General features: G+C 34.5%; 2 protein-coding genes and 1 pseudogene across 2 annotated transcripts; all 3 read right to left on the bottom strand.

Moving 5' to 3' along the window:
- Positions 1-3,048: 3,048 nt before the first annotated feature.
- Positions 3,049-11,254, bottom strand: MYB3R-5 (myb domain protein 3r-5). Its single transcript, XM_085725238.1, has 9 exons — positions 11,132-11,254; positions 10,619-10,795; positions 10,344-10,395; positions 10,134-10,191; positions 8,425-8,519; positions 8,244-8,347; positions 7,874-8,002; positions 5,778-6,874; positions 3,049-3,519 (listed from the first exon to the last, which is right to left on the bottom strand). Exons 2-8 carry the CDS (start codon positions 10,768-10,770, stop codon positions 5,788-5,790), a joined length of 1,677 nt encoding a protein of 558 aa, XP_085581364.1. The 5' UTR covers positions 10,771-10,795; positions 11,132-11,254; the 3' UTR covers positions 3,049-3,519; positions 5,778-5,787.
- An 18,435-nt stretch (positions 11,255-29,689) lies between these two features.
- LOC146907444 (F-box/kelch-repeat protein At3g06240-like) lies at positions 29,690-30,867 on the bottom strand. Its single transcript, XM_085726677.1, has one exon. It carries the CDS (start codon positions 30,848-30,850, stop codon positions 29,690-29,692), a length of 1,161 nt encoding a protein of 386 aa, XP_085582803.1. The 5' UTR covers positions 30,851-30,867.
- Positions 30,868-45,266: 14,399 nt separating this feature from the next.
- LOC146907443 (F-box/kelch-repeat protein At3g23880-like) lies at positions 45,267-46,437 on the bottom strand (annotated as a pseudogene).
- Positions 46,438-52,032: the final 5,595 nt, after the last annotated feature.

Raw genomic sequence — 52,032 nt, 5'->3', positions numbered from 1 at the left:
TCTCCTTCGGATAACCAGAATTCAACATTTTCTTATTATAAAGAGTGAATACCAGCACCATCAGATTTTAAATGACCTGAGTAGTGAGTTAGTTTTAAGGTTACAAAAGCAAACAACTAACTGTAAATTTGTATTGGATGATACCCTTAGCATGGTTGATGGATGGCCTAGGGTTGTGAGGATAATGTCAAGAGCTTGGAGATGCTTGAAAAGAAAGAACACTTGCTGAGAAATTTGTAGTGAAGTTCCACCTTTTCTTTGAAAGAAACGGTTTAAGAAAAACAGTTTACTTTAACATACATTTTAGAACTAGGTTTTAAACTTCACATTTTGATCCTCACCTTTTGCGTCTTCAACAAGCTTCTGAACTCTCTAACTTTTATAATTAATCTTCTCAAGTTTGGCAGGTTTAATTGAAAAATAAAAAAAAGGTCTACAACATTCATTTCTTGCGGCTTATTGACACTTCAATTGGGTTGAGCACTTAACATTGTATTGAGAAACGATCCTAGAAGAAGTGATAGTTAATCCATCTTCCACAATCATCATTCCTAATGGCTCTTCTACTAATTGATCGCTTGGATTTGATGGTGAGACTACTACTAGAAAGGTATGAATTCCCAAGATAATCATATGTGTGACATTGCCATGAATGGCAACCATGTTCCAAGAGTTGATCAAGAAGATGCAATTTCAGTTGTCAAGCTCTCAAAGCTTCGTTCTTTTTGCATACTTGAAGTAAAAAAAAAAAAATATTGTTATAGTATTTCTCGGTTTTAGTTCTCTAAAAAATTTCTTCAAAAAACTATCTCCCCAAATGCTTTGCGTCAACAAATTTGTTCGTCACTGTTAAAATTAAGTTAAATGTGACAATGTATATAGGGACTAGAAACAAAAAACTATGTTTATAGGGACCAAATTTTGATATTAAATAAGTTTTTGATTCCTATAAATATACCGTCTTTTATTATTAATATACCAAATTTTGATATTAAATAAGTTTTTGATTCCTATAAGTTAGTCATCGTTGTTAAAAGTTACATATGTAACTTTTAACAACGATGACTAACTTAGTCAACGTAAAACATTTGGGGAACCACAGTTTGAAAAAATCTTTTAGAGGGATTAAAAACAAAAAATGATATATTTATAGGGATCAACTCACTTTTTAATAGGGACTGTTGAGAAACATGGCATGCATGAAAATAGAGAGAAAAAGCTTAGAAAACTATTGTATTGATAATAGTTGAAATAATACGAGAATGAAAGAGAGGTACAAATGAGTCAACTTGTGACTTATATAGTGACTGAACTAGTACACTAACTAACTCTAAAATGAATATAACTATCTATATTTCAACAGGGACGAAATGTTTAAGATGGTGGAAACTGTTGAACAAACAATTAGCAACTTCAGTGTCATTAACAATACTCAAATGCAAAAAATATCATAAAGATATTATAAAGTCATTCAAAGATATGAAGGCTCAATGTCACTACAATACATGAAAGCAAAGATCAAGCTACTCTTTAGCTAGATTAGCTTCTTCGTTCTTTGAGGGTTCATAGGCAAGAAATCATGGATAACCTACATCCCAAGAAGGGTAAAGAGTATGCTAAAAAACTACCAAAAACGATATGGAGTCAATTTTTTCAAGTTCAAAAACCTCTCCTTTGAACACCACATTAGAACCTTCTCTAGAAAAATACAAAAAATGATCTGAAAAAGAGAAAACTGATTTAGAAAATTTCAAAATCATTAGCCAATCATTCAAGAAGGAATGAGATAAGAGTAAACATATATTTTATGTTAAAAAATATCAAGACGGCTTCCACCTCAAAGAAATTTTTGTACAAGAAGAAAGCAATGGTGGCTACTTGAGAAGATTCAAAAGAATCATCTTCTAAAGATGATAAGGGAGAAAACAAGAAAAGTTTACAAGTAAAATCATCAAATCATTAAAAAATTCTCAATACTAAAGTGTGAGTTAATGCAAAATTGGAGAAGAACTCAAAACTCATAAATTCTTAAGGAAAAAGTTATATAATCATATTATCACGCTTTAACAAGGACAATAGTTTCCCTCAAAAAAAAAAAAAAAAAACAAGAACAATAGTTCTATACTCATAAACAATTTAGTTAACTTAGAATTGAACAGTAGTTCTATATTCACCCATAAACGCTTTTTGGAAGTGTAATAAAATTATTGAAACTTTGCTTTACTTCTTCTAGCTGTTTTCTTTTGAAATTGAACAATTTAGTTATCTTTAGTTTGTGTTTAGCACTCAACTTAGATACCTATAAACGTTCACACACATTTGTAATTGTAATTACTTTTGATGATAATAGAATTTGACAAATTTTCATACTTGTATACGTAGATAGTTCTTAAGGTTTTTGGTTGAACAATTTATGGATCTTTATTAAGGGGTCTTATCAATGGGTTTCTTAAATCTCTTGTGGTGATCACCTTTCAAATATCTTGTCATAAAAAATAAGGAGGAAATCATCTAAACAATGCAATTGATTTTTGCTTTATACGGTCACATAAATTGAAAGATGTGTCCATAAACTATAATACTTTGAGACCTTCAATCTTCATATTATCATCATATACATCATTATGCTATTGAAAAATCTAGAGACACCACTCCACCATGATCATCCTCTCACATGCAGATTGTATGTTTTCAAAGAATACATCGTCAACCAAACAAATTTCTAAACGGAGTAGGTAAAATTTCATTTTTTATTAGAGTATTCTCTCATCGAGTCAAATCAATATTTTATAAATAGTGATTTGTTTTTTGTTACAACTAATGTATATGTTAATGTAAATTTACATCCCCATCTATTTTGTAAATTTACTAATAATTACAAAAGATTATTTTAAAAAAAAATCATTTTCAAATTTTGGCAGAGTGAAAATAATTTAAAATAAATAAAAAATAAAAAATGAAGTGAAAATCAATTTTCATGCCAAACAATAGGCTTCAAGCATTGCTTCCAAGAAACCAAACAAAGTATAAATGACAACTTTGCATCAATTATCATTGAATTTGATGATTATTTCATGATAAGCATGCTCTCTATTTCCGGTCTAAAATTGCAACACCTTTGGCTGCTTATCACACAGCATTTTCAGTGCAAAGTGTGCACTAAACTACCTGATGCTTACAGTCATTTGCATTTAAGAGTTTGAAAAAAAAATCTCAAAACAATGATGAAACTTAAGAACATTTATTTTTCCTAAGATGTAACTGTACAAAAATAATAGTATATCTATAAACAAGTAAATGGAGTTTTATCAATCCTTATTCTACACATAGTAGACATCTACTGTTGCTGAATTATGTTGATGTGTGATGGAAACAAAAGCACCAACGCTTCATGTAGATAAGCGCCAAGTCATTTTGACTCTGCAATCTGAATTAATTTCGTAAAAAGTGGTAAACTTTGTCTATCAATTTAGAGAAACAATCAACTAGTTTCAAGAGCAAGTCCAGCTATAGAAAACCCTGCATCAATTCAGAAGAGAGTTATTAGGATTCATAACAGCTTAAGCCAAAAATTCATCAGTAAACAAAAACTGCAAGAATATATTATCTGATGCCGAATGAAATAAAGGTAAACTTGAATCAGTTGAATTGCTTGAGAGACCTCTCAGTGAAAAATCATAATACATAGCAAAATATATATCGCTTAACTAAACCTATCGTCTAAAGGGGTTCATTAGAAAATAAGAGAGAATAAGGCATTGTGTTAATTAAAACTTTCAATGAGATCCCATTGATTAAGTAACCAGCAGTAAGAGAACTTCAACACCTCATAATTTTAGAAGTGCAGCAGGCAGCAGAAGAATATAAGCATTGTCAATAATGGATGGGACCATGTATTCTACATTTTATGTCATCATTATGTGAGCATGTTGTAGATAGATGAGTCAAACCACATGATGCCATGAAGGAATTAAATAGAGCTGCAAAATATACTTTTGTATTATCACTATGTGAACAGAATGACCAGATTGATTTCCTTATTTAGCCACAAGTTCTGGAAAATAGAAAACAACTCTTTACATTGAGAAAATTCATCAATGAAAAGAACAAATTGCCTAAAACACATGGATAGAATTGACTCGACTCAGACTCCAAACAATAGTATCGACTTTGTTTGAAATGGAAGCTTGAAGATGTTTATCAAGCTAACACGCCACATACCCAAAGGACTGCAACTGTGACAGATGAACGACCAATATAAGCTGAAACTGCAGATGATATTTCCTGATGGGTTACTTTCGGTTGTAGATATTATTATATTAATTATCCACAAAATGTGGTGGTTTGCAGTCTAGAGATCAGATTTTACTACATAATTTGATTAGATGCCACTGCAACTCTGTAGCCTCCTAACCCACTTCGGTTGGTCTAGTGTTGTTGGCTTGGGACCTTGGAGTCTGCTCCTCTCAAGGTCTCAAGTTCGATTCTCCCCGGTGCCAGTTTCGGTGGGCTAGTTTGGCTTCTTCAACAAAAAAATAAAAAACTCTGTACCCTCCTCCGTGGTTGTTGCCGCCATTGTTGTGGTTTCCTAACACCCTCAATTGGTGGCACCCACTGTTGTCAATGGTCACCCAAAATCTTCCACGACTACTATCAGACACCCTTCACCGTTGTTGGCAATTATTGGCCACTCAACCTCTTCCATCATGGCCATCAGACACCCTTCACCGTGGTTGGCAAATTATTGGCCACCAACTCATCACCATCCACCACCCTCCGTTTTAAAATTGAAAAAAATTCCCAAAACAAAATTATCAAGCAGGTCCTTTTCATTTTCTTTTTTCAAATTGCTTTATAGAATAATTTTCCAAACAAAGTTTCAGCAGCATGATCAACAAGCTCTAATTTTCATTTTAAATTTTGGATTCTGTTTTCTTTTAGGGAACATACATATTTGATTCTGCTCTAATTTTTGTTCAACTTTTGGATTATGTTTTTCACCGCAACTTTCATGAGCTGCAGAGGCAATACACTTTAAGCAGCAGCACAAGAGAGCATGTGGCACCGGATGGTTATAGGACTTCAGTAATGGGTCAGCCAACACTTTCCAAGTCTAATGGATGAGTTTTGTGTAGGATATAATAAATGATATTTGAGTAGTTAAGAAGTTAGTTAGGGAAGTTATTAGTCAATGGGGTAGTTAGGATTATCTTTTATAAATAGGGAGGTTTATTGAGTATGAGAGATGATTGAATATTGTAAAGTTTTTTAATAGAGTATCAACTATAATGTGAGGGGAAAATCCTTGGAGGAGTGATTCTCTCCTATTCTATCATATTTCTTAAATAAAGTGTTCTTTCTTCGGAATTCAAATCTTGGGTTCTCAACACTTTGTCAGAGTAGGTCACGATGTTTAGGGTTTTCTGGATATTTTTCATCGCAGCTATGGCCTCTCGGCACGACTATTATGGCGTGAGAGACTCTCACAGCTTGAGAACTAAGGCTTTAGAAGCCAACTCAAATTAATTGGATTGCTTGAGGAAAACCCGCAAGCACTCAAATTTGTAAGTACTTACAATTCAATACTGACAGGACTGTGACTCTCGGCAAAAAGAAGTAATTCAATGCAAAAGATATTGCTACCAATTTGATAGACAACTAATATCTTTCTAAGTAAACAAAATGATATAATCATGTCAAATAACAATATGATACCATATAGCTTAAGCAGAAAAACAATATGATGCATTTAAAGAGCAATATTAATAAAAACTTACAATTTGTGCACTACGTTGCTACCAATTTTCTTTCATGCAGACGATCCTCAGTCATAACATTGCTCCTCTTTGTAGATTTTTCCATTGCACTAATGTTGTCATCATTCTTCTCTTTGTCAAACGCAAACTCAAGTTGTTTCTCCACAGACTTGACAAATGCTGTCCGATTGGTTCTTAACCGGTATGGCGGCGATGCATTGAAAGCCTTATTATTGTCACGGCTTGCTGGACTCTCGGACAATGTCTGAGCTTCAGAATCAGAATTATTCTTGGTTCTATATGGTTCATTAGAAGCATGTGAATCATTGTCGACTTTTAAAACTTTACTAGGAGAAGTTAGTGGTTGGACTCCAGTTCTTCTCCTCCTAAATATGGAAGGAGTATTTGGATAAGTATTAGCAGCCTTTCTCAATATAGATTCAGGGGTCTCCGTACATAATTCACTAACCCTCGCACGAGGTGGAGTGGTGTAACCAATGGGTGACAACTTAGAACAGTAATCATTCTGTATGCAGAGAATACTTAAATGAAGAGAATCTAAAGGAACTGAACCAGCTAAAAGTGGTGGCTCGTAACACAAAGAACCACAAGTCTGATTTTCTTGTGTAGATGTCCTGATTAATCCGCTACTACTATTTCTCATTTTACCATTGTTTAAACAATGCTCAGTTATTGTGTTTCCATTGAGTGCAGAATTCTCATATTTTGGCCCGTAAGTTGTTCCAAAATGAGCTCTTGATATATGTTCTGAGTTTCCACAGCTAAGATCAACATTGGATGGTCCAGGCTTGCCTTCTACACAGTCAGAATCAGCAGATTCATTTGCCGGGAGACTTGAAGAATCACCAACTTCTCTAGCTGTTCCTGAGGACTCAAACTGATTCTTGCCACTGTCATCTGGCTTACTAATGGCTGTAGTTTCAGACGATGCTTCAACAGCCACGTTTAGTTCTTTATTAGATGAAACAAGTATTGTTTTAGAAGCAGAACGTTTAATTGTATCTTTTGGAATTGGTGGAAGTTTTCCTGTGGCCAAGTAGAAATCTAACTTCTTCTTCAAAGAACTATTCCAGTGGTTCTTTATTGCATTATCAGTCCTGCAGAAAAAAGAATGAAAAAAAAAATCCCGAAGATGAATGTTAGCATTTGTCATAAATATAGATAAAATGGTATGCTATTTCACATATTATTATTTTTTTTTTTTAGATAAGCAAGGAGAGATGACAGGCATCAAGAGGCATCGTCGACATCCCAACTAGGTTGACACCCTGAGAGACCTCCATCCTATGCCGCCAAACTCGAAATTTTTTATTAAAAGTATGCTATTTCACATCACGATATATATCTTACAACTTGTTCTCAGAGGTTGTATATACTCAATCTGTTGTTCTATCTTTTCTGGTTCAAACATAAATTTTATGATCCCTGTAGTATTTCACAGGGATTCAACTAACAAATCATTAGAACTTTGTTGTGTTTGAAATTGTAAAAATAAGAACCTCACTCAAGGATTAAATCACAATGCAAGCTTGCAAAGGGAACCATAGATTTAAAGATTTTAAAATAAAAACCAATACGGTTTTTGTAGATGCAAACTGCTTATTGTTAACTACAGTCCTTCACTGTAGAATTTTCTTCTTTTCAATGTTCGTGAGGCTGTGACCGGAGATGGAGGTATGTTGAATGAAAAAACATTGAAAACAAAAGAGATATTTTCCCTCTACTTGGCAGATTTGTTACATTTGTTTTCTGCTGTTTACTTTCTTGTTTTGTGTTTTCTTGTGTTAAACGAGATTTCTATTATATTGTCTGAAAAAAATTTGGTCCTCTTAACAAATTTTTTCATTTTATAATAAAATATGTAAGTAAAATATATCTTTCATTGATCTGTAATTAAGAAAGAGAGCAAGACAAATAAATCTAAATACCACCACCACTACTAGAGTAGTAAAAGAAAATGAAATCAGGTGGAAATTTTTTGTGGTCACTAGTCCTGGATGATACTTCCGATTATCATGGTAACGTAGAAATCATTCCATTATGTTAGTTATTACCTTAATTTCCTTTATAATAAAAGAATTAATCAGAAAGCATACCTTCCAGGAAGGAGCTTAGCTATTTCAGCCCATTTGTTCCCATGTATACGATGAGCATTCATCAAGGCTAGTTCCTCTTCCAAAGTCCAGGCATCCTTCTTTATATCAGGATTAAGATGATTGTGCCACCTGAAAACAGTAGAAAAGGAAAAATCAGTATGATTTGAGTTGTAAATATTGATAGCAAGTTATACTAATCAAGTCATCAATTTAAAATTGTATTTTTTAAGATCTTCAAAAAGTTGATGATGTGCAAGAAACAAATCAAAAATTTATATTTAATGATATGGAAAACAACATCATTTATCAGTAAAAGTATTTAAATAGAAGATGCACAAATAATAAATGACACAAACTTTGGCTAACCTACCTTTCTCGACACTGTTTCCCTATTCGACCAGCCAAAGACTTGGCAATCAAGGACCATTTTGTAGGCCCATATTTTGCCACCAGTTCAACAATTTTATCATCCTCCTGTAAGCCAAGCCAAAGAAGTTAGAGTTTGAACAAAACTGTAGAAATTTTTTGAAAGAAAAGAACTAGGTTTCAACCTCTTGTGTCCATGGTCCCTTAACAAGTTCTGGATTGAGAACTTTTTGCCATCTGTGCAGACATTGAACTTCTGATCTATCAGCAAAAAACTCAGCTGCATTCCACATTTAAAACCAGTGTGAGCATATGCTTTCATTAAGCACTTGGTAGTGAGGCACATGAACAAATTACTGTGTTAAAACATATGATGATTCTTCGTCACAGAACAATTTAAAACAAATAAGTTTAAATATGACTTTAGTCCCTACATTTGTAGCGTTTTTGGTTTTAGTCCCTGTAAGTTATTTTGTTTGGCTTCAGTCCTTGCAAATTCAAAAACTCTTGCTTTTAGTCCCGAACGTCAGCTTATTGGGCCACGTGGGCTGATTGTGTTAGACCACCTATGACATCAGGGACTAAAAGCAGCAGTTTTTGAATTTGAAGGGATTGACTCTAAACAAAAAAACTTATAGGGACTAAAACAAAAAAAACACTATGATTGCATGGACTAAAATCAAATTTAAACCAAACAAATATTATAACGAACAACGTAAATACAGTTTGAAGTTCTAATTTTAGTGGTTTTCATTTTAAATATTCTGCCTCCTGAAGAAATGAAACAAACGAGTATTTTTCAAGCCTATATCTTTTGAATTATATATTTGTCTTTTAACTGCAGTATAATCTCTGGCTCCACCCTAGTACAAAGAAAACCATAAATAATAATCAAACAATTTTTATATAACGGCGTAACAGTTTCATAACGATAATTTTCAGGTTCCTTGAAGAATAAATGTCTGCTGAATTTTCTATTTTAAAACATATGATGAGTGAATTTATTCTACACATTGAAAGCACTGTCAAAGTACTTTTCTATCACAAATAAAAACTGAAGCACTCCTAAATTTCACCAAGCCCACTTGAAATCTGTGCATCATCTGTTTCTAGTTTTTCATCATTTTATATGACAGACCAAAGATATTAAAATTGTGATTTGTTTTATGCTACAGTGTCTGTCAAATTATGATGAAGTCCAAGGTATATATATATCTCTAGTCTTCCAGAGTATATGATTTATAAGATGAATCAGGATCATCATCCTCTTTTTCACATTGAGAACATACGTATGGTCAAAGTACAATCTACACGAGTTAGCTCTGCGTAAAAAGAGCTGAAGTGGACAAAGCCTGCCGAGGCTGAATAAATGAATCCAGTTTGTGCAAAGCCAGGTTTGGCTTTGCTAGGTGTAAGTAGATAGGTGGTTAAAGTAAGGTTACTTGTAGCAACATTTTAAAAAAAACTCTTAATACAGTGATATTATAAACATTGTGAGTATACACCATTTGCATTCAGATTCAGATATACAAAGACACATATATCCCTTTCACCATTAACTCTGATTCTAGTAATTCCCTCTCTATAAGACTAGGTTACATTTATCGATTCAGCAACTAACCCTCTTTGGAGGATACCGTTTCAGTGAAGAGACTAGGTCAAAATTCAACCCCCCACACCCTCCTCATGATACACGTTAACTTCATAAATTCGTAAATCACATACAGAGATCATTGTCACAGAATTATTGAACTAAATGTGTTTATGGAAGAAAAGATGTAGCAATAGTAAGTGATGTCAATTTGTCAAATGCATTCAACAACAACAACCAAGCGTTATCCCACTAAGTGGGGTCGGCAATTTGTCAAATGCATTAACTCAGGCAAATAGTTACCTATTTTTTTCCAATGCTTTCCCTTAAAAGCTGCAACGGCATTCCTTAATGTCTCATCCTACAATAAATTGAAGAACACAATAAGAACAGTTAATATTAACTTATATACAAGCAGAGGTAAATGGTCATCGTCAAAGACGTTAAATCAAATGAACAAAATTCCCAATTCAATCCGCTTTTCTGGAAGGAGAAAAAAACGTAAATACTAACCTCCTCTGCTGTCCAACCACCCTTAGCGCGCCTTATAGGACCTGTTGTCCTCCTGTACAAACATATCATACGGTGTAAATCAGCGCATGAATGAACGCCACATCAAAGATTTGCCAAAAGTGAATCAGCTACTATTGTAGAATGTGAAATTAAGCCAATAGCAGATTTGGCATAAAACATGTTGATTAAATTAAATCATACTATCCTACACCATCATGATCATTATCCATAATTACAACTGCAACCAAAAAAGTAAATAACATAACAAACATTACCGATGTGAAGGCGATGTGGATGTAGCCGTGGGGCTACATATCCCGGGAGACTTTTGAATTATACTATCACTGCCTTCAGACACAGATGAGCAAGAAGCAACAGTTGATTGTTTATTCTCCAAACAACAAACCTCTGATTCAAACTCATCCATATCCTTCAACCAAAACCTTCAATCCCTAAAAACCCATCAATTACCAAACATCAAAAACCCTAATAACCAAACTCAATTTCCAAAAAAAAATCCAAACTTTCACACTTTAACACAAACACAAACAAAACCCAGATCTCAAAATCTATAATCAAATCAAAACCTTCAATTTTTTCCCAAAAAAATCAAAAATCAAAATCTTTATCCAAAACAAAATCAATAAAAAAACCGTTTTTTTACCAAAACAAATCAAACCCCTTTATCCAAAACACAAAAACTCAATCAAATCAAACAAAAAAAACCTCAATTTTCAAAAAAATAAAAAAACAGAAATCTTGAAATTCTTCGAAGAGTGAAGAAGTACCTATGCAGTGGCGGGAATTGAAGTGAAGCTCATAGAACAAAGACAAAGCAAAATTGTTGTTTTTTCTCTCTACGAAGCTAAGGTTTCGAAAAAAAACCTCGAACGTTGAATCAATGGAAAATTGAAATTGAATTTTAATTTTAATAATAATAAACAAAAAAAAAAACGAATTTATATATTTATTTATTATTTTTTATGAATTGTTGCGTATAACGTATATCACCGACGTTGCCGTTCCTTACCGTTAGAAGTGTGTGGCGTGTTTTCGTTGCTCCGTTAAGGAACGGCGTTAGGGGAATCAAAGTTTGAACGTCAAACGGCACTTAACTCGTGACGGCGATAAATGTGTGAATTTTTGAAGATTGATTTGTAGCCGTTGGATTTGGGAGAAAGAAGATAGGGTTTAAATGACCTCTCAAAAAGATAGGGTTTAAATGAATGTTGGGTCTAAGAAGGAAACGTTGTAACTAATTTATTTGGTGGGTTAAGAAAGGATTTATTTATTGAGTTTATTAAATGTGTTAGGGTTGTTATGAAAATATTCTCTTCTCTCTAGCTTAGCTAGGCTTATAAAGAAAACAAATCTTTATTCTTGATTTAATTCAAAGTATGTTTCTTTACGGAAATTCAAAGTATATGTTATAATTTTGATAATGTATTTAAATTTGAGTGGTGTTTGCAACACTACTTATTTAGAGAGTTAAATCAATATGAGTTTCACACTTTAAAATGAGTCTGACTTAAAGTGCTGAAACATATTCTATCTGATCACATTTATAAGAAAAAAACATTTTTTTAGGTTTTTTTTTTTTTTTTTTTTAGATTTATGGATAACTAATGTATCTAGTCTATATATAGATCAGATACATTAATTATTCGATGAACCTAAAAAATAGTTTTTTTCCTTATAAATATGATCGGATGAAATACATTGATTTTATCCGATAAAAGAGTAAGTGTTAGGCTCTTAGCGATAGTGTTAAAAAGAGAGTGTCTATAACATTCCTCTTTAAATTTTAAAATTAATACTCATAATTATAGATGAGAATATATAGGTTGAATCGAGCTAGATTTTATAAAGCTCATGGCCTCAATAGAAAAATTAAGGTCTAAGTCTAACATATAGTTATTGATCCCAAACCACCGATCCCAAACCCCTTTCTTCTACACTCATCTGCTCACAATGAAACCTTTCAACATCCCTTGGAAATGTCTTGACCTTGATCCCAAACCATCCACACCAATCATCTCCAACCCCAAACCAAACAAATCCTTTGCGCAGGCACTCACAAACCTTTGCGAGATCCCACTGTCTCAGCTGCCACAAGCGGTGATCAAGGGTGACGGATTCACGATTCAGATTCCTGAGGAGGAATATCTTTCAGGTATGGACACTTGCAAATTCAATCTTCATGGCAGAGTTCTCTGGCCTAAGGGTTCCACACCCTTGTCTGTTGGTGCTTTGAAAGCGAAATTAGCTTTGATCTGGAAAGACCTTAACAGATGGGGAGTCCAAACAAGAGGTAAAGGTTATTTCGAATTTACATTTACTAGCCTAGAAGATGTCAGAAGGGTGAGGTCGGTTTCTTCTTGGAACCTCAATCCTGGTAATCTTAAGTTGTTTCCCTGGTCAAGTGATTTTAGTCCTAAAACACAATTAAACACTTCTGCACAAGTGTGGGTTAGGATTTATGGCTTATCTCAAGAGTATTGGAGAAAAAATATCTTGTTTTCAATTGTTAGTGGTGTCGGTTCCCCAATTTGCACTGATGCTGCTACGGCAAAACCTATGATAGAACGCACCTTCGGACAATATGCTAGAGTTTTGGTTGATATGGATTTATCACAAACTCTAATTTACTCGTTGTTGGTTGAGAGGAAAGGCTTCGCGTTTTATGTTGATTTAGAGTATGAAAATCTACCGGATTTTTGTACTAACTGCAGAATCATAGGCCATCACATAGACTATTGCAAGAAATGGAAACCTGCAGTTGAGTTGAAAACAGACAAAGCACCGATTCAGAAAAAACACCAGGTGGCTGTACCAAAGCCGACTTTTGCAATGAAAAGAGATGGTAGGCAAGATCAGCGCAAAAATGATGAGACAATTGATTTAGAAAAGGAGGTGGTTAATGTGGAAGACAAAAGAGAAGAGGAACATCCTGTGACCATTGAAGAAGAAATTGAGAAACAGAAATATGCAAAGAAAGGCAAGGCAATAGATATTGCTTCAAGCCCAGTGAGGAAGCAGGACATTCAACTAGAAGCAGATATCAATGAAGAAATTGGGGCTGCAGATGATGATTCAGTAGAGGACTCAACATCAACTCAAGGTTCATTTGTGGAAGATACTCAAGACCAGAAATCTGATACTGAAGTTGCACTAAATGAGGAAAATGCTGCCAATCCTGCTAGAGTCATGAAATATATGGATTTAATACAAAAATCCTGGGCTAATATGAATGAACTAGAGGAGAATGAAACAAGGTTTTTAGAAGAAACAGAAATGCAACAAGAATTTCCAACTCAACAACTGATTGGTAAAGATGGATTTCAGATGATATTGTTAAAAAGCAAGAAACAATCTCAAAAGAAATTGAACCAGCAAACCAGGGAACTGTACTCTACCAGATCAAAGGTAACCTCTAAGCCTTCCCAATGAAGTGTTTATACTGGAATGCTAGAGGGTTAGCTAATGACCCATCAAGATTAGCTCTAAAAAACATTATTTTACAACATAATCCTGATTTTGTTTTTATCTCTGAACCTTGGATGGATTCAAGTGATCTTCCTAGAAGATGGTTACTAAACTTAAACCTTAAGATTTTTGCAGTCAACAAAAGACTTAATTTGCTTCCTAATCTTTGGTGTCTTTGCAAAACAAACCTTGACCCTGTTACTTTAGCTGTTGATGATCAATTTGTAGCCTTCTCTTTTTCTGTCGACAACAAAGTTTTTGCTTTTTCTGTTATTTATGCTTCCACTAAATACATTATTAGAAGGCAACTGTGGAATTCCCTTAGCATCTTACAATCTCAATATTCCTTGCCTTGGTGCTTCATAGGGGATTTCAATTCTATCTTAGGAGCTCATGAACATAGAGGCAGAGCCACACCATCTAGAATACCTATGGAAGAGTTCAAACATTGGACTGATTCCAACAACCTTATTCACCTTCCCACCAGGGGTGCTGAATTTACTTGGTACAATGGCAGAGGGGTTCATAGAGGCACTGAAAGGAGACTTGATAGAGCTCTCTGTAATCAATCTTGGATTGATTTGTTTAATTCTGTTTCTGTCACCACCCTGGTTAAACACAAATCAGATCATTTCCCTTTGCTTCTTGACTTGCAGTTAAACCACAATACTTTCGCCTCAAGCTTTAAATTTATGAGAATGTGGTCCAGTCACCCTGATTGTAAAAATATTATTGAAGATTGTTGGTCTATTAATATTGTTGGATGTCCTATGTTTATTCTAAACAAGAAGCTTAAACTCTTGAAAGAGAAACTTAAAGAGTGGAACAAAACCTGTTTTGGCAATGTGCATGATAATGTGAAACAAGCTGAATTGAAGCTAGTCTCTATTCAAGATCAGATTCAACTTTCTGGCCCTACTGATGATTTATTGAAAGAAGAGAATATAGCCCACAAAAACCTTGAAGAAGCTTTGTCCAGAGAAGAAATTTTTTGGCAAGAGAAAGCTAGATTAAACTGGCACCTTCATGGAGACCGTAACACTAAATACTTTCACAGAATAGCCAAAATCAAAGCCACCACTAATCTTATATCCACCTTACAAGATTGTGATCAAGTGCTCACTGAAAAATCTCAAATAGCAGACCATGTTGTTTCTTACTATAAAAACTTGTTTTGTACTAACCATGTTTTGCAGGATCAGCTACTAGCAGATGAAGTCACTCCTACTCTTGTCACAGACGATGTTAACAATATGTTAACTATTCTGCCTTCACACCAAGAGATTAAAGCTGCTATTTTTGCCCTCAACAAAGACAGTGCTCCTGGTCCTGATGGTTATGGTGCTTTCTTCTTTCAACACTACTGGAACATTGTTAAAAAAGAGGTTATTGATGTTGTTCTTCAATTCTTTTCAACTGGCTGGATCATGCCCGGCTACAATTCTAACATCATAGCCTTGCTCCCAAAAATTCCAAATGCTCTATCAATTGATCAATACAGGCCAATAGCTATGACTAACTTTAAATTTAAAGTCATCACTAAGATTTTAGCTGATAGACTGGCTCAAATCATGCCATCAATTATTTCAAAGGAGCAAATGGGTTTTATTCACGGCAGGAACATCCAAGATTGCATTTGTATTGCTTCCGAAGCTACTAATTTACTTCACAACAAAGCTTATGGTGGCAATCTAGCTTTAAAAATAGACATCACCAAAGCTTTTGATACTTTGGAATGGCCTTACTTGTTGCAAGTGCTGAGGAAGTTTGGTTTCAATGATGTTTTCTGTAATTGGATTGAAGTAATTCTAAAGTCAGCCTTTATATCTATTTCTATCAATGGTCAATCTCATGGTTATTTCAACTGCACCAGAGGAGTCAGGCAAGGGGATCCTTTATCCCCTCTTTTATTTTGTATTGCAGAAGATGTTCTTAGCAGAGGTATTTCCAAGCTAGTGGAAGATGGTAAACTTAATCTCATTAAAGGCACAAGAAACTTCAGTGTCCCTTCACACTCTGTTTATGCTGATGATTTAATGATATACTGCAAAGGAAACATCTCAGGTTTGCAAGCTCTTAAAGATCTTTTTAACAGATATGCATTATCATCTGGCCAAGTTATAAACAATGCTAAGTCAACAATTTTCTCTGCTTCCATCAATCAAGATAGACTTCAGCAAATTGTGAATCTCTTGGATTTCAACATAGGCTCCATTCCTTTCAATTATCTGGGAGTGCCTATTTTTAAAGGTAAACCTAAAGCATCCCATTTACAATCAATTGCAGATAGAATCAAACTTAAACTTTCAAATTGGAAGGCAAGTTTGTTATCTATGGCAGGTAGAGTCCAGTTGGTGCAATCTGTTATTCATAGTATGCTAACCTATATCATTTCTATTTATGCCTGGCCTGTTTCTCTTCTCAAAGATCTTGAAAAAGAGATTAGGAATTTCATCTGGAGTGGAGACAAAGACAAAAGGAAATTAATTTCAGTTTCTTGGAAGAAGGTTTGTAGACATTGGAAGCAGGGGGGTTTAAACTTAAGATCTCTCTTAAGTTTAAATCAAGCAACCAACTTGAAGCTTTGCTGGAATTTAATCAACTCTCAGAAACCTTGGGCAATTCTTTTGAAGGATAGAGTCTTGAGAAATAACAAACCTATAAAACATCACATATCCTCTTCTTTATGGAGCAGTATAAAAGATGAGTACTCTTGCATTCAATCTAATTCCATTTGGTTGTTAGGAGATGGTAAGGATATTAACTTCTGGAATGATCCTTGGTTTGGCCAGTCTCTTGTGAATATTTTTGACATTCCTGAAGCTACTAGACCTCTACTCAAATCTACTGTTAATGATTACATCCACAACAATCGTTGGAAGCTCCCTTCTAATTTTGTTCGAATGTTTCCGGCAGCATCTCATTTCATTCAAAAAATATCTATTCCAAATCTTGTTCAAAAAGACCAGCTTCTCTGGAAACATACATCCTCTGGTAATTTGTTGTTGAAAGATGCTTATGATTTCAAAAATCATCAATATCAAAATGTGCATTGGGCGGAATGCATTTGGAACAAAGATATCCCTCCAGCTAGATCCCTCTTTGTGTGGAGATTCATGCACAACAAGGTTCCTACAAATGACAATTTATCGATTAGGGGATGCAATCTTCCTTCAATGTGTAGCATCTGTCTCAAATGCTCCGAAAATTCTTTTCATCTTTTCTTTGAATGTCATCTTGCAACTAAGCTTTGGTCTTGGTTAGCTACTGTTATCAGGTTGCCTCTTCTTTTCACTTCAAAGGAAGATATTTGGAATCTTTGTGATAAACCTTGGTCCCCTCAATGCAAGGTGGTGATACAGTCGGTTTTAGTTAATCTTATCAATACTATATGGTATGTCAGGAACCAAGCTAGATTTAACAACAAATCTATTAGTTGGAGGTCAGCAATTTCAAAGATTATTGCATCCACTTCACTTTCTGGTAATCATACAAACAAAGTTTCAAACAACTCAATCACAGACTTTACCATTCTAAAATCTTTCAATTGTTTAATTCACCACCGGAGGCCTACTGTTTCAATAGAAGTGTTATGGCAACCTCCTCAGGTGAATTGGATTAAATGCAACATTGATGGTGCATCAAATGGTAATCCTGGGAACTCTGCTTGTGGTGGTATTTTTAGAGATCATGATTCGGATGTCATTCTTTGTTTTTCGGAACCTTTGGGAATTTGCTCTTCATATCATGCTGAATTATGTGCTTTCATGAGGGCAGTAGAAACTATTCAACTCAACCAGTGGAATAACATTTGGATAGAAACTGATTCATCTTTAGTCATTATGGCATACAAAAACTCTAACCACATTCCTTGGTGTTTAAGAAACCGTTGGAATAATGTGAAGATTATCCTTCAAGACTTGAATTGTATGATTTCTCACATTTTCAGAGAAGGTAATGTTGTTGCTGATTGCTTAGCAAACCATGGTTTATCTTTGAGTTCTATTGAATTTAGGAATGTTATACCCGATTTTGCTAAACCTAGTTTTATTCTCAATAAAGCTGGCTGGCCGAATTTAAGGGTTACTTATTAAGTTTTTGGGAGTTTTGGCCTAGTCCCCTCCCTTTGTATTTCTCTTTCTCTTTTTTATATATATATATTTTGGGTTGGTTAGCACTCTTGCTGCCAACTTTTTGCTTAAAAAAAAAATATATAGTTATTGATTTTTTAAAGAAAGTCTAAATATAGTTTGTTATAAACTTATTTTTATGTTTGAGATTGACCTTTTTACAAGCTTGGATGGTCTATTAGTATGCATAAAAGTTTGTTTAAGTTGAACATTTAAATAACTAATAACATTATCGATGAGACTAAGCTCCATTTTGATATTTAATATGACATTTTATATAATTTGTACAAAAAAATATCATATTTTAATTATAGTTTATAATAAAACATTTTTTTTTGTAATAATAAATTTAAATATGCAATAAATAATCAAGGTAGTGTGGCATAGGTGATTGATATTTGGTCCTTTATCCATTTGGTACATTGTTCAATCTCTAATCGGTATGTTTGGGAAAACAGTTTTTGGGAGAGCTCAATCCCTTAAATGAATATCAGTTAAGGATGGGAATGCAGGTCAACCTGCCTCGTTTAGCCTCGGTCTGCTTTAAGTCCGCCAGAAACAGGATGGGGCAGGGCGAGCCAACTTGATGCGGTGGGCTCAAACACACACCCGCACACCCCCAAGAGGTGGACTGGCGGGTTGGCCCGTATAACAACTTTTTTCCTTCAAAATCATTTATTTTTGTCACAAATGTTATTAAAAATATATGCTACTTTATAAAAAGTCATTTTTAGTTTCTCTTAATCATTTTATCCCCATTATAATCCCTTCTAAAGAGAAAAACAATTGTCTAATAAAGAATTTCCATTTGTTTCATGCCTTAAAAATGGATCACCTATTTTTTAATTTTTTTTAACAAAAAAATGCATCACTTATTATTTATTAGTACAATAAAAATTAAATAAATATTTTTTAATAAGCATGCAAGCCAGCCCGACCCGCCCTACCACGACCCGCTTTTTCAGTAGGTTAAATGAGGTGGGTCAAATATACGGGGTGGACTTAAAACCACACCCTAACTTGTCTAAAACGACGGGTGAAACGGATCGACTCGATGATCATACATGTTTTGCCACCCCTAATATCAGTTACCTCAAGAGGATTAATCTCTGCAATTACACACAAATGATAACGTTGGTTTACCAATAAAATATACAATAAATTAATGTAGATTAATAAATTTAAGTAAACAAATTTACAAATTAATCCGATGTAAAAAATCTATATTATCAAACAAGTGTTTTCTTTTGAAATTTTTACAACAAAAAAATATAATAAAAATATATTATTCATATTTACTTAAGTATGTCGGTCTGATAAGCCTAATTTTTTTATGACTTCTGACTTAGTCTTTTTTTTATAACTAAATATGCTTATATAAAAAATTTATGTTGTGTCTATTTAATAAATTGTTTCTTTCAAAAAAAATATGGTAGCCCTAGTTTGGGCTTAATGTAGGCTCATGTTAGTCGATCTAGCATATTCTCGCGAATCCCGCTTTTTCCCAACACTACACTCACGCCCAACTAAATTGGCAATTATACCCCTGCGTGAGTTAACTAACGTAGGGTTACTGTTTATGTACAAAACCTATTAGTTCATACTTCAAGCACCATTTTCTTTCCTTCCACCTTCAAAACCCAAAAAGTACGAAATTTTGGGTCAAAATCTTCATTCCAAATCATTACAAAGGGCGCTACTTTTGAGTCAAATGAGTATGCTTACAACAACAATTACAAAGGGAAGAACCCCATGACAAGGACTCAATGGAGAAGGTACCAGAGGTCCAAAAAAGGTATTGCTGCAAGCCTTGAAGACCAAACTTTCGACACAGAACCTAATGTGGGAGATCTGAATTCCCTAACCTTAGGGAATGATGAGGATGATCATCACATCTAAGCAAAATGCTTAGAGCACAATCACATTTGTTTAGCCGAAGAATGAGATTAAGAAGGCCTTAGTGGCTGGCAGTTAGTAAAAGATGGTTAAGGAACCGTTAGTGAAGATACTATCGAAATACTTAGGTCGAAGCTTGAGGAAATGATGGTCAATTGGCTATAAATTTGATTGTATCTTTGATAAAGAATTTATATAGTTCCTTATTGAAAGCCAAATGGTAAAATTTGGCATTAGTTGCCTTGAAATTCAAAGTTTTGGGTAGAAACCAAAAGAAGTGGTTGAAATCAAAATAGATGTAATTCCTATTTAGTAAACTTTTTGACAGGATTGTCAGCGACAAAATTATGGAGGCAATGAGTTATGTTTATTTAGGTTTTCGCTACAAATTTTGGTTTATTTGCAAGTAGTCTTTTTGTTGCAAATAATTGTCATCCTGAAAATTGAAAATCTTTTCCATTTACAATTTGTCAAGAGAATGAATTTCTTTTGATAATATGTCAAAATAAAAGGCATGTACTAGAAAACATAAGCCTATTGTGTGAAAATAAAAAAAAATAGCACAACATCTAAAATTCGACAAGAAACAAATATTCGACTTTGAATTAGCAAAACAATGCAAAACATTGCCGAAGCATTACAAAATTGGACATTGGTATGTCACAACACAATGCATGACAATACCAAACAAAAGAAATTGCAATTGGCATTTGATTTTTTTTAAAAAAAAAAACCATCTAATGGGCCAAAATACAAAATGACGAAATACACCAAATGGGGTTGTCATGGCCTTAGTTAAAATCAGAACCTTGAGTTCTCCATGAAACGTAAGTGAATGAGGAAACAAGTGATTTCAAGGTCAAGACGACAAAAAAGACAGATATCTGACATTTTGTATTCGTCATCAGCCCCAAGAAGTGGCCAAACAAGCCTCGATTTTGTTTTGCTACCTTCACAAGACCCGCCAAATTCACAGGTAAGTCGGTACACTAAGCCTTGAGGAAGAAAAGTCATCCCAAAATGGACCCCCAAGGTTCATGAGTGACCTCATGCAACGAGCCAGCTATTTGCAGTCGAAGAGATCTATGAACACTGAGAAAACTTCGCCCACGGAAAACCCACCTTCAGCTAACACATCAAGTATCATCAGAAAGTACTTAGCCCCATCTGATCCATGATGGGCCGCTGCACGCAAGACCCATTTAACCTCCTCCACATATGGATCTGGTTGTTGGAAAAGTTAGGAAGCTAAAACGATACAGAATGTTGAGTGCCCCGCTATCCAAAAGTTGTTTCATGAAGGCGATATTCTCTGCGCAGGGTTTAAGATCAAAGAGGTAGAACAGACAACTTCGTGGTAAATCCCTAAGGACCTTAGGACTTCTGAGGAACCTCCGATAGCGAAGAGAAGTGGCCCTGAATCTGAAAAGATTTTTGATGCCGGAATTAGCAACCTTCGTAACAATAGGAAGCAGAAGGTGATCTGACAAATAGTCCATATCAAACACGAAATAAGCTGCATGGAAGAGAAAAGGGAGTGGGGGTTTATAAAGTGGACATAGAAGAGAGTTTCCAAAGCCTTTGGTTGTCATGGCCCAAGTGAACCATTTAAGGGTGTTGAGAGAGGTGCGTTTGCTTCTGGAGATTCGGAAACGGGAATCCCGTGGAAAACGCGGCATAATTATAAAGGTTGGGAAAGTATAGAAGACCTGAAGTTATAAAATCCCACAAGGGTTGGACGATATCCCAAGGAGAAGTAAGAGAGTACCACTAACTTTCCTAACTGCTGAAGTAATGGCCCACAAAATCGTGAAGTAGTGGAGTCCAAGAGAGAACACGAAAAGATTGTACCCAAAAGTCATGATGACTATGACGTCATAAGAGTGGAAAGAGAAAAGTGTTTTAAAAAATGTCAATCTTCTCCTTTCTTGACGAGTTTTGTCGAAAATGGCATTTTTGGGGGGCAGTTTGTTAGCCAGTAATTTCGACAGGCTCATTTAATGTGGTCAACATTTGGTTGACTTTTAACTTTACAGGAATCGAAGGCTTTCTCATTTTAATTTGAGAATCTCGATAAGATAGCAAGCCTAGCGCGCATGGTCAAGAGCTCGACAGAGCAAGGTTGAAAGCATAATTGCGTCGAAGTCAAGCAATCAAGGAGGGAAAGATTTGATTTCAAGCTCAAAGGCGGTTTCCTTAGTGGAAACGTGGGGACAAGCGGTTGTCCAAGATGGAGAAAGTGCTGATCATGGGATTAGTCTTTTTCCAGTTATTTTCCTTATGTATAAATAAGAGTTTCATAGTCAGAAATTGGGTCGCAAACCATTTATAGAATTTCTACAACAGTCAAACCACCGACGCATAGGGAAACGAGTTATACAGAATGTATGTAAACTGATTTGTAGAATATTTTACTTTTAATGCAATGCATTTTACATTTCCTTTAAGTTTATGCGTTTAAGATTTTACCCTTTACTTTGCTTTTACTTGCAATCTCAAACCTGTCGAGAGATAGTGCCCTTTTTTACTCTAAAACCCGTCCTACTCTCTAAGTAACCTGAGTGCATTTCGTGGCCTTTTTCAAACCGTGTTCGATCAAAACCTTTGCACAACATGTCCTAAGATTTCTAGTTCGGTCTCACTTGTAATAATCAGAACTAACTCGTAGTTTCCCGAAACACCGGTAAACAATACTATAATGTAATTGCATGCAAATTGTAATGTATTTATTATAAATAGGCTTAATCTTGCCTTGCTTTGACACCACTTACCCCCAAAAACACTTGCATTATTGCATTCTATTTCAATTTATTTTTTCTTCTTTAATTTTCTTGCTTTCATTATTTTATTTTGTTTAAGCACTTCACTATGAAGAGTGAGTAGTTCTCGTTAGTCTTGTAATCATGAAATGTATTCTCATGACAAACTTTCAATGATCCTTATTTCTTTCTTTTGATTAGGAAACACATTCACCTAATCTAACTTTAAGCAATTATCAAAATCTTAGGCAATCTTCTGATAAATGAGAATGAGAGAAGGTTACTGGAATCATAAAGTTAGACACAAAGTTTGAAGTATGAGAATAACTTAACATTTTTGGGATGTAAAAAATGCGTATTCGTTCCACTTACTTTCAAAAATGATTTTAACTAATTTTCTAAAAGTGAACCGTTTCACTAATCAAACTGAATCGTTTCACTGTCCAGAGAAAAGTAGTGAACCACTTCAGTTCTACGAGCAAATTGTTTCACTCTGTTATTTTGACACCATTTTTTTTACTTTATCTTCTCACATATTTCAAAAACCTATATCAGTGAAACACTTCACTACTTCTAAAAACATTAATTTTTCACAATCACTTCTCCCAAACCAGGTTAAGAAGAAAGGTCCTTTCACGTGGCATATGCAGAGCACCTTTGGAAAGATGAACAAATTCAAACTTAGGAGGACCTTGCCGATGTTAGACATTTGGCCTTTGGTTTGATTATGTAATTAAGATTAATGATGATTTTGAATTTATGTGAAAGCTTATAAGTAGAGTTTGTGTATGCTTGGTAGCTCACAATTATCTTCACAATCTTATCTAAATTGCATTGTTTTAAACCTTGCATTCATACACTAAGTGTTGATTCTTGAAATATGCATGTAAGGGTTCTTGAAATGTGCATTGTTTTAAACCTTGCATATATTGATTTATTACCTTGAGGAAGTATGATTGTAAGGGTCCTTTATGTCTTTAAAAGTGAACAAGTTAGTCCTGTAATTTGTTTTTTTTTTTTTTTTTTAACAAAGGATCTTTTTATTTTATCCAACCTTGTTAAAAAATGCTTACATGAACATTTAACATTAAAGTGACAGGTCCATAAAGTGCTTATGACACCAAACATGATTACTTAAATTCATTTTTTTCTTATTGTTTTTCAATTCAATCTTAATTTTACGGATACTTTCAGATTCAAACACATTATTCAAAGATTTTCTGTTTTCATTTTCAATTGCATATTCAATTATAGTTTTCAACCGTGAGGCTTTCCCTCTCTAACATTCGCGTAAGATATGTGATAACACCATATTTTCGAGTATTTTTCATTAGTATTTTTTTAAATAAAGTTATATTTTTATCTAAGTTTTATTTGGATTTTACTAAATTTTACTTTATTATTGAATAATTAGGTAAAATAAGAGGTGTATAAAGTAATGGCGCAAAATGGATTAGAATCTTTCAAAGAATCAAGATTTGTTGACCAAACCTTGTCTTAGGGCACTCATATGGCATTCAAGACAATTTTCATTGATCAAGTGTGGCAAATAACTCATCATTAAATAAAAAAAATGCATCACTAAAGATAAAAATGCATCACCTAAAGATGGAGAAGTCAGCGATCAACTTCTTAAATACAGAAGTTGTTATGGTAACTCATAATGAAGGGGCCACAATTGTAACAACAATGTAAATTCATGTTTTGTGGCTTTTATTTCGGAATTTGATCAATCATATTGTCTACTAATGTATATCCATGGACATTGTAATGTCTTGCCTATAAATAGGCTTAGTCTTGCCTTGATTTGATACCACTTACCACCAACACTTGGAATATTTTATTGAGTCCTGCTTTTTACCCAAACCGTTTCGCTCATTCTCAAAGTAAATGTCCAAAATACCCCTACGCATGTTAACTCACGCAGCATAAGTTAACTTGCGCTAGTGTTAAATTTGCGTGAGTTAACTCACGCTGCGTGACTTAAGTCACGCAAAAAAAAAATACACTAAAACCCAGCGTGAGTTAACTCACGCTAGTTATAAGTCTGCAAAAATCACATTAAAATCCCAACGTGAGTTAACTCACGTTGGTTTTCATCCAAGTTCCAACTTTTAATTTCCATGTGTTGCAGTATTTTATATTATGTATCTGTACTTTAACAGGATAAAAAGTAACCATGAATGCACAAGAACATGTTTGGTTTCCGATAAATCCCACTTGCAATCATTTTTTGTCACAAATTTGTGATAAAATCCATATCATTTACCACAAATCCCTTTCCTTTGTTTTCTGATTCCTTGCTATTATCCAGAAGTTGTTGATTAAGTCACTACCACAAATCTTGATATGAAAATAGTTGTAAAGAAATGTTTTAATAAAAAAAATTTGCTAACAATAATTGATTGTCCAGCACCAGCACCGAGAGGGAGAGAATGAGTTGGATCTGGAAATTAAAATGAAGTGAAGAAGGGAAAAGAAAAGAGATGAGAGAGAGAATGGAAATTGACTCACTATGAAAAAGCATGTGGCTGTCAAGAATGAACTAGCGTGACTTAACTCACGCTGCGTGATTTAAGTCACGTAAATTTAACACTAGCGTAAGTTAAGTTACGCTGCGTGAGTTAAGTCACGTAAATTTAACACTAGCGCAACTTAAGTTGCGTAGGGGCATTTTGGACTTTTACTTTGGAAATGAGCAGAACCGTTTGGGTAAAGAGCAGGACTCTATTTTATTTGAATATATTTTTCTTCTTTATTTTCTTACTTACTTTCTTTATTTAATTTTGTTTATGCTCTTCACTATGAAGAATGGGTAGTTCTTGTTAGTCTTGTAATCAGGGAAAGTATTCTTATGACAAACTTTCAATGATCCTTATTTCTTTGTTTTGATTAGGAAACACATTCACCTAATCTAGCTTTAAGCACTTATCAAAATCTTAGGCAATCTTCTGATAAATGAGAATGAGTAAAGGCTATTAGAATTATAAAGTTAGACACAAAGTTTGAAGCATGAGAATAATCTAAAACTTTTTTGGGATGTAAAAATGCGTATTCATTTTTTTTATTATAAAAAAAAGCCATTCTATTAAGAATAATCGAACTTAAGACCCTGCGACCTTGAGAGGATAACACTCCAAGATCCTAAGCCAACATCACCAGACCAACCCAAGTGGATCAAGCTAACATGAATTTCCATGAGAATAAGATTTCGTGTTAGTGAGACACTTGTGTATACTAGAGAATATATTAGAGAATACATTATCCTTAGGCATGTATTTTTCGAGGCAAAGGGTCGAAATAAGATTTGATTTTTTGTTATAACGATGAACTCCAATGATACCGAGGCTCTCATTTACCACTACATATTTTAAAGACTAATATTAAATCGTCTTTCAATGATTGCATCTTTTATTAAAATAAAAGGGTATCTGTGTTTAATGATTCATGCTAACATGGATTGTCATGAGAATAAGATTTGTGTTAGCGAGGAACTTGTTTATACTATAGAGATGGAGTAAACAATATAATAGAGAATACCTCATCTTTATGCATGCATTTTCGAGGCAGAAAGATGGAATAAGATTTGGTTTGTTCGTTATAATGGCGAACTCCAATAATTTTGAGCCTCCTTTACCGTTGAATATTTTCAAAAGTATTATTAAATCGTCTTTCAATCATCTTTCATCGTTTATAAAAACAACAAAAAAAAAAAAAAACGTTTTCTCCGTTTGCATATTTAGAGAGAAAAAGGTTACCATTGTGATCATAAGTTTCTAGGGAATCGATATTGTATTTTGACGATAAAATCGTGCACTTACGGTGATATCAATATGAGGACGAAGAGAGGTAAAGGATATATAATAATACAAATATCTTATGAAAGTGAAATAGATTTGTTATATATTTTCATATATTTAAATAGTTTGAGATATTTTGTCTTGTAGCAATGCAACCAATTCACCCATTTAGCTAAATAGGTGCATTCGATTAAAAAAACTAGAGATAAAAAAAACTGTGATATATTTTGTCTATAGAGTTTTTTTTTTAATCGAATGCACCTATTTAGAGTTGGATCAATGTTTCATTCTATCCTATAGTTATCTCCTCAATATTAAGGTTATTCTTTTTCAATCGCGAGGCTTCTAATAGGTAAGGTTAATATGTGACAAATAAGGCTCTTCTTTCGCAATTGTGCTGGTCAACTATTCATTGTTGGGCTTCTAATTATGGATGAGCAAAAATACAAAACAGAGAAGATATTTGTCATTATATTTTGCTTTCACAGTAATAATAGGCAGCCTTAGAGGTACATGATTTCATAAGCCAAACTTTCCTTCTAAACCAAGGAAGTGTTTGATAATACTTGTTATTACATTTTGCTAAAGCAACCATGATTCAGAAACTCAGTTTCGTTTTTAAACCAATGAAGTATCATGGAAAATTATTTACTTTCCATTTATTGATGCAAAATCAAGCTTGCACAGCAGATAATAAGGACGGCTTAATTTCAGTAGTTTGCAGTTTATAATGTAATGGAAGCAAATGAAATCATACACCAAATGTTGGTTCTTGAATGATTTAGATCTTATTTTTTTAATCACGAAGAAACTTTGATAAGCTTTGTATAAAGAAGTTTATAATGTATTGTTTTTAACTCTGCATTAGGTCATGGCTGCAAAAGCAATGTGAACTGAGGAATTTAAGAAACGAACGAAGCCTAAACTTGGAAGAAGCTATCCTTAATGAAAAGATCATTCTCAGGACAAAGTTAGCAATTTTAATTTGTCATTATAATTTGCTTGGAGTTGGGACTCGAAGTGGTGGATGAACTTTTTTGAGTGAAAAAAAATCTCTATTTCATGATTTATGGGACCAGATTGAGGGTTCCTTAGTTGGGCGTGAAGATAAAGTTGGACTTGGGTGCTTGATCAATACAGTTTTTTTTGTTGGTAAAATCGGTGTATGTGGCCCTTGATAAAAACACTTTTACCCGATAAAGTCTTGTCCGCAGCCTTGCGAAGGGGATTAAAAGCTAATTGGGCAAGTTTTGCTCCGCCTAAAGTTCAAACTTTTGCTTGACAACTCTTTCTTGGAAGACTTCCAACTAGAGGAAATCTAGCAAAGAGGATAATTTTTATCAATAGTTTGGATGGTGATGTTTGGTGTCTGGGATCCTTAGAGGTGAAAGACCAATTGTTTTGTCGGTGCAAGTTTTCATGTTCAGTGTGGTATGATATTTTCAAATGGTCGGGAACGGGAGCGATGCTTCCTGGCACTATCACCTCTCTTTCTGATTATTTTTATTCCTCTTCTCTCAACAAAAGGCACCAGAATGGTTTAATGGTAACATGTCATACAACCATTTGGAGGATTTGAGAGTCTAGAAATGGGAAATTTTTTGCGGATAAGGAAGTTGGTATAGAAGATTTAGTAATGATTTACAGAAACCTATTGAAAATGGTTCCTTGTCGTAGAAAGGGGGCCCTTGTTTCTATTACGAGTGGTTTGTGAACCCTCTTATTTGTCTTCTTTTTTAGGGAGTTGTTTATATTTTCTAATGGGTGGGGTACTCCTTGTACTTCTCCCAATTTTAAAGAGTCTATTTGTACTTCTCCCAATTTTAAAGGAAAAGTACTATTTGTACTTCTCTCATACTCTTCAATAATATTCATTTTGAGGTTAAAATAATAAAGAATATTATAGAGCAGTGCTTACAAGTTGTAACCATCAAATAGTGTTTCTAGGAGAAAGCACAGCTAACTCATATTAGCTCCCATTGAGCTTGCAGTGAATTGACAATTTATGATTCAAGTTATTGTTCAACAAAGGTTGAATTTTGTTTAACTGTTACTTAATAAATTAATTCTATTGAAAGTGATTGGAACTAAAAGATAGTATACTGTCATGAACTGAACCTTGTTAACAGAAGCAGAAACCACATTATTTTAGACTCATAAAGATGAACTTTAACATGTTGATTTGAAGGCCCTCCTGTTAAACCATTACCATCTAGAATGTCTCTTTTAATGGAACACCATTTCCAAGCCTGCATTGCATCAATGAAAATTCTGGCAACAAACTAAATATCATAATCATATTCATATATAGTGAAACACGACAATTTGGATTGTAGATGACGTGTTCGTTCATGTCATGATAAAATCGAAACACGAGAATTTGCTGACAAAAATGCCTCATAGCCTCTCATCAAGCTTGCAATAGAGGCAACCAAATTAGCTAAAACTCAGTAAGATTAGGATCACAATCATACCCAATATATTATCACTGACATATGTTCTTGAATCAAATTAACCCATTTTGATGTTCTGGAAAGCCTACAAACAAATAGATGCACTGATGTGCATCAGGGACATATTTAAGTTTTATTTTCTCCACATATATAAACATGAATCCAATATCAACAAAAACTAGTTCAAAAAATTTGAGTTAAAATCAAATAAATTCCTTTCTAGGCTTAAATAATACAAAATGCAAGAAATAGAAAAAAAAATGTTCATTAATCTAATTAGAAATTCCTTTCCAGGCGAACGCGGAATTGTGCAGCAACAGCCTTCAACCGTGCCGCCAAGAATACAAACCTGCACCATAGGTAACATGGGGGTTATGTTGTTAAATAATGTATTATGCTGCCATGTTGTGGATTTTATCACACTTATGTTTTGTTTAAAATTTAAAACGTTGTCAAGAACAAACCAATAAAGAATATGCATCTTAAATATAAGAGCAAACCAGCTTCAATAGATTCAGAGATTGTCAAACCATTAACAATAACCAATACATAATCACTCAGAAATATAATCAAATTCAAATCAAATACACCACGCGAACATGATCATACAAGTAACGTAAAATCATCTTCTAACTTTTGTTAAATATAAATGAAATGCATAATTGGTTCAAAGTTTCCAAACCATTAACAATAGCTGATATATAATAATCATTCAGTAATATAATCAAAGTCATCATAAGAAAATGATCACACAACTTATTATATAGCATACATATAGTAGCACAAATTCAAACAATTAAATCATTGTAAAGGAACTTACTTTCAACAATAAGAAATCAAGCTTTCAACATAATTCTGACCATTGGACCACCAAGCTATATTGATCATTTCTCCTTTATTATCTCTCAAATTATAGAGAATTGGTCGTCTTTGAAGAAAATCATTTATGGTCAATAATAGTTTATCGTTTTTCTCCAAAAGGCATAATGGCAACAAACAACGGCACAAGTCATCAAAGTGATAATCATTTTGGATATTCTGATAACTAATTTTGAATAATTGAGTCCAAGACTCTTGAACTCCAAATTCCTTCATTTGCCATATAACATAATGAGTTTTTTTGAAATCATGAGAAAAACAAAGATAATCATTTAAGACACTTAGATTAGGTATAACAATTGGCACTTCATTGAAACCATTAGGAGGCAACAACTTAGTATGTGCCTCAGTGCCCAAATCAAGTGAAATAATCACAAATTCCTCAATAGTAATAACCTCGAAATTATAATCATCACCAATGTAATTGTGAATTGCCAACCAATTAACACTACCTCTCACATGCACAACCTTCATCCGGCGATGATGATGAATCATAGGGGAATCTTGGATATTTCTCCAAACATTAACGCCCAAACTAAAAACTCTTACATTTGTTGTCTCTGGAGTGAAATACACCACCTTATAAGTTTCTGTTGAATCATCATAACCAAACGTGAAATGCGAAGGGAAACCTAAGCCATCATCACAATTTAATTTTTCTGATATTGTCCTTGTGGCCGGGTTCCAAACACGAATCCATTTCTCTCTATGCCCCCCTTCGTCCGCTCTATACTCACTTCCACCGAATAAGCAAAGCAATCCATTACAGGAACCAACGATGTAGCGGCAATCCTTGTCCGTCAGTTGATAGTAAGGATCTCTTGCAGGGTTTTTGAGCAAAGGAAAGACTGTGAAGAACACGGCCTTGTAAGACGTGAAATACGCATCGTATGATACAAATGTGCGGACTGCATTTTGTGTTGTTCTGTTAAGGTGCAATTTGGCGAAGTAGGGTTCAGATATGAGGTACTTCCATGACTTACTCAAACACTTCAGCCGCATGAGAGATTTGACAGAAAGGAAGGAAAGCACTTCTGTGATAAGTTCGTCGGGGAGGAATGGCTGCAACTGAGATGGAGGGGGAGATTCATGTTGGATATTCATGAAGAACGCAGCGCCGTTTGGAGAATTGGTGCTGAAACCTGAACCCTAATACTTTTGTTTTGTTTTATTTTTTTGACAAACATAGTAATGCTTTTGTAGTTTGACGAAAATAAATAAAGATTTTTTCTATGAGAAATTCTTAGGTGAGCCGTTTACACCCAACCATTTTTGTAGTTTAACACCTCATTTTTACACCCAACCAACCAAAACAAGACATGTCATCGTATAAATAAAATATAAAAATTAAAAGGGAAAAATATAATTTAATTAATATTTTCTCTCTCATATCCCACGTCTTGTAATTGTCTTCAACCTCCGATCTCTACCATCAGACGTAAACAGCATTGAAACAAAAAAGTGACTGATGAAACATTCAAGTTTTAGCAGCACTGGTGAGGGATGCAATTTTCACACGAAATTGTAATGTTGTGTTTGTGTTTATTCCGCTTACTGTTCCTATTAGTGAAGTGGGAGAGAGAACCGATATTTTTCCTTTTTAATTTTAATTTGTATATTTTATTTTTGGGAACTTCTATGGTACACCTCATAAATTGAGGTGACCGGTACTCTTATTTCATAAATTTATCAATTAACGATCAATTTATGAAATAAAAAATTATTTGTCAATATTTATATTTTAGAAAATATCATTTCATAAGAAAATACATCATTTCATTGTTTATAAGAATCATATTAAAATTCTAAAATTTTCTCATAAAAAAATAATCAATATTCTTTATTATGAGTAATAAAAATTCAAAAAAAGTAAATTTTATTTTGTCGAAGCTTTTGGTAAATAAGATTTAATTATTTCAATTGTCAATGATAGAAAATAATTCTTTTTCTTCAAAAAATAACTAATTTAATTATTAATTTAACGATTTGGTGTACCGGTACACTCAAATTTTTGAATGTACCATAGAATTTGCCTTTATTTTTATGATGATATGTCATGTTTTGGTTGGTTGGGTGTAAAAATGACATTGTTAGGTGAGGGTTCACTTAAGAATTTCTCTTTGTCTATTTAATCCATCAATAAATTCTTACGTTTTTGGAACATAGTTTTTTTCCATTCCAATAGAGAGTACATCAAATATAAGGGTTAATACCTCACCTCTTTTGGTCCCTGCAATATGAGCGAGTTCCGGTTTTAGTCCTTGTAAAAAAAAATTTAGATTATGTCCTGTCATCTCAGATTCCTCCACTTTTGGTCCCTCATTTAAACATGTCAGCATAATCTACTGACAAGTCATAATGACTGTGTAATTTTAATATTTTTTTAATCCACTTAAAATTTATAATTATTTTCACTATTTACAATTTTAAAACATAAATTAAAAAAGTAAATTAAAAACAAAAACATTTCCAGAATTCGAGTCCCTCATCTCTCTTCGAGCTTCTTCTTCTCCCTCCGGCTTTCTTACCTCCGACCACCATCTCACCTGCCGTCCATCACGCTGTTCGTCATCGAAGCACACCACCATCCACTGATGAAGTATATTTTGCATCAAACAAGATAAGTATTTTTGTATCGTCTCCACAGGGAATAGTGCGTTATCAATGACAGTTTAACATCGATTATCATTCAAAGTATTAAGAGTACTTGTTTGTTTGAAATAAAATGTGATTAGCTAAACTAATTGCAAAAAGTAAAAGTTGAGATAAATAAGGATTGAAACTTGTTAGGAGTAGCGTTCCTTAACCAAGCGTCGCACGTAACCTAATGATCCATATGAATTCTAGCTTTGTAAACAACATTATCACAATCAATTCTAAACTATCCTTCGTGTCCAAAGCGATATAATTATTTCTAAGTTATCGTTTAAACATTCGTGTCCAAATCCCTTAAACGATAACAAAGTCGATCGGATAACCTAATCGACCGTGTCCAGCCTGATTAAATATCCGAAAGCATTTCACTCTTGATTATGGTGATTATCACAAGATTAACAAAGATGTCAAGTAAGTTAACCTAAGATATATTGCTACTCTAGCTCAAGATTCAAGAGTTTGTGTCCAAAGCATCTTGAATCTCATTGAAAGCATTAACACAAGAATAACAACAATATTGAATATAAATTGCTAGAACCATATATTGCAAGATAAAAAGGATTACATGTTTAGCAAGATCAAGTACCTCTCATCCCAACAAAGGGTATTTAGCTACTCATCATCATGGAAGCCATGCAAGGATGGATTGAAAAGGAAGGATTCATTACACTTGTGATGTCTCAACAAAGTATTAAGATCCAACTTCCAAAACCAATCTTACTCAATGAAGAACTACCTTACTTCTCCCTATGAAAATATCTAAACTAAAACCTAAGAGAAGCTAAGAAAATATCAAGCTAAGATATGATAAGATCCTCTCCAAAGAGTAGCAAGTGGCTATATAAAGACTTCTGCCCTGCCTGAACTTGCAGATGCGAGCTACATCACTCGCAGATGCGAGTTGCTTGCCCGGACCAATGATACGCTGCCACGTCATAACTGAGGGGATCAAACCGCCCTAACTCGCAGTTGCGAGTAAGGGAGCTCGCAGTTGCGAGTTGCTCGCATCTGCTACTCGCATTTGCGAGTTTGAGTGCGAGCTGCATCTCTCCTGGATCAGCTTCTGCCGAAATAGTGTTTTTTCATGGTTTTGGTCTTTAAGCTCTGTCTTGAGGCTTATTTCTGCACAAATGGATAGAGCAATGATAAGTAAAGCGTAATAAGGCATTTAACGCTTATTTCTCGGCTTTTCCTTCAATAACTTGTAAAACAAGTAACAAAAAGTGTATGAAATATAACAAGAATTTAACACTTTTATGACATTCATCACTCTCCCCAACTTAACTCTTTGTTTGTCCTCAAACAAAGGATTGAAAATCAAACAAGTAAATGACAAGACACAAGTACACAAGGCTTTGAAAACATCTTCAGATGAATGATTTAAAAGTGAATGCGCGGGCAAGTCTAAGTTTCCAACTAATCTAAAATTCTACTACTAACATGAGATGAGTCCTAAGTACAAAGTTCATGTCAAACATTTCAAAACAATAATATATTTATTTACGAACCACACCTAACACACTTCTATGAAAGTAGATAAACAATTGAAATCAAATGAATGAGGGTTATGAACACACATCCGGCAATCAAGTTAACATTCCAATCAAGTTATGTGTCCATCCAAATATCGTTTCAAAAGGCATAAAAACATGGATCAAAAGGTCTTTGAGGGTTATAACTTGGCTTGGCTACAAAAGAAATGTCATATGTGGGCAATTGAAATCAAAAAGCCTATCAAAGAGGAACATTCCTTGTATCAACCATTAAAATTCACAATCTTTCATACCAATCATTACAAACCCTTGGTGCTTAAACATGAAGCACTTTGATCTTGACAACTTATTTTCTTTTTGGATTTTTCTTTCTTTTTCTCTTTTTCTTTTTCTTTTCATGTACACATTGTTTTTCTTTTCTTTTGTATTTACAACAACATGTTGTCTTGATCAAAGATAAATTTACACCATAGTACTTGACATAAGATTTACATCTACCTTCTCTCCCCAACTTGAATCAACAAATACCCTAATTAAATGTTCCTCTACTCTAAGGCAAAAGGGACAAATAACATTGAAATTTTAGGGTTCAACAATTAAAAACATATCAGAGTCCTAAAGTGCGTCAAGAATGAACTGAATTTTGAAAAATTTAAAGGCAACTTCATCAAGCATTGTGCTTATGAATTGACAGTTCATAATTGATGACTCCGATTCATTTGGCTCAAGTGGGTTAGAAAATACTCGCTCTTCTCACAAGGTAGGCTATTTGTGGTCAAGTAAGTTTCACTCAATAACAAAAAATGTGCCTTGATCACTTCCATGCCTTCACACAATTTAAAACAATTATTGGATTTAACATAAAACAACCGAGTTAAACAATGAAAGCCGGTCTCCTTGCATATGTACAAACATTTGAGGTTTCCTCACTTTAGGCTAGTACTACATGGTTCACAAACAAATAAATTATTGTAAAGAACTAAATGAAATGAAATTTGCACAAAGTACTCGTTCCATGTTCGAGTAAAAACCTAGAAAAACTGGAAACTTGTACCTTGGCTTTGCGCTTTAATCACAACTATGAATTGTTATCAATCATCTGAGATTTGAAATTAAGCAAGAGTGATACGCAAGAAACTTCCACAATTTTTAAATTAAAACCAAATAAAGTACTTGAAAAATGCTTAACACATTATTATACTACAAAATAAAATTAAACCATACTAATATAAATACGAACATAATAATACCAATTAAAACGAAATAAAAGTTACCATACATCAATATCCAAAATACTTAACAAAGTGCTGATAACATAAAATGAGTTCATGTGCTAAAATAAAAACCAACAGAATATTGTTCACAAAGAAACAAAAGAGAAAAGAAATAACAGCTAAGGAAGACAGCAAGAAATGAATGAAAGCTTTGATAAAATCACTCTTTGAAGAACTAGCTTTCAATTCTTTTCCTCTTCCTCAAGACTGCATGTCATCATCATCTGACCCATGAGGGGTTGAAGTAGCACTTGGCACATTTGCCGGATCATCATCATCACCTAAACCACCAATATCTTCCTCCATGTTCAAATCCTCATGACCTCTAAAGTCTCCACCCCCTCCAAAAGGCTTTGGCGTGTCCTCAGGCCAATTTGCATATTCTTGAAAAGCTGGAGGTGCCATGAATTGTGCCATAATCTCCGGAGGGTATCCAGATTGCTGCTGCATAATGTATTGAGATTGCTGAAAGTACAAGTTTTCTCGATGAATGGCCGACATCATATTATAATTAAGCACATTATTCTCATGTTGCCATTGAACATAGCTAGCAAAATCAAAACCAGCTGCTGGTGGGAATGGAAGAGGTGCATCTTGGGGCTCGGATTGTGAGGGAGGTGCCCTAGAAGATGAAGCTTGCTTACCCTTACCCTTTTTAGATTGACCCATGATGTAACGGGTAATGAAGGCATCATCAATGGGGTTTTTGATGATTTCATGATAATCAGCGGGCATCCTCATGTGGGTGTCTTTGATTAAACCCATGATCAAACCAGGAAAAGATAGGCGAGTTTTTGGCTCACCATGGCCTTGAAGCACAACCATTTTTAGCTCCCAAGCAATAGTTCGGGCAATGTCCACCTTAATGCCCTTGAGAATGTAGTAAATCAAGGGACAAACATCTATGGTGCAATCAGCCATATGGCTGTTAGGCTTGACATTGTGGAGGATGAATCGAAAGATAAGTTTGGCCGGTGGTTTCATCAATTTATATTGGGCAATGTGCTCTCTACCCGCATCACTTTTGTCATAGGTTTCCCCCTCTAACATTACAAACTTTTTAATCTCATCATGGGTGTTATCAAGGAGGAAGTGACCTAGGTTTTGTTTCTTATGGAAATCATCAATCCCATCCTCAGCCTCAACATCTAAGTCGAAAGGATCTCCTAGGAATTTGTTTATGGCATTACGATCAAACTTGATTGTCCTACCCCTCACAAAAGTTTCAAAGGTGAATGGATCGGTTTGGGGGTTTTGAGGAAGGGCATTGGCATAGAACTCTCGCACCAACTCTTCGTTGATTTTGGTTATGGGATTAAGGAGTCTAGCCCACCCTTGGTCAAGGAAAAGTTTATGATAATTGCCATAAGGTCCATCGGGTTTGATTTGAACAACTCTCTCAGTCCACAAGGTCTGTTTCAGCAAGGCGTTGTACCTATTTTGGTGGTACCTAGTCCTAAATCTCTCTTGATCATAGGACTGGTTTTGGGTTGGAGGTTGAGGTACGGATGACTCGCCTTGCTTTCTCTTACCGGTGTTAACTCTTTTAGGTGCCATTCCTGCAAAACAACCAGAAAAATACCACACCACAATGGAATATACAATTAAAATCAGTATGGAACAAAATAACACAACTGCAGGTTGAATCACAGAAACATGCAGCAAGTTCTGCTGCAACTCGCAGTTGCGAGCAGAAGCACTCGCAGTTGCGAGTTCTGGCTATTACTCGCAGATGCGAGCTAATTTACTCGCAGATGCGAGTTGCCCAGAAATTGGCACAACTCAATCCTATCAAAATTTGTTTCAGTTTCATGATGTCCTAACCCTAAGTACATCATTTTCGACCCTAGTATTGACAAAGAGAAGAGCAAAATCATGCATTAAGCTAGAAATTCGAATTGGTCCACATAACCCTAATTTTATTTGAAAATTATTTACAAAAGGGTTAACCAAAAAAAGAACAAATTTGTGGATTCAATTGGAAAGGAATACGAAAATGTGCATGATTTTGACTCATCTCAAACAAATGGGCTTTGTTTTACAGCATTAGAAATCAACAGAACAGTCAACTACCCTAAGGTTTGAAACATGCAGAGAATGATAGCAAACAAACCTGATTAATGAGCAATCTAAGTGCAGAAATGAAAATGAAATGCAATGAATCTTGACTTGGATTGACTTGAATGAATTTTTGAAGCTTGGGGTTTGTTGTTATACGTGAGGCACACCAAGGTTGAGAGAGAAGAAATTTTTTGATTTGAATGATGAGAGAGAAAAGCAAAACGAAAATAAAATGATAATTGGTGATAATGGGTGGTTAAAGCAAGTTAATGGGATAGGATTTCGTAACTGTCAGAACTGCTGCTACTCGCAGATGCGAGCAGCTTTACTCGCAGATGCGAGTGTTTTGGTGGTCAACATGGTCAAAACCCATTCAACTCGCAGTTGCGAGCTATTTTACTCGCAGTTGCGAGTACTTTTGGTTCAAACTTTTACTCTCTGTTTGGATTCTGTTTTTGGATGTTTGGATGCATGCACATGACAAGATAAGTTATTGGATACAAACAACTATCAAATAAAGAAAACTATTTACGAATTATATACAAATGCTTAAAACGATAAATCAATCGTACTATCTATGATAACTAAACACCATTCCCCGGCAACGGCGCCATTTTGATGAAGTATATTTTGCATCAAACAAGATAAGTATTTTTGTATCGTCTCCACAGGGAATAGTGCGTTATCAATGACAGTTTAACATCGATTATCATTCAAAGTATTAAGAGTACTTGTTTGTTTGAAATAAAATGTGATTAGCTAAACTAATTGCAAAAAGTAAAAGTTGAGATAAATAAGGATTGAAACTTGTTAGGAGTAGCGTTCCTTAACCAAGCGTCGCACGTAACCTAATGATCCATATGAATTCTAGCTTTGTAAACAACATTATCACAATCAATTCTAAACTATCCTTCGTGTCCAAAGCGATATAATTATTTCTAAGTTATCGTTTAAACATTCGTGTCCAAATCCCTTAAACGATAACAAAGTCAATCGGATAACCTAATCGACCGTGTCCAGCCTGATTAAATATCCGAAAGCATTTCACTCTTGATTATGGTGATTATCACAAGATTAACAAAGATGTCAAGTAAGTTAACCTAAGATATATTGCTACTCTAGCTCAAGATTCAAGAGTTTGTGTCCAAAGCATCTTGAATCTCATTGAAAGCATTAGCACAAGAATAACAACAATATTGAATATAAATTGCTAGAACCATATATTGCAAGATAAAAAGGATTACATGTTTAGCAAGATCAAGTACCTCTCATCCCAACAAAGGGTATTTAGCTACTCATCATCATGGAAGCCATGCAAGGATGGATTGAAAAGGAAGGATTCATTACACTTGTGATGTCTCAACAAAGTATTAAGATCCAACTTCCAAAACTAATCTTACTCAATGAAGAACTACCTTACTTCTCCCTATGAAAATATCTAAACTAAAACCTAAGAGAAGCTAAGAAAATATCAAGCTAAGATATGATAAGATCCTCTCCAAAGAGTAGCAAGTGGCTATATAAAGACTTCTGCCCTGCCTGAACTCGCAGATGCGAGCTACATCACTCGCAGATGCGAGTTGCTTGCCTGGACCAATGATACGCTGCCACGTCATAACTGAGGGGATCAAACCGCCCTAACTCGCAGTTGCGAGTAAGGGAGCTCGCAGTTGCGAGTTGCTCGCATCTGCTACTCGCATTTGCGAGTTTGAGTGCGAGCTGCATCTCTCCTGGATCAGCTTCTGCCCAAATAGTGTTTTTTCATGGTTTTGGTCTTTAAGCTCTGTCTTGAGGCTTATTTCTGCACAAATGGATAGAGTAATGATAAGTAAAGCGTAATAAGGCATTTAACGCTTATTTCTCGGCTTTTCCTTCAATAACTTGTAAAACAAGTAACAAAAAGTGTATGAAATATAACAAGAATTTAACACTTTTATGACATTCATCATCCACCACCCTCGTTCTCCATCTCCTTTTACACCCTCCACTATCATCTCTTTGTTCCTCTTCCCCATCTCTCCTTTCCATCGTCATCTCTCCCTCGTCAATCAATCACCACACCTTCCTCCTTAGTCACCACCACCATCCTCGTCGCCACCACCACATCCACCACCATCTTACTTAGACAATTTATGTTGTAAATCAGAAGCCCCAAACTTTGATTTTAAACCCTAATTTTCTTCCCCTCCAAAATTCAGAATATAACCTTTTAAATTCGGATCCAATTTTCTTCCCCTCGAGTTTCAATTATTAAAGTCCAGAATCCCTAATTACGTTTTCCTTTTCCCAATCTTTACTCCCCAATCCATGTGTTCATCTTAATTCTCCCATCCTCTTCGTGTTCTTCATTTAATATGGAAACCCAGAAAATCAATGAAACCCAAATCAAAACCTCTTTCTCAATCTTGTTGTGTGTCTGTGAGTAATAAAAATCAAAATCTTAGTTTCCTCTCAATCACCCTCACATGCGCCACTATTGTATGGAAAGGAAAGTGGAGAAGATAGCTCCTGTAGGTCTCTCGTTTATGTGGATTTTGTAGCAGATCCAATGAAGTTGAATGGTGTCTTTGTAGGTCCATTACTCCATTTTATCAAAACTGAGTTTAAGATGAAGATTAGTGGAGATTCATTTGTACTCTTTCTTTTTCGATTTGCTTTTGAATCTAAAAAGTCATTAACCTTTTCAATGATCAAGTAGTGGCAAATAACTCATCATTAAATAAAAAAATGTATCGCCAAAGATAAAAAGCCGTCACCTAATGATGGAGAAGTCAGTGGTCAACTTTTTAAATACAGAAGTTGTTATGATTGCCCGCAATGAAGGGGTCACCGTTGTAACAACAGTGTAAATTCATGTTTTGTGGTTTTTCTTTCAGAATTTGATCAATCTTGTGTAACCGCTATTTACTATATGTCTACTAATGTAATTGCATGCAAATTTTAATGTCTTGCTTATAAATAGGCTTAATCTTGCCTTGCTTTGACACCTCTTACCACCAAAAACACTTGCATTATTGCATTCTATTTCAATTTATTTTTCTCCTTTAACTTTCTTGCTGTCTTTATTTTATTTTGTTTACGCTCTTCACTATGAAGAGTGAGTAGTTCTCGTTAGTCTTGTAATCATGAAAAGTATTCTCAGGACAAACTTTCAATGATCCTTAGTTCTTTCTTTTGATTAGGAAATACATTCACCTAATCTAGCTTTAAGCACTTATCAAAATCTTAGGCAATCTTCTGATAAATGAGAATGAGAGACGGTTACTGGAATTATAAAGTTAGACACAAGGTTAGAAGCATGAGAATAACCTAAAATTTTTTGGGATGTCAAAATGCGTATTTTTTATTTAAACAAAGCCAAACTAGCCCATCGAAATTGACATTGGGGATAATTGAACCTGAGACCTTGAGAGGAGAACACTCCATGATCCTAATCACCAAGCCAACCCAAGTGGATGAAGCTAACTTGATTTGCCATGACAGTAAGATTTTGTGTTAGTGAGACACTTATTTATTACTAGATATAGAGTAAACAATATAACGGAGAATACATTATCCTTAAGAATGTATTTTTCAAGGCAAAGGGTAGAAATAAGATTTGGTTTTTGTTATAATGATGAACTCCAATGATATTGAGGCTCTCATTTACCACTACATATTTTACGGACTAATATTAAATCGTCTTTCAATCATCTTGAATATTTTATTTAAAATAAAAAGGGTATTCGGGTTTAATGGTTCAAGCTAACATGGACTGTCACGAGAATAAGATTTGTGTTAGTGAGACACTTGTTTATTACTAGAAATGGAGTAAACAATATAATAGAGAATACATCATCTTTAGGCATGCATTTTCGAGGCAAAAAGAAGGAATAATATTTGGTTTGTTCGTTGTAATGATGAACCCTAATGATTTTGACCTTCCTTTACCGTTGGATATTTTCAAAAGTATTATTAAATAGTCTTTCAATCATCTTTCGTCTTTTATTAAAAGCAAAAAAAATATATTTATTTTCGTTTGCATATTTAGGGAGAAAAAGGTTACCATTGTGATCATATAAGTTCCTGCGGAATTGATACTTTATTTTGACGATAAAATCATGCACTTGCGGTGATATCAATATGATGACGGGGAGAGGTAATGGATACATATAATAATACAAACATCTCATGAAAGTGAATTATATCTCTTATATATTTTAATATATTTCAATAGTTTGAGATATTTTGTCTTACGGTAATGTAACCAATGCACCGATTTAGCTACACGGTGAGAAAGTCTTACATAGATACAAACACCAATAAAATTATTTGGACACACATACAACAATGAAGAAAATTAAATGATAAATAAATTAGTCAAATCATTCAAAATCATTAAACCAATTTATCCTTAAAAAATAAGCATATGTGTGAGTGTGCCCAAACTTTTTGCATTTGGGTTTGTCCCTAAGCAAGACTTTCTCCTAAATGGTGCATTCGATAAAAAAAAAAAATCTATAGAGATAGAAGAAAAACTCTGATATATTTTGTCTATAGGGTTTTTTATTTTATTTTATCGATGCACCCATTTAGAGCTGGATCAATGTTTCATTCTATCCTAGTTATCTCCTCAAAGTTAAGGCTATTCTTTTGCAATTGTGCAGGTCAACTATTCAATGTGGGGCTAGTGATTATGGATGAACACAATACAAAACATAGAAGATATCTGTCATTATATTTTGCTTTCATAGTCTAATAATAGGCAGCCTTAGAGGTACATCATTTCTTAAGCCAAACTTTTCTTTAAACCAAGGAAGTGTTTTTCTTTTGTTTTTTTTTAATCAATAACCAAGGAATAACCAAGGAAGTGTTTGATAATACTTGTTATTACATTTTTCTAAAGCAACCATGATTCAGAAACCAAGTTTCGTTTATCAACCAATGAAGTATCATGGAAAATTCACTTCCCATTTATTGATGCAAAATCAAGCTTGCATCGTAGATGATAAGAACGGCTTAGTTTCAGTAGTTTGCGGTTTATAATGTAATGGAAGAGCAAAAGAAGTTTATAATATATTGGTTTTAACTCTGCATTAGGTCATGGCAGTCAAAGAAATGTGAACTAATAAGGAGTTGTGGGCCTAGATTTCTAGAGTTTTTTTATTTGTTTCTTCTTTCGAAATGGTGGTGGAGATTGCTGGATGGGGAAAGGGCTAGTTGGAAGCAGTGGCGAAGTTAGCAATTTTTTCATCATGGGGAAAAATCTAGAAAGATATATAAAATATATTTTATGTATTTGTCTTGACAATTTTTATTGTTAACAAAGTTCACCATGGGCACAGTTTTTATTGTTAGCATAGCTTCACCACTGGTTGGAAGGATGTTCTAAAGGCTAAATACGGGAAAGGTGGGGTTTCGTCTCAATTTCTTCACAAGAATGCTTCAATATTGTGGAAAGATTTTTATGTGACATTGTGAAGGTAAGGAAGGGTGAAGATCAAAATTGGTTCTCTGAGTTTGTAAAAAACAAAAGATTGGGAATAGCAAAATTACTTCCTTTTCGGATGATGCTTTATGTTCAAATATTTCTCTTAGAGAAGCTTTACCATGACTATATTCTGTGTATCAAAAATTTGTGTAGTATTAGTGAGATGGGATCTGTGGTGGAAGGGTCTTGTAGTTGGGACTTGAAGTGGCGGATGAACTTTTTTGAATGAGAAAAATCTCTATTTCACGATTTATAAGACCAGATCGAGGGATTCTTAGTTGGGCGTGAGGATAATAGTTGGACTTGGGTGCTTGATCAATCCGGTGTTTAATTTTTCGGTAAAATTGGTGTATATGGCCCTTGATAAAAAAAATTCATACTAGAGAAAGTCTTGTCTGCAGCCTTGCGAAGGGGATTGAAAGCTAACTGGGCAAGTTTTGCTCCGCCTATAGTTCAAAATTTTGCTTGACAACTCTTTCTTGGAAGACTTCAAACTAGAGGAAATCTAGCAAAGAGGATAATTCTTATCAATAGTTTGGATGGTGATTGTTTTGTAGGTGCTAGTTTTCAAGCTCGGTGTGGTATGATATTTTCAGATAGGTGGGAACGGGAGTGATATCGATGCTTCCCGGTTCTCTCAACAAAAGGCATCAGAATGGTTTAATACTAATACGGCGTACAACCGTTTAGAAGATTTGGGAGGCTAGAAATGGGAATTTTTTTTGCGGATAAGGAAGTTGGTATATAAGTTTTAGTTAATGATTTAAAGTAACCTATTGGAAATGGTTCCTTGTTCGTAGAAAGGCCCCCCTTGTTTCTAGTACAAGTGGTTTGCGAACCCTCCTATTTGTCTTCTTTTTTAGGGAGTTTTTTTCTAGTACCCCTTGTATTTATCCCAATTTTAAAGGAAAAGTCCTATCTGTACTTCTCTCATACTCTTCAATAATATTCATTTTCAGGTTAAAATAATAAAAATTATAGAGTAGTGCAGCCATCTATTAGCTCCCATTGAGCTTGCAGTAAATCGACAATTTATGATTCAAGTTATTGTTTAACAAAGGTTGAATTTTGTTTAATTCTTCCTTATTAAATTAATTCTGTTGAAAGTGATTGGAACTAGAAAATAGTTTACTGTCCTGAACTCAACTTTGTTAACAGAAGCAGAAACTACATTATTTTAGACTGATACAAATGAACTTTAACATGTTGATTTGGAGCCCCTTAAGCTAAACCATTTCCAAACCAAATACGAAAGTAAAAAACTAAATATCATAATCATATATAGGGAAAATTTTATACTGAGTTTGAGAGACTAAAATAGAAAAGAAAGTAAAAACTGACATAACAAAGACTATAAGGTAAGTTCGATGACAACTAAAATTAGAGAGATATTAGTTTTTACATAAAATCCTAACTCTATTGGGATGCCGGATGCACTAAAGCTCTCGCATATACAAGATCCGGAAAGGGGTCCCGCCTTTTGGTGTATTGTACGCAAACGTTACACAAGAGGTTGTTTTAAGAACTTGAACCCATGGCTTTTCAATCACGTAACCGTTGGGCCAAAGCTCCCCCTATATAAATTCCTAAATCTAGTCTAGAAAATTAAATTAAGAAGATTCGCGCAGGAACCAAGTACAAGACTTTCTAAATGGATTGTAGAAGACGTTTTCGTTCATGTCATGATAAAACATACATCGAAACACGAGAATTTGCTGACAAAAATGCCTCATAGCCTCATCAAGCTTGCCATAGATGCAACCTAATTAGCCAAAACTCATTAAGATTAGGATCACAATCATAGCCAATATATTATCACTGACATATTTAAGTTTTATTTTCTCCACATATATAAACATGATCCAATATCAACAAAAAACTAGTTCAAGAAATTTGAGTTGAAATCAAATAAATTCCTTTCTAGGCTTAAATAATACCAAATGCAAGAAATAGAAAAAAAATGTCCATTAATCTAATTAGAAATTCCTTTCCAGGCGAACACTGTATTGTGCAGCAACAGCCTTCAACCGTGCCGCCGAGAATACAAACCTGCACCACAGGTAACATGGGGGTTATGTTATTAAATAATGTATTATGCTGCCATGTTGTGGATTATATCACACTTAAGTTTTGTTTAAAATTTAAAACGTTTTCAAGAACAAACCAATAAAGAATATTCAAGATATATAATGAATTTGTTTTTGGGAGAATCATCAAGAGAATATTCATCTTAAATATAAAAGCAAACCAGATTCAATAGATTCAGATATTGTCAAACCATTAACAATAACCAATACATAATCACTCAAAAATATAATCAAATTCAAATCAAATACACCATGCGAACATGATCATACAAGTAACGTAAAATCATCTTCTAACTTTTGTTAAATATAAATGAAATGCATAATTGGTTCAAAGTTTCCAAACCATTAACAATAGCTGATACATAACCATTCAGTAATATAATCAAAGTCATCATAAGAGAATGATCACACAACTTATTATATAGCATACATATAGTAGCACAAATTCAAACAAGTAAATCATTGTAAAGGAACTTACTTTCAACAATAAGAAATCAAGCTTTCAACATAATTCTGACCATTGGACCACCAAGGTATATTGATCATTTCTCCTTTATTATCTCTCTAACTATAGAGAATTGGTGGTCTTTGAAGATAATCATTTATGGTCAATAATAGTTTATCGTTCTTCTCCAAAAGGCATAATGGCAACAAACAACGGCACAAGTCATCAACGTGATAATCACTTTGGATATTCTGATAACTAATTTTGAATAACTGAGTCCAAGACTCTTGAACTCCAAATTCCTTCATTTGCCATATAACAAAATGAGTTTTTTTGAAATCATGAGAAAAACAAAGATAATCATTTAAGACACTTAGATTTGGTATAACAATTGGCACTTCATTGAAACCATGAGGAGGCAACAACTTAGTATGTGTCTCGGTACCCAAATCAAGTGAAATAATCACAAATTGCTCAATAGTAATACCCTTGCAATTATAATCATAACCAATGTAATTGTGAATTGCCAACCAATTAACACTACCTCTCACATGCACAACCTTCATCTGGCGATGATGATGAATCATAGGGGAATCTTGGATATTTCTCCAAACATTAACACCCAAACTAAAAACTCTTACATTTGTTGTCTTTGGAGTGAAATACACCACCTTATAAGTTTCTGTTGAATTATCATAACCAAATGTGAAATGAAAAGGGAAACCTAGGCCATCATCACAATCTAATTTTTCCGATATTGTCCTCGTGGCCGGGTTCCAAACACGAAGCCATTTCTCTCTATACCCCCCTTCGTCCGCTCTATACCCACTTCCACCGAATAAGCAAAGCAATCCATTGCAGGAACCAACGATGGTGTGGCCGTCCTTGTCCGTCAGTTGATAGTAAGAATCTCTTGGATGATTGATAGTGATTGGAGGGTTTTTATGGAAAGGAAAGAGAGACTGTGAAGAACACAACCTGGGAAAACATGGTATACCGATTGTATGATACAATTGTGCAGACTGCATCTTGTGTAGTTCTGTTAAAGTGCAATTTAGCGAAGGAGGGTTCGGATATGAGGTACTTCCATGATTTACTCACACACTTCAGCCGCATGAGAGATTTGACAGAAAGGAAGGAAAGCACTTCCGCAATAAGTTCATCTGGGAGGAATACCTGCGACTGAGATGGAGGGAGGAGATTCATGCTGCTTGGAGAATTGGAGCTGAAACGCTGAACCCTAATACTTTTTTTTTTGACAAACCCTAATACCTATGTAAACCCTATTTAATCCGCCGATAAATTTTTACATTTTTGGAAGACATGTTCTCTTTTCAATAAGTTTGATTCCATATATATATTTTTTTTAAGGAAGTTTTGATTCCATATTTTTCTTCTGTAACAAACAATTGTTTCACTCCAACAAACTTTTATTTTCTTAAAAAAACAAACTCCTTTTTTATGTGCACTCTATCTCTTCCATAACAAACAATTTTCTTTTTAATTTAAATAATTGTAAAGCAATATAAAAAATTTCAACTTCGCAGTAATCGAAGTATAACCGTGTCCTTCTAATTTGGACTTAAATTTTTTAACAATGTTACAACCATATTTATAGAATATCTACTCTTCATTGATCCATTGTTATATATAACAAAAGTTTGTTAAAAAACAAAAAACTTTGTTTAAAAGGAAAAAAATAACAAACTTGAATTTTCTAAATACATATGATGGATCTGTTATTATAGGTAACAAAAGTTAATAAAAAAAAAGACTTTGTTTGAAAAGGAGTATGAGTAAATGAGACAGGGTATAATTGAAAAATTGTATCTTAAAATATCAAAACGATGGTTAGATAGAAACAAAAAATCAACGACCAAGTAATTAGATGATAGTTTGTTGATGCTTAAGGCGGTGGAGTACGTTGGTGCCTAGTGAATTCGTGAGATGGGAACAAGGTAGTTTCTGTGATGCTGCAAAATGTATAGTCTTATATGCTGCATAACACTTCGACATGAGATGTGAACCTTGGACTAGCCGACTATTTGTCTTGTTATTGTTCTTGTTGGACAACTCATAGTATAATTAAGGTTGGGTCTTAAAGAGTATTGAAGTGGAAAGTTTGTAAAAAATTTGAATTTTTCAAAGATACGGTGTTGGAAAGCATGCTCTGAAGTGTACGACCTTAGGTTTGTTATTCGCAAGTCTTAAGGACTAAGTTTACATGAGCTAGCTCCAATGATTGTAGTACGAGGAAGAAGGAATATGTTGATTCCCAAGAGATAAGGCTGACAGCACATAGTAGAAAGTGCTAAAGGACAGAGCCTAGCAATGTAGGAAGCTACAACATTGCAACGTATCAGACTTGGTCTAACTGATTTGCATTAAAGTGGGCCCAAAATTAAATAGTACACCAAGGGATAAGGTACATTCCTATGCTTAATGGTTAAGGCAAAAACCATTACATGAAAAAAATACCAAAAAGCACTAAAAGATAAGAAAAGACTTGTACTATAAAAGGAAAACAAACCTTCATTTGAAAGGGTGTGCTAGTGGTGTACTACGTTGAATAGAATAGAATAGAGATTGGAGGCAGCAACCTCATCAACCCTAGCCATCATCTTAGCGATTCAAATTAAATCACTTTTCTTCATCTCATACCTTCATCCATCTCATCTAGAAAGCATCATAGCTAAGTTTTAGAGTCTTTAGAGTAAATTGTTAATTAAGTGAGTGATGCAAAAGGCTCACATCCATCCTTAAAGGATTGTAATTTATCTTTTATAAACTCTACTATTGTATGATTATTTATACAAATATGCTTTTAACTATTATCTTCTCCATTTCTTTTTTTGTGTTTAAGTTCATTATGAGCTAAAACATTTTTGTGATTAAAGAATGATTATGTAATAATTATAGGCTTAATTGCACTTTTGGCCCCATATCTTTCCAAAAGTTGCGGTTACAGCCCCCTAACTAATTTAAATACAAAACAGCCCCCTAAGTATTGAATCTTTGGCAGTTTTGGCCCCCCCAAGGCCAAAAAAATAAAAAAAATGTCATGTGGCACCTTACTTAGGGTGCCACGTCAGCCTTGGGGGCCAAAACTGCCAAAGAATCAATACTTAGGGGGCTGTTTTGTATTTAAATTAGTTAGGGGGCTGTAACCGCAACTTTTGGAAAGATAGAGGGTCAAAAGTGCAATTAAGCCATAATTATATTTGCAAGTTTAGTTTGTTACAACCTTAAAAGCTTCTTTTAAACAAACTATTTTAATGCTAATATTTGAAGTAAAATTTAGCTACTTTATATTCATTGACAAATTCCTTGAGACTGACAGGATATGGGAATGAAACTATTTTTTTTTTATATATGAGATACATCCCTAAGTACCGAAAGGATGTTGGGACAAGAAAATACTGCTTGAACTTAAACAGGATCTTGGAAGAGCCTAGAGATGCACCAAGATTTATCTAGGATTCTGTCATAAGTCGCGAGTCAACCTCTTTTCATATGGAGAGCTATTGATGACCAACCTAGCAATGTTGCATCTTAAGTACTGTGAGTGTTCGCCGGTAAAGGTGTGTCAAATAAGATGAGAGTTAGAGGAGTTGTCCATGGTTTGAGGAACATATTCTATTGTTTTCACTTGAGTTGTTGTAATTCAGTTTTATCCTAGATCAGGCAACTCCATAGATGTTTTGAGTGTTTTCTAGTGAGGAATCATGTAAATCATAAAATCAAGACATCATGTGAAGGATCAAGGATGAAGAATAGAAGATCAAGGGTTCTTAGAAGGTTGTTGAAGACAATACAAAGTGAAGAAAATTCATTTCAAGTTCCAAGGAATTTTTAGACGAAAGAACGACCGAAAACGGGAAGAAAATGAAAGAAATCGTACCCGAGGGGCTACCTCATGTGCCCAGCGCCTGGGGCGAGTATTCCTTGCTGCCCCATAAGCCTTGTGCCTGGTTCCGGGTAAGAACCCACTTTTCGCTTGTTTTCCAAGCTAGATCGGAGGATAAAGCTCAGTTTTCATCTATTAATCCCTAAGTAACCTAATACTATGAATATAGACCCTTGTACACTATTTTATTCATTCATAAACATTGACAATTCATAGCAATGTTCAATCATCAGATATTTAAGGCGGAATTTTTCCTCCTTTTAATCTTTCTAGCGTATGTTTTTTAATTCTCTTGTTATGATGTATGTTTCCAGGAGCAACTAAACCTCTATGATTAGGGTTCCAAAGATTAAACCCTTCTTATTTGTTGGATTCAATTAATAAAGTTTTCATTCAGATATGCTTTTCTTGAGGCCGATTTAATTTGTACTTGTTTGTTCGTAATCTTTTTCAATTGAGAGTCCGTGTCAGTAATCTTGAAAATTGATCCATAAAAGATTAGTAGGATTGATAACTTGAAGTTCTTTCTTCGTTCATGGAAGTATTTATTGCTTAGTTATTCATTATTGTTAATTTAAGTATGAAACCTAGGGTTTTTGTAATATCCCGCCTGACAGTATCGTACCAGTCGATCGTGCCAGAAGAGTAAAATTCAAGGAAAGTAAGTATGGAGAATATTTATTACGTAATGTCAGCTTAATACGAGTTAAGTATCAGTGTCGTATTAAACATGCTTGAGGCAAGGACATTTCGGTAATTGCACGTTTAAAGGATATTTATTTGAGTTTGGACCAAAATATCTCATTTTTCCTTATCCTTTCTCTCTCTAGGTTTTGGCAAAAGATTTTCCTCTCCCTTCTCTCTTCTCTCATGCCACTCTCCCTTTTCTTCTCCACCAAATCCTTCTTAAATCTTCATCTTCTCTTGGTAAGTTTTTAGATTATGTTCTCTCATGATATCTTAAGCATATGGAAGCTTGGTTTAAGTTTGGTTCCTCTATTTCTCCTCTCAAGAATGGATTCAAGAAGTTAGGGTTTGATTGGTGTTGAGTGAAGGTGATGTTTGAAGCTTGAGCTTGTACATGTTATGGTTTCATCTTGATCAAAGAAGTAACATGAAGTTTGGAATGGATTGATTTCACTACTTTTCCTTGCAAGAGATTTTCTTGAGATTAGGGTTTTGGTGAAGGAAACTTTGAGTTGGAATGGAGATGAGCAAGCAAGGATCAAAGTGTCTTAGTTTGCAAGAAAGAATAACAAGATTGAATGTTATGATGAAAGAAAGCAAGTGATCAAGAGCTAGGGTTTGGTTTACTTGAGCTAGGAACTTGGAGCTGTCACAAGAATCTTGTTTAGGTGAGTTCCTTAGATAGTTTTCCACCCTTGAGATTATATGTTTTACTCTTGTAAGATAATATGAATTCTAGGGTTTTTAAGTATAAGTTTAGTTGCCCTTTTCTTGCCATGCTTGCTATGCTTGTGAATACTTGTCTTGAGACTGTTTTACAGGTTTTCCATGACCACTAGAGTCATAATATGCATAGAGACACTTGGTTTTGAGATTTTTGGGTTAAAAACACCATTTTTATAAATGTTGGACTGTCACAACTCACCAGAGCGAGCATATTGCTCGCTAGGCGAGCTAGGCAACAGAACAAGGGGTCCTGCTCACCCTCAACTCTCCACAACGAGTTAGTCTACTCGCCTAGCGAGTGAACAGTGCACAACACACTGTTTTGCTCGGCTCAGGCCCCTTTTTGTCATTCTTCGAGCCGGTTTTCTTTAAACAGTCTTTTTACACAAGTAACCCCTCAAGACAAGACTCCTAGGCATAGGCTTTTAAATGTTTTCTTGAAAGTAAAGCAAGTATTCATCTTGTATAGTGAAGCATGACATGCGAGACTTATAGCAATTGTTGATCGGGTAGAAGTAATACCTAATGAAAGGGAATGAACTAAAGCCTTAACATAGTTACTTGAGAATTATAAAGTTAATCATGAATGCATATGTATGTTAAGATGTGAAGAACATTTTCTACGCTTATGAACAAGAATGAATAAGTTTGTAGTTTACTACTAATCGGATCGATCAAGGATCCGAGGTAAATGAGTTATCTTGTATGGATTAACCTTTCATGAATGCATAAGAACAAGATTATAACAAGGTGTAGGTGTTCTTGTTTCTTGTTATCTACTCCAGGGGGATACAAGAGGTTCTCCAAGGGGAACGGTTCAAGCCGTAAGGGACCCGTACGACACTGAGGGAGTCTGATGTACCCTAATTAGGTCTGATCGGTCATGTATGGGATTGCACTCGGGGTTACTCCACCCAGGACTAATCCGTAAAATGAACTCAGATAATGTTTGTTTGTTACACGCTAACCTAATAATGAATCTGACTATGCATATTTATTAGACATTTATATGTTATGTCATAGAGCCTTGACGTAGATCGTCAAGAACTAGTAAGATAGAAAAAATCACTATTTGTGATAAGTTATGATATGTTGTTAGATACAACGTATTCATGCAAGTAGAAGCAAGTAAAGAAAGTTATGCCGATGACGACCTTAGGTTTCCCCTAATCGTCCGGTTTAGAATCGTGTCATGATTATGTTATGTTTAGGCCTCGATACGTAGAGCGTATCTTGGCATTGCGGTTTTAGATTCCCCTTGACCGCCATGACACGTATAAGAAGAGAAGCCTATAACAAGGTAAGAAGTACCCATGACGGGTCTAGTATGCACGACCGTCTAGGAAAGCAAGTCCCCACACACGTATAATCAACCGGCAGGTTGTATTGTAGACACGTGGTGACCGTATGTAACACCCATACTAGACGTATCTAGAAAGTCTAGCACGTGCGTTAAGTTTAGTACTGGATACATTAAAATT

The sequence above is a fragment of the Medicago sativa genome, chromosome 7, assembly GCF_051527215.1.
Source record: "Medicago sativa cultivar Bolivia chromosome 7, Bolivia_mono, whole genome shotgun sequence".
NCBI lineage: Eukaryota > Viridiplantae > Streptophyta > Magnoliopsida > Fabales > Fabaceae > Medicago > Medicago sativa.
This window is presented reverse-complemented; position numbering and strand designations above follow the sequence as displayed.

Bases quoted from the DNA above. Each gene is read 5' to 3' on its own strand.
- MYB3R-5 (XM_085725238.1), bottom strand. From the start codon at position 10,770: ATGGATGAGTTTGAATCAGAGGTTTGTTGTTTGGAGAATAAACAATCA. The intron at 10,192-10,343 runs GTTAGTATTTAC...AATTTATTGTAG, and splicing joins GTGGTTGGACAGCAGAGGAG to GATGAGACATTAAGGAATGC. The intron at 6,875-7,873 runs GTATGCTTTCTG...TTTTTTCTGCAG, and splicing joins GCTAAGCTCCTTCCTGGAAG to GACTGATAATGCAATAAAGA.
- LOC146907444 (XM_085726677.1), bottom strand. From the start codon at position 30,850: ATGAATATCCAACATGAATCTCCCCCTCCATCTCAGTTGCAGCCATTC.